The sequence below is a fragment of the Marmota marmota genome, unplaced genomic scaffold (assembly GCF_001458135.2).
Source record: "Marmota marmota marmota unplaced genomic scaffold, marMar, whole genome shotgun sequence".
NCBI classification, from domain to species: Eukaryota; Metazoa; Chordata; class Mammalia; order Rodentia; family Sciuridae; genus Marmota; species Marmota marmota.
Window position 1 is genome coordinate 4,952,984 of NW_025999977.1, and position 53,426 is coordinate 5,006,409.

At 33.8% G+C, this 53,426-nt stretch overlaps 1 protein-coding gene and 2 long non-coding RNA genes across 3 annotated transcripts in view; 2 read left to right on the forward strand and 1 right to left on the reverse strand.

Moving 5' to 3' along the window:
* The window catches only part of LOC125617150, a 33,653-nt gene extending 33,244 nt beyond the window's left edge, over window positions 1–409 (reverse strand). Inside the window, exon 1 of the long non-coding RNA XR_007348034.1 lies at window positions 298–409. This is a non-coding gene — a long non-coding RNA (uncharacterized LOC125617150). The remainder of the gene's footprint in view (window positions 1–297) is intronic.
* Window positions 410–27,446: 27,037 nt separating this feature from the next.
* Window positions 27,447–52,253, forward strand: Ppp3r1 (protein phosphatase 3 regulatory subunit B, alpha). Its single transcript, XM_015479582.2, has 4 exons — window positions 27,447–27,588; window positions 50,013–50,189; window positions 51,337–51,396; window positions 52,003–52,253. Exons 1-4 carry the CDS (start codon window positions 27,576–27,578, stop codon window positions 52,236–52,238), a joined length of 486 nt encoding a protein of 161 aa, XP_015335068.1. The 5' UTR covers window positions 27,447–27,575; the 3' UTR covers window positions 52,239–52,253.
* Window positions 38,337–43,992, forward strand: LOC125617151. Its single transcript, XR_007348035.1, has 2 exons — window positions 38,337–39,036; window positions 39,121–43,992. It is a non-coding gene; the product is annotated as an uncharacterized LOC125617151 (long non-coding RNA).
* Window positions 52,254–53,426: the final 1,173 nt, after the last annotated feature.

The following is a 53,426-nucleotide window of genomic DNA, read 5'->3' on the forward strand; positions in this document are numbered from 1 at the left end:
TATCCTTGCTTTATTTTTTTATTAGTTGTCAAGACAATATCAATGATCTTGACATATCATACATTTGATTCAAATAGGGTATGAATTGTTATTTTTCCACGTGTACAGATTGCAGGATCACATTGGTTATACCATCCATGCTGCTATACCACTACAGCAATCCCTAGTGTCCAGTTGTCACTCTGCTTCCCTCCCCCGTCGCCCCCCGCCCTCGCCGACAGCCTCGTCGCTGCGCGTTACTCCTTTCCCAGCCCTCCTCCACGTGGAGTCCCCCCTTCCGCCCCCAGACTCACTCACTCAAGTTGGAGGGTATTCCGAAATCCTATGGAAATGAAAATATGTGGCAAATGGCGCTTTATGTAAGACCCACTTTCTCTCTAGAGCTTCTGTTTCTCCCACTCACTCCCCATTTTCTACCAGTGAGCCTTGGCAGGAATCCTGCCATTTACTTCCCACCTTTCCTGTTAGTATTTATCTCGCTGCTGTTTGCAACCCTAGGGGGTTTCTTTCGTTGCTGCTTCTCCCTCTGCTTTGGCGAACCGGAAAGGTTCAAGGTGTATAGTCATTAAAACAGGACAGCTTGGTTTTGGAGAAATGGGGATAGTGGATTTCTGTTATTTTCTTAACTACCCAGGGCTCTTCATTTTCTTTGTTACCTTCGCGTCTGTCTCTTGGGGTGGTTGTTTTTGAATCATGGCGATTTAAATTTATCTTTCCTTACCCGCACATTAATCCCTAGGTAGAATTCACTGCTGTAGTGTTTCAGACCGACGCTAGGGGTGTGTCTCCCGCCTGTCACTGTAGCCAAGAAATCAACGACGCCCTTTTAGCCTGTTACTTTACCGGTTTACTAACTCCGCTTAGCCCGTGTAGTTTCCTCTTTGTAATCAAGAATTGTGTGTACATAGTAGGAGAAATTCTCGGTGCTGTTCCGTATGTATCAGTTATTTAAACATGAGACTGGGTTGTTCACTTTCTCTAAAAAGCCTTCGAAAAGTTGTCAGATTTTTAGACTAATATTGGATATTACTTTGCACCTTTAATTGTATAGTCTTCCAATCCTGTTTGTAGAAGTTAGGTACTTCAGAATACAGAGTGGACTAGTGAAGAGAAGAATTCTGTTGATTGCAGTTGAAAATCAATTTGGTGGTGATGGTGAGGGGAGAAAAGGAAATTAAAATATTTAAGCAAATCAACATTTATTTAGAATATAGGGTGAATGATTAAGTATGCTTAACTAGCATACTTAAATCCAGATTAGGAACAGACTTAATAAATGATTTGTGATTTTGATATGTATAGAAGTTTTCCCCTGCCAGTTTGGGGAGACAGTTTAGAGACAACTTTCCCAGCCAAAGCACGAAATTATTTATTTTTTCATGCTATTACAGAAAACAGTTTGGAAAGATGAGAGCTAGAATACGGTCTTTCTTTTAGCTTAGTCTTTGAAGTTATGAATTGCACTGCAGTGCTTTAATGGAACTTCTAATGCATGTATTTTACTAAAAGATCAGGATCTTGAAGATCTTTGTTGCAGTGAATGTGCATAAGCTCTACCACCATCTACATCACCAACCCCTTAGCTCTTAAATTTATCTTTTTTTGGTATTCAGTATTTCCTAACCTTTTATAGTATTTTTAAGATGTGCCTGATGATATTGTTTTCACTCCAAGTTGTTATTTTCTTGCTGTTTCCAACTTCCTCTTAAGTTTTCTGGTATACTGTTGGCTCTTTTCTCTTCCATCCTCCTGGTACCATTTTAGGACCTACATAATTTGTGATGACAGTGATTTCCCAACTTTAGGATTTTGGTCTGTTGAAATAGCATTAACCAAGATATGTGAAGACTAATAATCTCTCTATAATTCAGTTTTGCCATATGGATATTGGCTCACTCAAATAAGTCAGGCTTGAGAGGGATCTGGTAATTCTAATGAATTGAACATGGAATTCTGAAAATTTTCACTCTCTTTGGGAAATTTCTATTATAACTCTTGCTTTTGGTATCATGAACATACTTATATTTTTGTAATAGATTTTATAGTATTTCTATAACTGAATAATTCAAATAAGGACAAAATAAGAGGGATTTAGTTCAATCTCTTAAGGACTTTTGCTGACAAGTATCTTAATTGCTGCCCTAAAAGTAGTTTTCTTTTTATCCTGAGCATTATTCTTTCCCTCTCTTCATTCCTATTTGAATTAAGCACCCAGAAGTATGAGTGTTTCGGTATATGCGTATAAAAATCTGAAGTACTGAGCTCCTAGCAATTTTCCCTGAACCAAGTTGTTTTTGTTGGAATAAATAATGTGAATTTTGTTTTGGATACTTATATAAACACAGTCTATTAAGTTTTGTTTCTTAAAACAACTTTAAATTTTACAAAGGACTTTATGTCTTTGTACTTTTAAACTTTTCATTAAAATAGTCTTTATCTCCATGATTCTGTAGCTAGAACTTAAATTTATTATTGTCTGCTATGACTATTTTTTTTTTTCTTGATAATGGCAAGCAACCAGTCTTAGGACCACAGAATTAAAATTTACATCAGTTATTAGGAGACAGTTTCTCCCCTCATTATGTCCCATAGTGGATGAGAAAATTAAAATGATTCAGGATAAAGGTAAGGAAGCTGACTAAGGGTCAGCTAGGGAGAACAACAGATAAGCCTAGAAGAATCAGGCATCTGTCATTGATAGTAAGGGGCTATAAGGAAGTCCGACAGACCATGGGCCTAGAGTCTGGGGCAAGCAAGGGGGACTCATTAGTATTAACAAATACTGGTAGATTTTTGTCTGCTGTTTACTGGTTACTGTGATTTTCATTGTGGAGAATATTAAGATAATTAAGGCAGGTTTTCTACTCACTTAAGTAGAAAACATTGGATAAATGCCACTAATTGTAAAATAAGTTAACATGTGATGAATCTTGTAAGAATACACACAAAACATGATAGAAAATCGAGGAAAGATAAGTTGGGAATTAGTTGGGAATTAGGGAAAATTTTATTGAAGGAGGTAAAAATTGTGCTAGCTCTATTAGGATTGCCGGATGTAGTGGCCCATGATTGTAATCCCAGCAATTTGGGAGGCTAAGGCAGAAGGATCAAAAGTTTGAGGCCAGCCTGGGTGACTTAACAGGATTCTATCTCAAAATAAAAATAAAAGAGCTGGAGATACAGCTCAGTGGTAGAGCATCCCTGAGTTCAGTCCCCAGCACTCACAAACAAACAAACCAAAAAAAGATTATTAGAATTGTAAAAGGGATAGTTGGAAACATCTAGAAAACACTTCAAATCCTGAAGGTGGGGAGAGACGGGATATTCTCAAATTGTGGTTCCTGGACCCATGGCATCAATAGCTATCTAGAAACTTGTTGGCTCCACCCTGGAACAACTGAATCCCAAACTGGGGATGAGCTAGGTTTTATAAGGCTTCCAGGTGATTGTGATGTTTTCTAAATTTTGAGAGCTATTGTTTGGAGAATATCAAGGAATGTATTTAAATTTTGGTCAAGTGTCTGTTATCTGTTTAGCACTGATTTTATAAACATAAGACATGATTATTATCTCTGAGCAACTTAATCAAGTGGGGTAAATAAGACCATGATAATGCAGTATGATATGTGCAATTAACAAACACAAAACAAGGTGCCATAAGAGCATGTGGCAGGCAAGAGGCTTAATCCAAATTGGGATGGAAATCACTCAAAGCTTTCTAGAAGATAAGGTGCCTGAGCTGAGTCTTAAAAGGATGAGTATTTAGCCAAGGGGGAAGGACACTCCTGATAGGGAGCTTATGCTCAAAGTCATAAGAGCCATGAGCTGTACAAAGCATTTAAAGAACAAGTGCAGATGGAGCCTGACTAATAATGGTTTGACTTATGATTTTCAACTTTATGGTAGTGTGAAAGTGGTAAGCATTCAGTGGAAATTGTACTTTAACATACATTGACCATTCTGTTTTTCACTTTCAGTATTCAGTGAATTATGTGAGATTTTCATTACTTTATTATAAAATAGGCTTTTTGTTAGATTTTAGCCCTACTGTGGGCTGTGATGTTCAATAGGTTGGTTGTATTAAGATCATTTTTGATTTAAGGTATTTTTTAACTTATGATAGGTTTATCAGAAAGTAACCCCACTGTAAATTAAAAGTATATTAGTTTAGCATGATTGGAGAACAGTGGATGGAGTAGGGTGGAAGGGAGAAAATGTCAGGGAGATTTAGGCAAGATCGTAGATGGGCTTGTATATTGTATGAGGCAGTAATTTTTTTCCCCTCCCAAAATTTCAGTCATGTATTTTTATTTATTTTATTTTTTTAATATTTATTTTTTAGTTTTAGGTCAACACAATATTTTATTTTTATGTGGTGCTGAGGATCAAACCCAGTGCCTCATGCATGCTAGGTGAGCACTCTACCACCTCAGCCCCAGTCTTGTATTTTTAACTGGGAGAATGACATTGTCTCATTTACTTTTAAAAAGAGATCAGTTTGGTGGTCTTATGATATTAATTAAGATGGATAAATCTAGATATGGGAATCTATTAAGAATTAATTACAGTAATTCATATGAGAAATAAAAACCTGAGAGAATATAGTGACAATGCAGATGGAGAAGAGGTTATGAGATAAATTTAGGAGGTAGAAGAAAGGACTTGATTACTTCTGGATTATGGGAAAGAAAAGGAGTGAATCCTGCTTTTGTTTTTGGCTTTGGTGACTCGATAGGTGATAATACTGCCCATTTAAGCCACTGTTTGTTGAGCATCTACTTGTGTTAGGTTCAATTCTAGGGTATATGGCAAGTACTATGCCTGTCTTCAAGAAACTTGAGTTTGTTGAAGACCATTATTTTTAGTCTTACCTTTTGGTAATTATTGCTTGGAATGCTGTGTTGCAAGATTTTAAGTTCTGTGGAGTGCTCTGAAATATTGACTAGATATCATGACTTTAGGAAATAGCAGAATCTTGATTGCCTGGAGGTTGAAAGCAGCACATATGTTTGTGTAGTGATTCTCAAAGTGTGGATCTTGATTAATCAGCATCATTTGGGACTTTGTTAGAAATGCACATTCTCCTGGGAGATATAGAAAAAGGAAATTTGGGGTAGTGATGAGGGTTTCTGTTTTGGACATGAGTCATCTATGTGGCTATGGCCAATAGGTATTTGGCTGTCTATATCCAGAGTTCAGAAGAGAAATCTGGGCTTGGATTAAAGATTTGGGAATTGTCTATATTAGGCAGTAGTTAAAGCCATGAAACCAAATTAAATTTACAGAGAGAGTATAAAATGAGAAGCAAAGAGGGTGAACTCTAAAGCGCATTGCATGTAAGAGGCAGACAGAGGGTGAGGAACTTTTGATAGTTGTTTGCTAATGAACAGCCAGAGAGAGAGTTGGAAAATTAAATTTTCTTAATTTTTTTCTCCTTACTGTTTCATATTCCCTTCATGGTCATGTGTTAACAGTGTAATTATAGCTAATGTATGGGTCTGGTGCAGAAATAAAATTTTGATAAATGGAACTTGACTAATACATGTTTTTTGTCTTTAGTTTTCAAAATCTTGTACTGTAATACTTAAAATGGTTGGATTTTTAAAAAATAGGAAATCCTTGAAAATTTAGTACTGCCCAGATTGAAAGGAGTTTTAAGGAAGAAGGAGTCAGAAGTAAATAATACTTTATAGATCAGGGAAGTAGTAGTTGGTTGTCTTTTGGAAGGCTAAGGAAAGTTCCAGTGCAATAGTTTGTTATAATGGTAGCAAAGAAGGCCAGGATGTAGTGAGTTAATTAATAAATGGGTGGCCAGATGTTGAGTATTGATTATTCTTTAAAGCTTCAAATAGAAGCAGAGAGAATGAAAGCGAGAAGACTCAGGTTTGAGGAAGGATTTATTTTGGGGTCAAAGAAATAAGCCAGGAATATAATTTCTCATTTTTCTTATGATATGTCAAGGTCATTGTACTATCATGTGTAACTAATTAAAACAAATTTAAAAAAAAGAAATAAACCAGGAAAAGGAGGGAGAAGTTGTCTTTTGATTTCAAAGGGAAAGGATGAGATTTTGACAGTTTGCTGTCCCTAAGGAAGTAGGATGGAATAAGACTAAGACTCCTAAAATAAGAGGTGTATTTTTCTCATCCTTTAACATAAAAGGGAAGGAAGTAAAGATAAAAACTGTTATATCTTAGAAAGGAAGTTGTATTAAGTTGCAGGTGGTCTTAACTGTTTGACTTCAGTTTGATTCCCTTGGGGAACTATTTTTATTTATTTATTTATTTAAAAAAATATTTTTTAGTTGTTGATAGATGTTTACTTTTATTTATTTATACATGGTGCTGAGAATCGAACCCAGTGCCTCACACATACCAGGCAAGTGTGCTACCACTGAGCCACGGCCCCAGCCCCTGGGGAACTATTGATTAATCTGGAAATAAGTTGCTGGTTGCTTTGGAAGAAGTGGGAATTGTAAGTGGGAGTATAGCTTTGTGGTATTACAGGTATGAAGTTATGAGGATTTGAAAGTGAATAGAGATGGAGACATTTTAAATATAGAGTTGAGGGCTGGGGTTGTGGCTCAGTGGCAGAGCACTTGCCTTGCACATGTGAGGCACTGGGTTCAATCCTCAGCACCAAATAAAAATAAATAAAATAAAGGAAAAAATATAGAGTTGAAAAGAAACTATGAAGAAAGTCATTAAAAGATGACACAACCTAGTGATTGGCTGTAAAGATAATTCTAAATTATTAATTCAATATAGGAAAGTTGCTTCTTGAAAGAAGTTATTAGAAGAAGATAAGTTTGGTTTTAAAAAGTAAATTGATGGGCTTGAGACATTCCATTGAAACTTCTTAATGAGGAAATTTAATAGTATACTTGAAAAAGAGAGTTGGAATGTTTGTGTCAAGTTGATTACTGATGGGTGGGTTATGATTAGGATTAAGAAGTTACTGGTGGGCTCAGGAAGCTGAGGTAGGAGATGGCAAGTTCAAGGCCAGCCTCAGTAATTTAGTGAGGCCCTAAGTAACTTGGTGAGACCCTGTCTCTAAATAAAATACCAAAAAGGGCTGTGGCTTAGTGGTTAAGCAGCCCTGGGTTCAATCCTCAGTAGTTGTTATTGGTGGAATTTGCCATTAAAATAGTATTGATAATCTTTAAGACAACTCAGATTAGTGCTAGGTACTGAAAATAAAATCTCAAGGGAATATAATCTATATGACTATAGAAACCTGTCTTTTCATTGTTTTATTCCAAATACTTGATAATACATGTGAATAAATAAGTAAAGCAAAGAAATAGGTGCTGATGAGACATTGGAGGTAATGTCAATTCCTTTTTTGAGACATTTGTGAAAAAAAAGGACAAAGGATAGTTAACTTTTGTGGTTTACAGTTGCAGTAAATTAGTATTGGGATGGAGGAGGATGTGGATATTCTTTAGAATTAGAAAATGAGAAGCTAGGAAAAAGAATGATTCATGGAATGATCTCTGGAAAAGGTAAAGAGTAAAGAGTAGGGAGTAAAAAGAAAGGAGGGCCTTTCTATGGCACACCTGTAATCTCAGCTACTCGGGAGCTTAGCAGACCAATCACCAATTTGGGGACAGTGTGGGCAATTTAGCAAGACCCTGTCTTAAAATAACATTTTTTTAAAAGCCTTGGGGATGTAGCTCTGGTAAAGAGTGCTGTTCTTGGCTAGCATGCATTTTTGAGTTTAATCACCAGTGGGGTGGAAGAAGAAGAAAAAAAGAAAAAGAAAAAAATCAGAAGAGAAAAAAAATCAAAGTCAGAAAGAGATGACTAGGTCCTGACTATAGATATGTTTTAATAATGCAGTTCATACCAGGTGTCCCAAGTCTCAGTCTCAGAATAGTTTGAAGCAAGATCATTTGCTGAGGCAAAAAGGATACATACCATTGAGGGTGAGGGCTGTGGAAGAGGATTGGTTATTGATTTGGGGGAATTTGCTAATCAGTTAATGGGGTCTAAAGTAAATATTATTAAACAGTAGATAGAATCTAGGAGAGGGCAGTAGTGGGTCAGTGACCTAGAAAATGAATCTAGGAAACTGGGATGCTAACAAGAAGAAAGATTAATACTTTGCCAGTCTTTTGCTTTAGTCATTCCAATTTATTCGTGCTTTTGATCAAGTTACATAGGTCTAGAGGGAACCATTCTGAGTTCACATTTTATGTGGGGGAACATGTAGCTATTGAACAGTAGTCTTAAAATTTTTATTTAAAGTTCTAAAGATATTGTATCAGTACATTTGCTTAAAAATTCAAATGATGCTGAAAGATATAAAATGGAAAGTAAGTCTTCCCTGGCTACTCCTCCCCTAGTATTCAGTTTTATGTGTATTCTTCTAGGATGGAGTTTAATTTTTTTCCTTCTTCCTCTTCCTTATGTTAGTGTATGGATTTTTAAAAAATATTTTTTAGTTGTAGTTGGACACAATACCTTTATTTTTATTTATTTATTTTTAATATGGTGCTAAGGATCGAACCCAGGGCCTTGCACATACTAGCTAGGCAAGTGCTCTACCACTGAGCTACAACGCCAGCCCAGTGTGTGGATTTTTAAAAAATAATTTTTATTATAAAGATTTACAAAGGGGTTTTAATGATAGCTTGCTCCAATTCACTCATTATACTATCAGTTTTATTCCAAAGTTTTAAATTGAATTTTAAATTAAACATTGAGCCAAGAACAACTAATAATTCTAACTAGGTAGCAATTTTATAATGATTTAGTTTTTTGGTACTTTTTATTAAGAGTCTGAACTATGACAGTATTCTTATGAAATTATTCTTAGTAGAGTTTTTGTATTTATTATTTTCACTTATCTTATTAAGCATTAACTACACAGATAACAAATTCTTGAAAAAAGAACATGACTTCCAAAGTATAATGGATAAAGCATCTATTTTATTTTAGACTTTCTAGATTAAAATTTCTTCATTTTCATTTTACCAAATAAGCCTTTTCTTCAGTAGCTCTCATCTACTCTCTCCATTTCTGAATTTTCTCCTTACTGTTCCATATTCCCTTCATGGTCATGTGTTAACAGTGTAATTATAGCTAATGTATAGGTCTGGTGCAGAAATAAAATTTTGATAAATGGAATGGGACTAATACATGTTTTTTTGTTTGTCTTTAGTTTTCAAAATCTTGTACTGTAATACTTATAATAGTTGAATTTTTAAAAAATAGGAAATCCTTGAAAATTCAGCACTAATTCCAACAAATCATACATTTCCAGTTTCCTTCTTCAGAGTTGAGTTTTCTTTTGTTTACTGAGTCTTGCAGGGAGTGCCGTGTAGGTAGTACTGTTGGTTTCCCACGAAACCTTTCTGTAGATGAGATGTCATGTCTTGTTTTACTGGTAATGTTACTAAATAGACCTATGCTTTGGCCAGGTCTCTTTTGTAAACAATACAGAGTATTCACTTTTATTTGTATGTTAGAATTAAGTAAGCATTTTAAAACCTAGATACAGAGGATAAAGTATTGCAACCTGTAAAAAGGATTAAACCTTTATCCTTGGTGCTTATTAGAACTATTTAGCACTTTTTATTTATTTATCATTTATCTAGTTTCAGGAAATTTTTTTTTTTCATATTCTTCTGAGTGTGAAGCCATGAGCAAGCTCCTTTTTAGGTAAAAATAAGCAGACATTCTCTAGTATTTATTAGGCAGTACTCAGTCTAATAAAGATTAGACTCTCAAGGAAAAATAAGTGATAGTAGTGAGAGAAATTAGTGATTTTATGTTTATAGTACAGCTGTTCTCTTAAATAGTTTTTTGAATTATAAACTAATATGATCATAAAAATCTTTACCAAGTAAATTTATGATCACAGGTGTACTTCAGGTCTGCCTTCCTGATTGATGTTCTTCTACCTTTACAATCTTACTTTTTGACTTTTATCTCTTTTTCTCATTTTCTTGTTTTTCAGATCACTGCAGTTCTGTGATGTAAAATCTACAGATATTTGCTATTTTTAGCTGTCTAAAGTTTAAACTTAAAATGTGAATTCAGTTCTTCACTTAAAATAACTACATTAGGAGTGCTCAGTAGCTACATGAGAAGGTATCACATGGTGAAAGAGCAGGAGTATGGAAGCTCCAATTTCTTTTTCTCTTATAAAACCACCAGTCCTATTTACAGGGACCCCACCCTCATGACATTATGCAACCCTTATTACCTCTCAAAGATTTTATCTTCAAATACTATCAAAATACATTTCTTCGGTCCTCATAGTCCCACAAGTCTTAGTTCCAGCATCATTGCAAAAATCCAGTCTCATGTAAATCAAATTTAAGTGAGACTCAAAAGCAATATTCCTCTCCATAGGTGAGCCTGTGAGATTAAAATTAAAATGCTTTTAAAATACAGTGATGGGACAGATATTCCCATTCCAAACTTTGCTGCTTAGATATTTCTTCCACTAGATATCCTAGTTCATTGCTCTTCAGTTCTGTGTTCCATAAAGTTCTAGGATGTTCTTTGCTCCAATTTTTAATATTTATTTCTCAACCCTTACCTACATGGTATTAATCCATTTGTGAGGATAGAGTCCTCATGACTTAATCATTTCTTAAAGGTCTCACCTCTTAGTAGTACTGTAACAGCAGTTTAAACATGTACAGGGGACATTCAAATCATACTGCCATGTTAATTCCATCATTACAGAAATTTCTGTTTGCACCGCTCTAGAATGATTGTGCATCTGCATTTTGCAGTAATCTCCTAATTACTAGCATGAGGTTTGGAGTTGGGAAAGATCTGAATTTAGATTTTGGCTCTGTCTTATTAGCAATGTGATCTTGGACAAATACCAGAAGCTCTTTTATTTAGTACATAGGTGAAATGGGAATAATTCCACCTCAGATTTTGGTGACAGTATAGCGTGTCTGGAAATCTAACAGGTACTCATTAAACATACTTGGCTTTTCATCCTTCTTATTTGATTTCTTTGTAATATTGGACCTTCTTGAGAACTCTTGGAATTCTTCCTTCTCTTGGCTTCTGTTGACATTTTTTAGTAGTTGTTATTCTTCCCTTCTGACCATTTTTAGTCTTTGTTGCTAGCCTTTTGAGTTTGGTTCAAGTCCCTCTTAGATATGATTGTATCACTTTCCCATTTAAAAATACCATATATTTTAAAGGTTAAATTTACACAACCCATAAACTCCATAATTATTCTGTTTTTGAATGGAAATATTCACTCCTAAATGGAAACTTGGTATGGTCATACTCTTTTCTCCCTTTTACTACTACCTATGTTATAAGGCCATCATTAATAGCAGTCCATACAGTATTTATTTCTGTAACATAAATTGGCTTATATAGTATCATTAGACAGGATAATGTATGCCATCCCCAGAATATTAACATTTTGTGCCATTCCCAGCATATTAATGTTAACTAAGTGGCAGCATCTAAATCCCAAAGTAGCAAGCTATAGAAGATATGGTACTATGTATGGTATAGAAGAATACTATGTATTGTTCATTGAGTTTGCATTCTTCCTCTTGACTCAATTTGGCCATTTATCTGTGTTAGAAAAATTTACACAATTCCCTAGATGTCTGAAAATTTTTCCCTTTTTTCCATAACTTAGCTTCAAATATTTTTTTAAATTACTCTTATTCATATCTTTAAAAACTCCTATCTTATTATCTTGTTCCTTATTCAGTATATTTTTATGTTAATATTTTTATTAGAATTTTTATTGCTTTTGTTACTACTGTGGTTACAAGAGTGACACTGGTTTTGAAGTGTCTGCACCCAACTCCCATTTTCCTTAATTCATGTTATTTTCAGCGTGTAGTTTTAGAACATGAGGTTTTTTGGGGGAACATAATTATGTTATAGCAAACATGGTCTTCCATTTAGATCCCCTAAATGCTTCTTCTTCCTCTTTTTTTTTTTAAATACCTTTATTTCACTTATTTATTTTTATGTGGTGCTGAGGATCGAACTCAGGGTCTTGTGCTTGTGAGGTGAGCGTTCTACCACTGAGCCACAACCCTGGCCCTTCCCTAAATGTTTCATGAATCAGCTGCTTCTTTGTTCCCATTGTCACTGACCCATTTCTTTCTCATGTGAACTATGTCTCTATAGCCTATTTACTGCTTTTTTTCTTTCTTTTTTTTTTTTTAATGTCTCTAGTTTCTTTCTTCGTTATTCTGTTTTCCATATTGCCACCAGAGTTTTTCTTCTGAAATGGAAATCTGTCACTGACTTCATTTAAAAGTCATTGTTATGTCTTATAGAATTAAAAATCGGCAACTTCTTTGCATGGTATTTATGCCCTGACCCTGACCCTTATTTCTAGTCATCCTTATGTTGTGACCAAGTCAAACTGCTTGTTTTAAATGCTTTAAATGCACTTATTGGTGTCCTTGTACTTTTTTCTATCTGAAGTGTCTTCTCTTTCTTTTTGGTATACTTCAAGATTCTGTGCCCATGGCATTTTGTGAAAACTTTCCAACTCTCAGCCAATTAGTGGCTGTTTATAAGTAAGTTTCACTGTTGCCCATCCATATTATCAGTATGTTTACCTGTCACCCTTTCTAAGCTGTGAACTCTTCTAGGGCAGAGGATGCATTTTTTTTTTTTTAATATCTTTATAAATCTAGTCCCCATCATGGTGTTTTTCATGTGTTGCAGAGCTGCATTGGATATAGTTATATATATCATCTAGAGCTAGGTAGATCTTTGCAAGTCTTGTAAATAAATGCTTTTAAGGCCATAAGTAAGTTAGGTACAACAGGAAAGCTTCCAGAAAAGAAAGTGCCATTGATTGTAAAAATAATAGGAGTGTGTGTGTGTGTGTGTGTGTGTGTGTGTGTGTGTTTCAAGATTCTCTTTACATATCTGAGTAGACAGTTTAATTAAATAAAGGAAACTCAAAATTTATGAATACTTTTGTTTACTTAAGGTGATTTATCTTAACATTTTTTTTTTCTGAGAGTCTAGGAACAGCTGATAAAATGAGTGACAATTTAAAATCTTATGATTTCCTTCATTAGCCATCATATAATGTTCACAGATTGCATATATCAAACACGATGTCAAGATACAAAGCTGAAAGAAAAGAAACAAGGCAACAGCCACAGAATGTCATAGCATAGTGAGTTAGCCATGTGCAGGGAAAAACTGTAGTACAATGTGAATGCTTCAGTAGCACTATTGTAAGATGGTAGGCTTTTTGTAGCTACTCTGCTTGCCCAGTTTGAACTTAATATGTAGCAATTTGGGCTTTTTATTACTTATTATAGTCACATTATTCATGGAGTTTTATAATGTCAAGCAGTAGTTTTAAAATCTGAAAGAATGTTGTGATCTTTTTGTTTATATTATTTTTCAGTGTATTTTATTTGATATTCTAGAAAGCAGAATCGAAATACTTATGTTGTAGTACACGGAAGTCTTTTTTTTTCCTTTTCCTGTATCTGTAAAATGGCCACAAGACTGCCGGCTCAATTCAGAATTCTTGTGGTACTGGGTTAGGTAATTATCTTAAGATACTTGATAACTTGCAAAACGCTGGTTACATCTTTATAAGAATGAAACTACTAGAAACTAGTATGTAATTTTCTTGGCAGGTTTGGGTTTCATAATCAGTTCTTATTTCTGTGGAGCTCTCTGTACAGTAACATTGATTATCAAAGTAGAAAAAAATGTATCAAATGTATCAAAATGGCTTAAACAACAGGAATTTATTATTTGAAAGAATAAAAAGCACAGAGCTAGAGAGTTACAAGAGGTAGTTTAGCAGTTCATCACTTTTATTGAGGACAAGCCCTATTTACTTTAAAGCTCTACTTGCCAGGAGAGGGCTGCCATAACATCAGACACCAACATCTGGCTAAAGAGTGAGGAATTATTCCCTAGTGTGTCTTTCTTATTAAGGAGGAAAACCTTTCTTGTAAGTCTCATAGTAGGCCCTTTTTTTTTTTAAAGGTCTCATTATATTCTCCCTGGCTCTTTTCATACTAGAAAATGACCAAATCCTTACTGTGTTAGTGAAGTTTTTGTAACCTGTCCCTTGCTTGTCTTCCATCACCAGAGACTGGGCCTTACAGTTCTAAAAGCAGCCTCATCAATATTTTATTTGATACTCTGAGCAAAGGTCACAGATTACTGATGGATTATAAATAGTGAAAGCTGTGTCTGGCCTCGGATGTTATACCGTTTTTCTTGCCTCGATATTATTATATAGCTGTCCACTCATGTGATCAGCCTTTTTATCAAAATATTTTCTCTGTTAGTTTTTTGTAACCAAAATTCTGTTTCCCCTTTGAAGGATATCATCTTTGTTATTAGCCCTTGCAAGTAAAGAGGACTGTTTCTGGGTTAGAAGTGGGTGGGAGTTGTTGGCATTATTTTAGACCAGTTGGAAATTGTTTTCTACCAAGGACCAGGTAGTAAATATTTAGACTTTGCAGGCCATACAGTGTGTTGCAATGATTCAACTTTGTCATTGTAGTACAAAGCACCTATAGACAATTCAAAAGCAAATGATTATGACTATATTCCCAAAATAACATATTTACAAACACAGGTGGTGGACCGTTTCTTTACATATGATGCCAAAGCGCAAGCAACAAAAGAAAAAAGATCTGCTGAACATTATCAACAATAAAAATTTATGCTTCAAAAGACACACAAAAAAAAAATGAAAGACAACTCACAGGAGAAAATATTTGCAAATCATATCTAGTAAGAGATTTCTATCAGAATATGTAAAGAATTCTTACAACTCAGCAATAAAAAGATCTCAATTTAAAAACAGGCAAAGAGTCTTAATAAATGTTTCACCAAAGAATATATACAAATGTGAATTGCACATGAAAAAATGCTGAGCATAATTAGTTATTAAGAAGTTACAAATCAGTACCACAGTGATATACTACTTCATACCTAATATGGTATCTGTTATCAAAAAGGCAAGTGTCATTGAGGATATGAAGAAGTTGGGCATCTCCATACATTGCTGATGGGAATATAATTGTAGCTATTTAGGAAGTAGTTCTTCAAATGTTAAACCTAAACTCACACATATATCCAAAAGAAATGCAGTATGAAATGAAGCAAAAAAGCTTGTACCTGAATGTTCATAATAGCATAATAGTGTTATTCAGAATGGGGGATGGGGGAGGAAATAGTCCATGTCTCTTGACTGGTGAATGGATAAATAAGATGTGATATAGTTATACAATGAAATATTACTCAGCATTAAGAAGTCCTAATTCTTGTAGTAAGCGTGGGTTAACCTTGAAAATATTCTGCTATGAAGTCACTAGCAAAGGGCAACATATTATATGATTCCATTTATATATAGTATCCATAATAAGCAAATATGTAGAACTAGCAAGTAGATTAGAGGCTACTTAGGACTGTGGTGGGGGTGTTGGATGATAGGGGTGATGAAAATACTATAAATTTCATTGTGGTTATGGCTGCATAATCCTTGAATATACTGAAACCCTTGAATCGTATACTTTAGATATCTGGATTGTATGCCATGTGAGTTATATTGTAATCAAGTTGTAATGAAAACAAACTAGTGGTACTACTGGCTTGGCCTGGATCCATTGTTTGATGAGTCATGATAGACTATTCTTCATTCTCCTGGGAAGGAATTTCCTTTTCTGGGATGGCACCTTACTATATCTCTTCTAATTATTTTTTCATCTACCTTTTTCTGGATACTCCAGTTTTTCACTCAAAATTTAAGTCCTGTTTCACATCTTCCTTCTAGTTTCAGCTTTTACTTTAAGTTTATTGGTATCCAAGCTTTAGGTTCCTTGACCCACCTGTTTGATTAACTTATAATTTCTTCCTACTTTATTTATCTTGGCCATAGTCAGTATGGATTCTTACCATCACCCAAACTATCTCACTGCTAGAACTTTATTTTCTCTGTTTGAGATTATTTTATCAATTTCAGTTACTGCAGTTGCTGTGCCTGTAGAGTTTTCTGGTTTGGGTGATTATATGTGTTTTAAAAATTAAAATATACTAACCAAATTAGTTCTGCAACCAACAAGTAGCTGGATGATTTTCATGTTAAAGTATTTTATGTTTTTCATCCTTTTACCCCTCTTGTCAGCTGTCTTCACTTATCTTACACCCTCTTATTGTTATGTTTGTGTGCTTATGATTCCTGTGTTAAAGGAATGACACATTTAAAATCGCTGTGCATGCCCCTGTGAGTTGATAGTGATAAGCCACTTGAATTTAAGTGTTCTAAGATGAGGAGAAAATGGCTTCAATAACACATTGCTTCTCGCGTGAGAGAATAAGACCGTGGCTTTATGATATAAAGGTAAAAATATTATGGGAATTATCTTAATTTAAGTTCAAATTTGGTTTCTGCCACTGCCAGCTTTATGATCGTATGCAAGCTGCTTAATCTTGATACTCCTGTTTTCCCCCAAGATAGTTTGGAGGATAAATGAGATAATGAATGCCAAGTCTGTAACAGAATGCCCAACATGTAAATGTTATTTCATTTTTTTGCATCTTGTAAACATTAACTTTCATTTTTATCCATATTTGTATACACAGAGTTAACTTCTAAAGATTATTTTCTAATTTTTACCTTTAAAAAAACTTTTAAAACCTCACAAAATAACATTGAATTTGCTTAGTTTAAACTAAAAGTAGTCACATTTAAATTAATACATTATCTGAGGTGCCTGAATATATTTTAAGAATTGGGTTTTTTTCCTCACATTTTTAATAAAACTTTTTTAGTTGTAAATGAACACAATATCTTTATCTTTATTGATTTTTATGTGGTACCGAGGATAGAATGCAGGGCCTCATGCTTGCGAGTCAAGCTCTTTACCGCTGAGCTACAACCCCAGCCCTTTCTCACATTTTTTTATTGGTGCATTATAGTTGTACGTAATGGTGGGATTTGTTGTTACATATTCGTACATACACACAATATAACAATTTGTTCAATGTCATTCCCCACTATTTTCCCTTTACCTGCCCTTTCCCCTATTCTGATCCCTTTCCTCTATTCTACTGGTCTCCCTTTGATTTTATAAGATTCCCAGCCCCTGACATGTTTCTTTTGCTTTTTGCTCTCTGGCTTTCACATATGAGAGAAAACGTATGACCCTTGACCTTATGAGTTTGGGTTACTTCACTTAAAAGTTCTCAAGTTCCTCCATTTTCCTACAAATGACATAAGTTCATTTTTCTTTTTGGCTCAATAAAACTCCATTGTGTGTATATATACCATATTTTCTGTTTATCCATTCATCTGTTGATGGACGCCTAGGCTGGTTCCATAGTTTGGCTATTGTGAACTGTGTTGCTATAAAGATGGGTATTGTACGTATTGCTATAATATGCTGACTTTAGAATAAATACAGAGGAGTGATACAGCTGGGTCATAAGGTAGTTTCATTCCTAGTCTTTTGAGGAACGTCTATGCTAATTTCCATAGTGGTTGTACTAATTTGCAATCCCACCAACAATGTAAGTTTTCCTTTTAATCCTTATTTTCTCCAGCATTTATATTGTTTGTATTCCTTTTTTTTGGGGGGGGGGGGGGTACCAGGGATTGAACCCAGAGGTGCTTAACCACTGAGGCATATCCCCAGCCCTTTTTACCATTTGATTTAGAGTCAGGATCTCACGAGTTGCTTAGGGCCTTGCTAAGTTACTGAGGCTAGCTTTGAACTTGTGATCCTCCTGCCTCACTCTCCGGAGCCACTGGGATTACAGGTGTGTGCCACCCTGCCTGCCTTGTTTGTATTGTTGATGACTGCCATTCTAATTGGTGTGAGATGAAATTAATTTGAAAGAGTAATTCTGTTCTCAGAATAAAACCAGATAAAAAGAGCTAATGGGCTTTTTGTTGTTGGTTTTGGTAAACTTAGAAAGATCTCTAATAAAGCTTTTTCTGTGTGTCTGTTGCTGCTTAAGATAGCTTTATACCTTTGGGAGTGAAATCGTATTCTTAAATCGTTCAATTTATTAATTGATTCCTTCAGTATCCTAAGCACTTTATAAAATACCATTCTTACCTTTTTGTACATGATATTCAATATCTTAAGAGTTTCTTTAAATGTTGGGAGTCTCATTTCTGGACAGATTGAGGGTTGCCATACAGAAGAAGTAGCTATTTGCAAATGGACTGTTTAAAGTTTATATATCAGTTGTTTGGGAGTCAATATTTTTCCATTGAAAAAAAGGGGTTTGCTTAAATAAGGATTTACAAAAGCATATTTCATTGATACTTAAAAAATATTTGAGTATCTTCCACATGTCATACACTGAAGCATTAACTATAGTGAACAAGTGCTTTGCTGACATGAAGCTTGCAGTATAGTAAGGTAATAATGATGGGAAACTGATATCATGTGTGGAAATATCTCTTTGCATTTGATTTAGATTATAGTTAAATAGTCACTGCGTTGCTTATCCACAGCCACAGTGATTACTCAAAAGATTTTTTTTCTCTGAGAGGGAGGCTCAGAATAATGTAGTCTACCTTTCTTTGATCAATAAATATGAAAGTATTTGTGATTTTATGTTATAATAAATCAGCAATCCACTTTGAAAATTTTCTCTTTTTATTTTTGTACTAAGGATGGAGCCCAGGGAGCACTTAACCACTACCCATACCCCCATCCCTTTTTTATTTTGAGACAGGGTCTTGCTAAATTGCCTAGGGCCTTGTTAAATTGCTGAGGCTAGTTTTGAACTTGAGATCCTCCTGCATTAGTCTCCTGAGCTGGGATTACAGGTGCATACCACTGTACCCGGTGGAAATTGTATATCTCTTAAGGTCATTTAAAAGATAATTTTAAAGAGATAGTGTTTGTAATTTCATATTGTCTAGCAGTCTTCATAATTGCAACTGAATCAGATTAAATTTATACTGTGCTTTAAATGTGATTTATAGAAAGAACTAACAAAAAATGGGGAGTAATTGTTGTTTGTTCATTTTGCTATTTTTAATACCTTCATATTAAACATTTCCCTTGTTTAATTTCCAGATCCCTATAAGAATGTGAATTCTAATAATTGAATATATGTAATTATATAGTTAATATATAGTTAATATATAATCATATATAGACACACATTAAAAATTCCCACACACTTATTCTCTTATGGCATAAGAAAACATAAATAATATAGATTGTGATAGAGCAGTAAAGAATATTAAAACCCTTCAAATAGAGTCATATGCTCTTGATTTTTCCCCTATATTCAGTTATTTGTTTTATCATTGGTGAATTTTTCCCAGTTCTTTAAATATTGGTATCTTACTTTTGGATTCGTGTTCCAGTTTTTTTCTTTTTTTTGAGATGGAGTCTCACTGTGTTGCCCAGGCGAGTCTTCAACTCCTGGACTCAAGAGATCTTCCCTCAGCCTTTCAAGTGCTGGGACTACAAGTGTGCACCACTGCACCCAGCCTCATGTTCCATTTTTAATGATCTCTCCCTTGGTTGGGAAACATGATCATAAACTGATAATTTCCAAAGTTGTATCTTAGGTGTGCTCTTTCTCCTAAGCCCAGTTTCTCTAAGTACTTGCTGGATATATCTATCTGGATATCCGTAGATTCCCTACAATATCAAAATTACATGTTTGGGGCTACTGAGAATATGTGGTGTGTATACTATGATAATGCCTAGCATATAGTATTAATTTGAGCATTTTCCCCTTTGTTCACCAGTGATTCTGTTAAAGGCTATAAATGGTAGGCTCTTACCCTCTTTACATGTACAAAAATATATTTCAGAACATTAATTTGGCAATACCAATAGATACAAATTTATATAGTAAAAGTTGTACTTGACCAAGACAGCTCAGTAAAAGTAATCAGGTGTATTAGAGTATATATCACAGTATAAATGAAGAGATGAATAAATTATACTACATTAAAATTAGAATTTTTCATTAAAAAATACCATTAATGGTTCTCCACTAAAAGAAGCTAGGGTTATTTAAAGAAAATAACTGATTCTAGGACTGGGGCTAGGAAAGTGCAATGCATGTCTCTAATATCTTATATCATAGAGTAAGGAAGTAATCAGAATGATATGGACTTGTCAAAAGGACACAAGAATGAGCCTGAAGGGGAGGAACTACCACTGACTAAATATGGGGCAAAAAGGCATTCTATAACATGGTGATATTTTACACAGATTCATTTGTCGTCATTGTTAGCAACCATAAAATTCAGTTTTTAATGGAATGTTGATGGAAGGCCAAGTGACTAAAGTTAGCATTACCAGTAATGAGAGAAATCAACATTATTTGCCTCCTGATATTTGGAAAGAGCACATGATTACCACCTCTTTGGTATTTTACATGAAGTGTGCATAATCTGTATCTAATCATGAGAAAGCATCAGGCATATCTGTTGAGGGCAGTCTATAAAATCTGTTTAAAATGTCAAAGTCATGAAACACATGAACAGACTGAGGAACTGTTCCAATTTAAGAGTACACAGAAGGGCTGGGATTGTGGCTCAGTGGTAGAACACTTGCCTAGCATGTGCAAGGCCCTGGGTTCGATCCTCAGCACCACACAAAATAAAATAAAGATATCGTGTCCAACTACAACTAAAAAATATTTTTTTAAAAAAGAGTTCACAGAAGCAAGACTACAACAAGTAATCCAGGTTTTTCTTTTTTTAAAAAATTTTTGCTATAAAGAATACTACTGAGATTTCTTTATATGTATTATAGAATAATATCAAATATGGTAGAAACACAGTAGACTGTTAGGACAATTAAGAATAGATAGATCTAAATAAATTTTTTAAAAAAAGAATAGATAGATCCATGGTCTACTGGTTCTTTTGTTAAATGGGATTATTTTTATTTTCTTTGGTGATTTTCTCTTTCAGTTCTTTAAATGTTGATATTCCCTGTTGATGAAATCTAAAGAAGTTTTTAAGATTGAACATTTTCAGAGTGGTTCAGGGATACTTGGGGATCCACAAGATGTTTTCCAGAGAGTCTGCCAGGTTGGAGTGTTTTTTATAACAAAACTAAAACATTGCTTTTCTTACTTACTGTGTGTACATTTTTATAGATGGTACAAAAGTAATGTTTGGTGAAACTGCTGATACCTTATCATGAATCCAAACAGTGCACCATCATACTGTAGTAATAGTCATTGTATTCCTTATTGCCAAGTAATTGCAGTTTTAAGAAAGTTTATCATTGATAAAGCAGTATTTTATTAAATGTCAACCATCAAGTACATGCATTCTAGGGGCTGGGGTTGTGGCTCAGTGGTAGAGCTCTTGCCTAGTATGTGTGAGGCACTGGGTTCAATCCTCAGCACCACATAAAAATAAATAAAGGTATTGTGTCTACCTATAACTAAAAATATTTTTTAAAAGTACATGTATTCTAAATATTTTGTATGATGAGGTGATGTATGTGTTAAGTACCATTTCTATATGTGAAGTTATGATAGTTTTGAGGAAAAACAAGTACTTATATAATTTAGAATTAGCAAACATTTACTGAGCAACTACTGAGTTAGGTTAGTGGTACTGGGGATCAAACCCAAGACTTTGTACTTGCTAAGTTAGTGCTCTACCAGTGAGCTACATCCCCAGTCCCTAAATACTTACATAATTTGTAAGTTGAGCTAGCTTGAAAAAAAAAAAAATACCAAAACTACTTGAAAAAAATAATTAGCAATTTGGTTATTTAGATTTGTGTCTTTGGCATACATTGTCTCAAAACTGAATAGTGAACCAGTGTCACTCAGGGAAAACAACAAGAAAAAAACAGCATACCTAGGCAAAGCATAAAAGATATAAAGAAAAAAAACAAATAATAATTTAAGAACTGAAAAACATAATAATTGGTATAATAGCCCTGTCAGTGTGCTTAACAACAGAATAGAGCAGTTAGAGGAAAGAATTGGTGAATTAGCAGAGAGAACAGAAGTTACCCAAACTGAACAAAAATAGAAAATAGACTGGAGAGGTAGGAAACAGCAATGCACAGTGCCTGGAGGCGGGGCGGGGTGGGGGGCTGTGGGACTATAAAAATTAAATTTAACACTTGTGCCATTGGCACAAAAAGGAGAGGAGAGGGGGCAAGATTGAAAAAGAATTTAAAGAAATAATGGCTAAATTTTTCCATGTTTGATAAAAGAGAAACCTATAGATTCAAGAAGCTAGGCAAGCAAGCATTCAACAGAATAAACTCGTAGAAATCCAAGTCAAACTTCTAAAAAGTAAAGACAATCTTGAAATCAGCAAGAAAGACATGATGTTTTATATAAATGATATCAACAGTTCAAATGGTAGCAGATTTTTCATCAGAAGTGATAGAAACCAAATGCTGAAAGTAAAGAACCTTTATTAGAGAATAAGCATTATGTAAGATAAAGGTCAGTTCACCAAGATGATATAGCAGTCCTAAACCTTGAACTGGGAGAAAATATCCTCTGGAATACAAAGGAAATCAAGACATTCTCAAATAAAGGAAGACAGAGAATTTGTTATTAGTAGACTCACCCTAAAGGAAATTCTGAAAACAGAAAGTGGTGAAAGATAGACTTCTGGAACTTCAGGAAGAAGGAAAAAAACAATATAAGGTATAAAAGCTTGAAAGCAGTAGACTGACTTTCTTCTTTTGCATTTTCTAAATTGTTTGCCAGTTGAAACAGTTTTAGCAGAGATATGATTTTATGTAGAGAAAATGTTTAACACAGCTCTAAGGGGTGGGTAAGATTATGACACAAGTAGACTATGAAAATTTATGTAAATATAATGTAGCACATAGAATAAATGCCAAGAAAACTATACAAAATATATGCAAAAACACTATAGATAAATCAGAATGAAATTCTAAAAATGTTTAAGTAGCCCACAGGAAGATAGGGTGAAGAAAATAGAAATGAGAAACCAAGAGAACAAATAAAACAAATTAAGATGGCAAATTAGTTCCTCATATACCAATAATAACATTAAATGTAAGTGGTCTAAATATGCCAGTTAAAACACAAATACCAGCAAGTGATTGAAGACATTGCCCAATTATATGATGTTTGCAAAAAACTCATTTTAAATATAACAGTATAGACAAGTTGACCGTAATGGAAGGAGAAAGTTGTGTTATGCAAACATTAATTCAAAGGGACCACACATGCCTGTGTTAAAATCCCATAAAGTAGATCTCAGAACAAAGAAATTTTCAGATAGATAATGGGCATTATTATGTTAGATAAAGGTCAGTTCACCAAGATGACATAGTCCTAAATATGATGTCTCCTAAACAGGGAGACATCACCTGTTTTTCATTTAACATTAGAACAACCAAGCAGCAAAATCAATGAGGATATATCAAGAAATATTCCATAATGTGGTCAATCAGTACTATCTAGTCCACATTTACAGAACACACCATTGAATTACAATGGAACTACATCACGTTTTCAAGTGACCACAGAACATCTACTAAAGATAGGCTATGTTATGGGCCATAAAAAGAAGTCACAAGGTGGGTGCAGTAGCACTCCAGGAGGCCAAGGCAGGAGGATCACAGGTTTGAAGCCAGCCCCAGCAATTTAGCAAGACCCTGTCTCAAAATAAAAAAATAAAAGGCTGAGGATGTGGCTAAGTGGTTAAGCACCCCTGCATTCAATCCCTGGTACCAAATATTTTAAAAAATGAAAATAAAAAGGGCTGGGGATATAGCTCAGTGGTAAAGTGCCCCTACTGCTTTCAACCCAGAGTATCAAAATAAAAACAAAAAATGTCAAAGAATTGAAGGTGGAATCAAACTAGAAATCAATAATCAGAAAGAAAATTGGAAAAAGTCTATAACCACTTGAAAATTAAAGAATATACCTCTGAATATTCCCTAGGTCAAAGAGGAAGTCTTAAGGGAAATGTAAAAAATACATTTAACCTAATAAAAATAAAGATACAACATATGCAATTTGTGGGGCATAGCTAAAGCAGTGCAGAGAGGGAAATTTATAGCATTGAATGTACACTTTGGAAAAAGGGGAAATTTAATAAGTTCTGAGGCTGTAGATGTAGCTAGTGGTAGAATGTATGTTTAGCATGTATCAGGGTCCTGGATTCAATCTCTACACTAAGGAAAAAGTTTTAGTTCCTACCTCAGGAATGTAGGAAAGAAGATGAACAAAACAATCTACCTAAAACAAGCAGAGATAACAGAAGAAATCAGTGAAATAGAGAAATAATAGGCAAAATCAAGGAAACAAAAGCTGATTCTTCAAAAAGATTACTAAGACAGCAAAAGGGAACTGTGAAAAGTTCTATACACATAATTTAACCTTAAAGCAGTGGAGCGAGCAATTCCTTAAAAATCCCAAAACTGTCACACTTCTCCCAATGTGAAATACATAATTTTTACAGCCAATTGCCTTGATAACAAAATCTAAAAAGGACATGGTGAAAATAAAAACAAATGGGAACATGCCTTTATCGTTGAAGATCCCCCAAATCCTTAACAAAATATTGACAAATAGAGTTAAACAGTTACTTTTTTAAAAATTCTGTACCATGAACACATATGGCTAATTCAGGCATATAACGTGGTTTATTATTTGAAACTCAGTCATTATAATCCAATATAGTAATAGGATAAAGAAGAAAAATCCTATCATCATGTATTAGGTGATAGAGAAAACATTTGATAAAATTGAGCACCTATTCATTGTAAAACCAAAAATACCTGTAACAAAACAACAACTTAGAGAAATAAAGAACTTCCTTAGTTTTGTTTAAGGAACATCTACAAAAACCTAAAACTAACATTATATCTGATGGTCTAGAAATGAGTGCTTTTCCCCATAAAATCTGTCTCCAAGTGAGGATGTCTGCTTGTACTACTATTTCAGCATAGTGTTGGAAGTTTTAATAAGAAAAGAATATCAAAGGCTTACAATTGGGAAAGGAAGAAATACTCCCTATTTGTAGATGACACAATTGTCTACAAAGAAAAATTCTAAGAAATCTACAAAAACATAACAAAAGAAAAGAAAAACCACAAAAACAGTTTGTAGAACTAATAAGTGAGTCCAGCAAGGTTGTGCAGGATACAAGACAAACATACAAAAATCGTGGTTAATGTTGGCTAGCAGAGATAAACATGGTTGGATAGTTTAGATGTCATTTATTTAATAGGAGATATATTTTAAGGGTAACATTGAGTATAACTATGATAATCTCTGGCCCCATTTTTAAGAATCTTTCAAAAACTTAATATATACTATGTGCCTTAAGACATCTGCTAGATTGATTTAACAAATTATAGGGTGTACTTATGATAGCAATTTAGGTTTTAGTTAGGCATTTTTAGGTTTTGTTTTCTCCTAACACCATTTGATTTCTATTGGAGAATTAGTCACTAATAATGATACACTATTTTAATGAATATTCCTGTCATGTGATAATGTCATAACTGATATCATAGGACAGTCACAAAATCCCTGGTGTCAGATTTGCTGTAACTAAGGTTCTGATAGATTTATGTTGGCAACAACTTGTACTCTGGAGATCTACAGATTTTTTTCTTTTTTACATAAAGTGTTGCACAGGCCTATAAAAGACAGTAACATACTCTATTTGGTAAACCGTTTGTCTTTTGTACCAATAGAATAATTTTTTGACATTGTTTTCTACCCCTCTTCCTTTCGCTCCTTTCCCACCTCCTTCCCCTTCTTTTCTTAATGTCTATATCTAAATATGTCTAGAAGTTTCATTAGTAATCAGTAACTAAAAGGACCTGTTAAAGTCATCTAGTCTATTTCTCCCATGAAGAAGTCAGTGCCTTCAGGTATACTTCTGGCCATGTGACTTTTTAAGAGACAGACTTGTCCCGGAAGTCTTCTAGTAGCATTCATTGGTTTTTATTTGCTACTTCTATCTTATGATCTTTTTACTTCCTCTTTCCCACATTCATGCATCCATAATTTTCATATCTTGCTTATATTTCTAAGAATAAGGAATATTTGTTCTAAAACAATTTTTAAAATGGTCAGCGATTTCAGGAAAAAAGTGATTTGATTATGATAATTACAATAATGTTGGGAAGCAGGCAAATCATCTTTCAGCAGATGAAGATATTTGGGTTGATTCCCAAGATAACCTTTAAAGTCCATGTAATTTAGCATTTTAAAGATTTTTTGTTGTTGTTGTTTTACTGTATAATGAGTGGCAATTTGGGGATAAAATCAGTAGAATTAGGAAAAAATTTCCAAAGAAAATTTCTGGTAAATAAATGAAGAAAATAGTTTTTGGATCTTTATTTTGTTTTGTTTAGAATTACTTTGATCAAACCGTCAAGATTTGGGAGAACAAAAATTTTACCAATGTATTCTGTGAAGATGAGAATATTTTTAAAGGCTATGCTGTCAGAATATTTAGACATTTATCTTTCTCTTACTAGTAGACCTTAAGAGGTGACAACAGGGGCTGGGGATGTGGCTCAAGCGGTAGCGCGCTCGCCTGGCATGCGTGCGGCCTGGGTTCGATCCTCAGCACCACGTACAAACAAAGATGTTGTGTCCGCCAAAAACTAAATATTAAAAATTCTCTCTCTCTCTCTCTCTCTCTCTCTCTCTCTCTCTCTCTCTCACCTCTCTTTAAAAAAAAAAAAGGTGACAACATTGCCTTATTAGGTTATAGGCTATCCTTGTGAACTATAAATATTGTTTCAGAACTAGAGTGCTGCTTGCTTAATTAAAATATATGTAGAAGGTCCAACTATGCAATATATAGTCATTATGGAAAGAAAACATTAAGGAAAGTGAAAATTTAAATTACTTTAATAGTTGGACTTCTAAGAATTTATTGATTCTTAAACCAACTGTCTTTAATACACTGATATTTAAAATGCTGTTTACACTGAGTTCTAGATTGTTACCATGTAACTATAAAATCCTTTCTCAAAATAAATTTAGGACAATGTTAAATCTGGCAAAGGATATTAAAAAGTAATAAGACGTGATGTCTTCATGGAGTTCAAAGTCTAGGGGATTAAGTAAGGGATAAATGAATTATAAATGTCAAAATTGTACAGCATATAGAAAATTCTCTTTCATGTAGGTATAAATTGTAGTAAGTTTCTGGTTTTTCTTTTTTAACCATTCATTTGCAATTTCAGTAAAACTCTTTAATTAAATAGAAATGGTAGGAGAGGCTCTCTTCTGAGTTTTCCAAAATGAGTTCACCAAGCAATACAAGTTAGAGCACTGACAGTATCCAATATGTGAAAATTTGGTTTATAGTGTATTTAGGGTACACAAATATTCAAAATATATTTTAGTCAAACGCTTACTTAAGTTTTAAGTGGCAGAGCCAAAACTCAAGCCTGTTTGAAGAACTCTTTCTATATTGTATAACTTGTTTCCTTATTAAGTACAGTTTATAAATCTAGATATATTAGTTTATGGCTTATTTCCCTTTGCTTTGTGACTTAAAATATTTGGTACATATTTTAAAGAATTTGGTGCCAATCTTATGATTTTTTTCTTTTCTTTCCCCAGGGAAATGAGGCAAGTTATCCTTTGGAAATGTGCTCACACTGTAAGTGGAAAATTCTTGTTTTCAAGAATTTCTTTTATTTGTAAAACTATATATATATATATATATATATATATATATACACACACACACACATTTTTTTTGGTGTGTGTGTGTGTATGTGTGTGTGTGTGTGTGAGAGAGAGAGACCTCTGTAATATATGTTTATCCACATATCAAAGTTAGCCATTTGGTGTTTTAAAATGGGTAATGGAGTTGACAGATTAGTTTTAAAATTACCAGAATAAGGAGATTTTTAAATAGACTTTATTATTAATATCTGTACTATTCTGTAGTTATAAAGAAAACCCCAAATCTCAGTGATTTAACAAGTTTTTCAGATTAAGCAGATGTCAGTGTGAATTTGTTGGCGCTTTTTTCTGTTTGATGACTCAGGGGTCCACACTTCTGTGTTTTGTAATGCCAACAACTCCATGCATGATTACCAAGTGATTTGCATTGCTTATGCTCATAGTTTGTGGGCCAGAATAGTTACACAGCCCAACCAAACTGCCACAGGACTGGAAAATATACTTCCCCTGCATTGAGGAAGGAGAAACAGAGAAGGTGCATAATAACACCCATTAAGCCTAGGGTTTTGTTTTGTTTTCTAAACAAATGGAATCACTAACTTTTGTGTTAGTGTTTTAAATCCTTTAAAATAAGAAAAATATTACTGGGTAGAGTTAGGGGTGAATTCTCTGTCTTTATTTGACTAAACAGCAAATTTTCAGAGTAAAATCTGTTGCCTAAACCCTTTTCTAATATTTAGAATGTTTTTAAGTTTGAAAAAAATCTTACATTTTTATATATGTGTTTGATAGAAGCTTAATAGTTGAAAGATTGACTATTGGAATGAGTTAATTTACTTGTACTTATATTGCAATAAGAGCTTAAAAAAAAAAAAAAAAGACTTATGCCAGTGTCTGATCACCTACAGTATATATGATGGTAGCTCTTTAATGGAATGTTTTATCAAGGCCATGTTAATTTTGATACCCTTTTAAAAAAATATAGTATGTATCTCTACAGTTTTCCATTTCAACATATTTTAGTTTTGTTTTATTACTCTTAGCCCTTGGGTGTTAGGAATTAAGTCTTTAAAAACTGTTTGAGCTAGTCATGATGGTACACATTTGTAATCCCAGAGATTTGGGAGATTGAGGCTGGAGGATTGCAAGTACAAGGCTAAGCCTCAACAGCTTTGGAAACACCCTGTCTCAAAATAAAAAATAAAATGGACTGGGGATTTGGCTAAGTGGTAGAGCTCACTTGGGTTCAGTCCCCAGTACTGCAACACAACAACAACAACAACAAATCACTGATAAGTAGAGAACACACCTATTTATTCTTCCTCATTGCTAGTCATATTCCAGTATTTAGAAATAAGATTTAGCAGCTCTTAAGTCCTTGACAATTCTGCCTTTATTATGGTTGTATTAGTTCAGTCCTATCTGCCCTACTGTTTCTGTACCTGATTCCCCCTACATCCTTAAATCCTAATTTCTTTATATCTTCTAAACAACTTTATTCCCTTAGTTGTTTTAATTTTGTTTTTATATTTTTCAGTTGTAGTATGTCTGTTGGTGTTGACACTGAACTTTATTTTATATTAAGGGTGGTCAACATCATTTAGACCTTTTGGTATTTAGAAACTTTAAAACTGATAAGTACATATCTCAAGAGTCCTTTGGACCAGAGTTCTTTTTATTTCTGCCACAGTTGTACTCATGTCAGATTTATGAAGTAGAAAATGAGGTGAAGTTTGTTCTACTGTTTCGGCTGGTAAGATTCTGGTTGTATTTGGATTTTTGTGTGGGTGGTGTTCTGGAGTCAGAAGCTTTCAATTTCACTATGCAGCTTCTTGATTTTAGGATGGTCAGTATGTCTTTTGAAAACACAGTTCTGCAGTGTAGCTTTTTAAATTGCTCCCAAACACTACTTACCCTTTTGTTGTTGTTGTTGTTGTTGTCTTTTAGTAGTTTCTAATATTAAAAAACAATTTCTGCTTCAACTAGGTACAGTTTGATTTTGTTGTCTTTAGTTAAACCTTGAATAAGACAATATAATTTCAGGAATGGTATAGAGGCTGTATTATCAAAAGTAATGGAAATTTGGGTTGACTCTCTGACCTTGTTGGACTTGAAAGTGGTGAGGATCCAGTTGTCATGAAGAAAGAAAGTGGGTGAGGACATCGTTAAACTGTGGCACAATTAATAAAATGTGAACTTATTGATTTTGTGATTGCATAAAATCAAATACTTAATTGAATGCAAAATTTGGAACAAATAGCTATTGCAAAAAAATTTTCTGGGGAGAATTTGAGGAACACGAATTGGCTGATTACTTCTGACTATACTGTAGAACCTAAAGAAAGAAATTCAATGCTAAGTAATTTTGTTTGAAGGATCATTTGATTGACTAGAGAGCTTATGTGTATTCTTTGGAAAAAAATCAGATGTCTGGTTTGAAAGCGCAATGATAGGAAAAGGAGAGATCCTTAGACCTGAAATGGAGATCATTGTTAAGATACCATGAGATTCCCAAATCACTCTGCTCTTCAGAGAAGCAGCCCTTTTCAGCCTGTTTGATGAGTCTTTGTCCTATCTTGCTTAGAGACCTCTTACCTTTGCAATGAAGTGTCACTTCTCTTTTATATTGTTAAAACCACTTGTTGCTGTTTGTTTTGGAAAAGTCTCCTTTCTTTCTCCAGAATACTTGTTTCTTTTATTCCCATCACCACTTTTAACCTGCTTATGAGTTTGAGTGTAGTGCTCTTTTGTCAGCTCTTCACTTGGCTGCTTCCAATTTTGTGTAAATGAAACTTTTTATCGCTCCTGACCCTCCTTGGATTCTGTCATGGGTAGTATCCTGTTTATTTTCCTGTAGCAGTGACCATAAACTGAAATTACTTATTAATCTTTCATTTTTATATTTCTACAGTGTCTTTAAAAATGCTGATATTTATGACCAATTATCATATTCTTTCCATCTCAACCACTATTTGCATTTCACTTCACTTTTTCTTCCCAGATTTTCCATTATGAATTTCTTAGTTAATTAGGATTGTAGGTAGGCATGCATTTCCATCTTAAATGTGAAATAAGATGTTAACATTGAGAATGTTGTTTGAATTGATGAAAACCAAACCTAAGTATGACTCTGTATACCAGGGTTGGTAAGCTACCTGCTCGTAATTTTTATTAGAAAAGTTTTGTTGTAGTAGTCATATTGATTTGTTCACATATTGTCTGTGGTTGTTTTTGTGCTGTAATGGCAGAGTTTAGTAGTTGGAACAGACTATATGATATGGTTAACAAAGCCTAAAATATTTACTACTTGACATTTCATAGAAAAAAATTGCTGAATCCTGTTGTAGCCTATAGTAGCATTCTGGGATTGAAAACTAGCATTTCTGTCACTACAGCCCAGCTAACATCTCTGGGATATGATCAAGACAGAGAAGTTACACACTGGTGCTCTTGGTGTTACATAGATCTCTAATTCTTATTCTGGCAATGTTAACATGTTAGTTTATAGCTGAATTGGAGGGATTCCTTTCAAAATTATGTGATACAGTTATTCCTCTAGTTGTTGATAGAAAGAAAAGGGGTGGAGTCTGTAATTAGCAAGGTTTCAGGCTGTAATAGAGTTGGGTTTCCTTATTGCTAGTACAACTCTGATAGTGATGACATCCTGAGAAAGTTGGTTTTTATTTCTCTGTCAAGTAACAGAGGTTGTAAGGAAATCATAGTTCCCAGATATTTCTTTTTTGTTCTCTCTTTAAATTTGAGACTGAATATATTAAAGCATAAGGCCTGATGTATGTTCCCTTTTACACATCCAAAATGTCAGTTTTACTTTATTTTTAAAGGTGTGGTAAACATTTAAAGATTTCATTCACTGTGAAAGCAGTCCCTTTCTGTTGCTAGGGATCATAGTTGACAATGATCATTCTACCAGTTCTGAATATCTAAAAGTTACCTGTTTCAAGTCCCCCCCCCCCCCCCCCTTCAGTGTTTGGTTTACTCTAATGTAATATATTTTTATCATTTTATGCATAATTTGGATGAATTTCCCCCAAATGAACTTGTGTATGTTAAAACAGTCACTTTTTTGTCCGCCCAACGACTATAGTAAATTTCTTTACTTTTTACCAAAACCTCTTCATTATTGGAAGAACTCAGTTGTTACTGTAAACAGCTACTATCATTTATAACATTGTTAAAACCAATCCTTGATGCATTTCATAATTTATACTTCTCCATTCAGGTTAATTCCTCTGATGTTTTTTCATGCCTTAAAACCCAGCTCATTGTTCTCTGTGAGACCTTCTATAATTGTCCTGCCTTTCAGTGTCTCTTTTCACCAAGTTAATGTTTCCTCCTTTTTGTGTATAAATTGTGTTACCTTTAAAAAGGTAGAGAGACTCTGGATCATAAGCTATAGGTAAGCACCCACAGAATGCTTACAGTCTAAATACTGAAAAAAGAGGCATGCATAAAATAACAATGTAAAGTATTAATAGAAATAAAAGCACAGGTTCCAAAGAGGGAAAATCATCTTTGGGTAAGCAAATTAAGAAAGGCTTCATGGAAGGGCTGATGTTTGAAATTGGTTTTGAAAGCTGTGTAGGATTTGAACGTTGATAAATTGTTGGACTTGTCTTGGTTATTTCTCCCTCTCAGTCTGCTCAAATTTCACTCATATCATCAGCATTCTGTCCAGACCTCTGCATAATTCTTTGCAGTTTCCTATCTTTAATAAATGATTTTGCCTTCTAATTCTTGAGGAAACTGAGGACATTTTAAGTGTTAACCTCTTTGCTTCCTCATCCCCACCTGCCATTCACTCTCAACCTCCTTTCCTTCGGTATTAGGTTTGGAGTTTTGCTTCCCTTATTCAAGGCTAGCCTTTCTGCTATGCTTTGGACCTCCTCTGTCTCATCTCTAGGACCTTACATTGTTAGTTTCTCTCTTATGTCTTCAGCTTCTGTCTTTCTCTTAGTTTACAAATACAATCAACTTCTCTTCGATTCCAATCCTGTATACACCTTTCAGTGTTTCTCCATTCTTCCTTGTATTTGAGCTTCTCAAAAGAAGAATGTACAAAATTATCCCATTTCCTTATTTCTGCTCATTTCTTGGCCTGCTGCAATCTGGCATTCTGCTGTTATTCCATTGAAACTGTTATTAAGGTCGCCTTTATTTTGACACATTCCCTAATCGGCAAGTCTGATGGACTCAAAAAACCTGAAAATAAATTTTGACTTTGTGGGAAATTTGAAATCAAATAATTATTACTTTTCATATGTAATAATGTTATTGTGATACGTTTTTAAAAACAGTTTATCTTTTAGAAATAATAAGTTAGCTGAATAATTGCAAGGAAATGATATGTCAGGAATTTGCCCTAAAATAATTGGGGCAGTGGTATAAATATTTCTCATGTTAATGGTTAAAACTCAATGATGAATATATGAGATTCATTATACTCTTTAAACATGAGTATGAAAATTTCCTTTGTAGTTTTCTTTTTTTAAAGGAAAAGGGAAGCAACTAAAAGTAAAAGGAGTTATTGATTTAATTACTTAGAAATAACTATTTCATTATAATTAAATATGGCATGCATTCTGTAAGCATTAAGAATAAACCGCTGTGTAAACTACTATTCACCAATAAAATAATTGAGGTATCAACAGTAAAAGCATAAGTTCAATATTTGGCATCAAACAGATGCTGAGTAAATATTGATAAAATAAGCTAGTAAGAGCTCAGAATTGGACTATATAGACAACTAAAGGCTGTACTTTGGGGGAAACTTTAGTTAACCCATCACCGCATTTGTTGTCAGAAATAATACCAACACATACTTGGAAACCACTGGGTGCCAGGTACTGTTCTAACTATTTGGCCTACATTAATCTTTTAAATTTCTACAACAGCCTCCTGAGAAATGCACTATTTTCCCAATTGTACAGATGCGAGGCAGTGAGAGACCTTAACTAACTGACCCAAAGCAGGCAAAATAACATTTCCATGATTTGATCTTAGGCAAACATGCCTCTCACGGTCCTTTTCTTTCTTTCTCTCTCTCTCTCTCTCTCTCTCTCTCTTTTTTATTAGGGTGTGGGATTGGAACCACAGCTTCTCTCATGCTAAGTGCTTATTCTGCTGCTGAATTTTATACCCTATACCTCCAGCCCGAGAGTCATTTTTTTATCACAGTATTATAAAGCCTTTCTTGTAGTAAATCTTTCATTCATTCATTTATTTATTATGAAACAAGAGTCTTATTATGTCGCCCTGTGCTGGCCTTGAACTACTGGGCTCAAGCAGTTTTCCTCTTCAGCCTCCTGAACAGTTGGGACTATAGGCACACACCACTGCACCTGGCTATTTTGTAGTAAATCCTGAAAGATTAATGTTAACTTGTCTACATAAATGGTTTGGGGAAAAAATTACATTGATCTGAGATATAGGTATTCTCTGATTTTTTTTTTTTTTCTTTTTCTTATGGTTACTCAATTCTGTTGGTTTTGTTTCTTTTTTCTTTTATGCTGTGGATGGAACTCCTGGCAGTGTTAGGTTTTTATTTAAGTTATTTTAGGAGTTGTGACTTTGTTTCTGTCTATTGGCTAACCTGTCTGGACTGGAAAATGTATACTTTTGGAGTGATTTGCTCAAAGTTGAGCTTAGTTGTAACTAAGATTAGCTTTTCTGCTATGCTTTGGACCTCCTCAAAGTTGAGCTTAGTTGTAACTTGGCATGATAACTTGAAAAAGTGACTAAATACAAGATACTACTTTAAGTAGTTTAAGCAGAGGACTAGATTGGGCAAAAGTGAAAATCTGAGTGGAAAATCTGGTTCAACTAATTTTTCACTGTTGATAAAACCATTATAAAGGTGAATGGTTTTGATAAAATTAGTAAATATATGGTTTGTTTTATAGAATGAATGCAGATGGAAAATTCTTGTATCTAAAAAGATCTCTTAACTTGCTCTTGTTAAAAGATGACCCAAGAAGAGCTAGGCAGATACTAAAAGAATGTTTTTTGTTTGTTTGTTTTTGTTTTCCTGGGGTGGTGGTGGTAGTAATCTGTAGAAACTTTGAAGACTTTCTGTCCATTAGAATACTGCTCCAACTTTGAGTAAACAATTTTAACATACTAGCAGTTTTGTTTCTACTTTGAATATTTACAAATGACTTAAAAGTTTCAACAGTGATCTTGTGCAGTTAATTTCTGCTTTTAATCAAGTCTCAGAGTTTTAAAAGTTCATTATTCTTTACCTAGACTAAGATTTATTTTGTTTTGATTCCTACCTTCCACCCCCATGGTGCTGGGGGTCTAATCTGGGACCTCGTGCATGCCAGGCAAATGCTCTACCACTGAGATATATCACTAGTCCCTTGTTTTTGTTTTGAAAGCAAAACTTTTTTGGAGGAAAAAAAATTAAACTAAAGTTCATTTGATTTCTTCCTTCATTTCAACATTTCTTTGTTTTTGTTCTTATATTATGGATTGGCTTAACTCACTTCACTTTTTAATAATGTGTGCTTGAAATTTTCATGTCTAGTTTACCAAGCCTTTATTCATTATCTCAGAAATCTTTGGAGGAAATCCTGTTACTGCCAATGATAATTCAGTTTGAATGTGAACAGGTGAAAGTGTTTTTGAAACATTTTATTTCTATGAAATCATTTATTTTTTAATGAAAATTACTTAATACATTTTTTTTTAGTAAAGCACTGGAGTTACATAATGAAGAAAGAGATGAAAGGTCTTCTTAAATATGATGTGCAAACTTATATACTTTGTCTTATTAACCTTGTTTTGCACTTATATTCCTCCCTCCCCTTTTTTAACATTCCTGGTTTCTCTGCTATATTTTGAATATTTCAAGTTATAGAAAAGTAGTCTTTAAGTAAAGGTAAGATTTAGCTGTGTTTATTATCCATACTGTCAGATTTTAGTATCATGGCAGCATTCACAGAATTATAGTTTCACTTATGAGGTCCATGACTTGTAATATGGTTAGCTACTTACTTTAGGTGGTTAAAAAGGCCTAGCTATTCATCTAAGAAAAGTATAAGTTCTTGGATCTTTTTTTTTAAAATATTTATTTTTTTAGGTGTAGATGGACACAACAAAATAACTTTATTTTTATGTGGTGCTGAGGATCGAACCCGGGTCCCGCCCATGCTAGGCGAGTGCTCTACCACTGAGCCACAATCCCAGCCCTCTTGGATCTTTTTCAGACTGTTAGAGCAAAAGAATAAAAGATATGAAAAGTATAAGAAACTAATGACTTGGTTGAATGAATACAGAGAAAAATAATATCTGATCAAAAGAGATTCCAGGAGCTGTGTTACATAAAATAGAAAGGGTAATACTCGGTGAACTAGTGGGAGAAAGTTTCTCTGACCTGAAAAAATGAATCATCTGATTAAAAAATCTTTTCTGATTGCAGAGAAAGTTAAATGAAAAGAGTTACATATTTATTTATTCTTTACTTTCATTATAATTTTAAAATTCCAAGAATAAAAAGGAAATCCTAAAAGCTTCTAGACCTTGAAAAATCTAAAAAGAATCGGAATCTACTGGCAATGGACTTCTTAGCAGCAGCAGATGCTGGAAAGCAGTGGGATCATCGAAAGTTCTAAGTTCCTAAATCCAAATTTTGATATCATATCAGCCAAATAGTCAATCAAGTGTGAGAGCAAATTAAAGTCATTTTTCAGAAATGTAAAGACTTAAGAAATTTACTTTCTATAAGTTCTTGAGTATAAACCCAGTAAAATGAAATAAAAGTTTAATAACAATAATGAAATGAAATTCAAAAAGATAATGGTATCAGAAAATGTACCATTACCAAAATATATGAGTACCCCTAAGATATGAGTAAAAATCCCAGGGTAACGATACCATGGATCTAGAAAGCAATTGGTTCAAATTAGAACAAAGTAAAAGAAGACACTTGAATATGCATTTGTGTGTTTGTGTGTGTAAATGCTGTATTTTCTTTTTACCAAGAGATTGGGGTGGAGAGTGAAACAAACTAAGTGAAAGTGCAACTTGCATTCAGATGCAGCAGAACATAGTTGATAAAATAAGAGGAAAACTTTGAGAGGGTGCTGTAATGGAATGAGATTGGGTTGGACTTATAAAACAAATTATTTGAGAACTAAGTCATTAAAGTAAGATGTATTATTGAGCTAGGAGACAATGCGCATTTTGGCTTAAAAATGAAGAGTATATTAAACAGGGCTATTAATGACAGGAAAATTGAAGATGCTTTTGTGATCTTATAAGTACATGCCTTTTCATTTACTCATTGTCTGTTTTGATTTGAACCACAATATAGATAAACCAAAAGGAGAAAACCAACAATACAAACCTTCAGCAAGAAAACCAGTATTGTTCAAATTAGGGAGATAGGTAAGAGGAACATTTAGAAATATGTGGTCTGTTTTTGTCTACCTGAAGTTGGGGAATACTTGTTCCCCTTTCTTCACATTTAGACCCAAAATGCAGATTAAGGGTTTTAGCAGTAATGTGTAATATCTCTTAGCCTAAGCCTCAATGCTAGGTATTCAGATGGAATCAATAAAAGAAATTTTATTAAAATAAAAATTTTATTAAAATTTTATTAAAATAAAAGAAATTAGATGCAATCTGTATATGGGCTAAAAATGGGAGTTCATAACCCACTTGAAGCAAAGTGTGAAAGATGATATATCAAGAACTATGTAATGTTTTGAACAACCAACAATAAAAAAAAAAAAGAAAAGAAATTAGATGAGAAAGCATTTCAAGAAGTCTAAATTACCCAGCTTTGCCATCGAGCTTTACAGCATTGAGCACTCAGCATTTACCTTTCTAGGTCTGTTTCCTCATCTTAAGTGTTTCATTCTCAAGTTTTTTTTTTTTTTTTTTCAGTCTTTATATTATATGGCATTTCTTTTCTTTTTTCTTTCTGGTACCAGGGATTGAACCCAAAGTGCTTAATCAATGAGCCATATCTCCGACCCTTCTTATTTTTTTATTTTGAGACAGGGTCTCAATAAAGAGCCTCGCTAAATTACAATCCTCCTGTCTCAGCCTGCCAAGTTGCTGGGATTAACAGGCATGCACTGCTGTACCTAGCGTATTAAATGGCTTTTCTATGACAAATTTTCTTATGAAAATCATTGAGCTCTGAACATAATTCTAAAAATGTATTTCTAGGATTATTGTCAAGTGTTTAGCTTGTCTTTTAGATAGACACCATTCATTTGGCTGAGTGAATTCTAATGTTTTGGGTAATTTGGGGGCATATCTTTTATATACGGTAGGAGGAAGTAAGTGTTACATGGTGTTTACATTTTGAAGGAGCATTCCAGAAGAAAGAAAACACAACTATCATTATCAGTAATGAAAGAATTGATATCACTATAGATCTTACAGATGTTAAAAGGATAATGAGAATGTTGGGAATTTTGTGCCAATAAGTTCTGCACCTTAGATAAAATAAACAAATTCCTTGAAAAACAAACTACTAAAACTGACACAAGAGGAAATGGAAAATCTTAAATGCTTTCTATTAATGAAATTGAATTCTTTTTTTTTTTTAAATATATTTTATTTACATTTTTTAGTTCTCGGCAGACACAACATATTTGTTTGTATGTGGTGCTGAGGATCGAACCCGGGCCGCACGCCTGCCAGGGGAGCGCGATACCCTTGAGCCATATCCCCAGCCCCGAAATTGAATTCTTAATTTAAAATCTTCCTACAAAGAAAACTCCAAGGACAAAGGACTTTACAGGCAAATTCTGTCAAACATTTAATGAAAATAAAAATTACCAAGCTTACCTAAGTTCTTTCAGAAAATAGGAGATGACTTTACCTTGATAGTAATACCAAATACATTATAAGAAAAGTAATGTAGAACATAGATCAACATTCTCTATGAACATACGTCCAAAACCCTTAAATATTTGCAAGTCAAATCTAGCAATGTGGAAAAAGAATGTTTATTACCCATTTATAAATACTCTTAGCAAATTAAAAACAGAAGGGAACTTTCTCAACATGGTAAGGGGCACCTATAGCTAACACAATGCCTGACCTAAGGGGGAAAAAGCAAGGATTTTTTATTCTTATTGCTTCCTGTCAACATTTTATTAGGATTTCTAGTTACTACATTAAAGAAGAAGTAAATCAATATTGAGATTAGAATGGAAGAAATAAACTTGTCGTTAATTTCAGATGACATTATTTTACTTACATAACAGATCATAACCTAGCACAGTAAGTGAATATATTTAGCAAGATTGTAGACTGTAAGGAAGTTATCCAAAAATTAGGGGAATTTCTGTGTGGTATCAAAGCACAATTAGGAAATTCAATTGACAAGTGTAATTTATAATAAAAGCCATAAAACATTCAAGTATAAATTTAGCCATATGTGTATAAAATCTGCATTCTGAATTAAAAATGTTTACTGGGAGAAATGTAATAAAATAAATAGAGAGATATACCATATTTGTAGATTAGAAGACTTGATATTAAGATCAATTCTAGGGGCTGGGGCTGTGGCTCAGCGGTAGAGCACTCGCCTCTCACGTGTGAGACCTGTGTTTGATCCTCAGCACCACATAAAAACAAATAAACAAAATAAAGATATTGTGCCCATGTATAACTAAAAAAAAAATATTTTAAAAAAGATCAATTCTATTTGCGCTGGTCTATAACTTTAGATAATCCCAATCAAATTCTCAGCAATATTTTTGTAAAAGTTTTCAAAGTTATTGATAATTCTGTGTGGAATTATGGAGATTATATATATATATATATATATATATATAATTTTTTTTTTTTTTTAAAGAAAAACAAAGAAGGCAGTGCTCCCTAACTTAAAGATTTGCCATTAAACATAAGACACAGCATTAGATAGACAAATCAATGGAACAGAGAAAAGGGTCCATAGGGGTGTGGGGGTGTGTGTGTGTGTGATTGATTTTGACAAAAGTTCCAGAGGTACCATTGTAAGGGAAACCTTTTCAACAAAATAGCTATATTTTTGTATGAAATAGAATGTTTACTCTGTGCTTGTTTTATATCATAAAAATTACATGGATCATAGATGTAAGTATAAGAGCTAAAATAATGAAGCATCTAGAAGAAAGCATGGGAGCAAATCTTCATGACCAGGGTTGCAAAAGGATTTTTATTGTACATAGAACTTGAATCATAAAGGAACAAGCTTGGATTTCATCAGAATTAAAGGTTTTTGCTCACAGATTGGGATAAAATACTTGAAAAACCTATACCTAACAAAGAAGTTATATCAGTACACAAAGAAAATCTCAAAAACTTTTTTTTAAGATAACAGTTTTAAAAGCACAAAAGATTTGAATAGTCAATTAACAACAACAACAAAAAAATAGATGAAAAAAACAGACAAAACCACATGTTGGCAAAGATGGAATTCTCATACTGCTGACAGGAGTGTAAAACCACCCTTAAAAGACTGATTTTGTGAAAGTTAAACACCGGCTTATCTTGTGACCTAGAATTCCAGAAAAACACAATAGCTCAAATTGGTAACAACAAAAATGTCCAGCAACAAGTGAATGTATAAACAAATTGTGATATATCCATATGGTGGACTATACTACTTTCCAATAAAAAAGAGCACAATACTGATATGATTTAACATCAGAACCTTGGGGATTTAAAGAAGATAGACACAAGACTACATATCATATGGTCCCGTTTATATGAAATTCTAGACAGAACACAGTTGTAGCAAGCAAACCTAGATTGCCGGGGTTTGGTGAAAGGAGGGTGATTGACTGCAAAGGGGGAGAGATGGTCAAAGGGAACATTTGGGGGTGATTGAAGTGTTCTTTTATTGTGAATGTAGAGTGCTTACTGGTGATGCCTATCTTTTGCATGTTTGATAATTGCTTGATACATTTTGAGGTATATAAGAATTATATTCTAGAAGCACCAAAAGCACACATTACCTCTTCCATTCTAAAATTATAACATATTCCTAAAAGCCACAAATTTTAAGTGGATGGCAGTTTTTCATATCTAATACAGTACAAATATGTGCTCATGTCCTTATTAGTTTTGTAATATATTAAGTGTTTCAAAACAGTGGTAGCACGTTTTCTTTGTCATTTGGTATTTGAACTATTTTATGTAGTATATAAATATTAAACTGTTAGTCTGTAAGTAAGACCCTTATAAAATCTGAGGTTTTTTTGGAGCTACTACTTATAAGGTTTTTTATCTGATGCGCCCCCTGGTGGTTTTTACTTCTCATTTGGGGTAACATGAAAATACAACCATTACCTTTGTAGGACATGGACAAAGACTTTAATTAATGTTTATGTTCAAAAACTTCTCAATAACTTCTTTTGGTAACACTATAAAGTTTGTACTTGTGGTGGTTTTTACAAGTGCTGTTCAACACATATTTCTCCACAGGTAATTTTGCTATAGCTGATGGTTCTTTTTTAAAGTACTTGAGATATTCTGAAATCCTGTGTTGGAGTAATATTTACTAATAGTTATCATTTTATAGTGTAGCTCTTAATTTCTTGCCATATAAAAGAGATTGGGGGATCTCTTATTAGAAATATTACATACAGTCAGGATGAGCCTGGAACATCTTATGGTGCCAGAAATTAAGGAAATGCTATAAAGCAAAGCAAAACAAACAAACAAACAACCCCCCCCCCCATACACACACACAAAAAGACAAAAACAAAAAGGGATGACTGAAAGGCTTCATAAAAGCAAGCCTGAAGCAGCACCTAAAGACCAAACCTGGATCAGTTTGACTAACAAAGTAAATAATGATAGTGTTGGGCTTTAACTCATATAGTAAAATAAATATAATTAAAAGAATAAATTGAGAAGGGACCATTTTTATTTTTCTTTTTTTGTGGGAATATCCCCATTAATGTAGAAGAAAAGAGGGAAAAAGAAATTGATTCTTAGGCACATATCACAGAAATAAATGTTGCAGACATGACCCACTGATGGATGCTAAAATTAGGTCAGAATTTGAGGAGAAATAGAATATGTGCATTTTCTCAAATATCTTCCCCAGGATACTTTCTAACTTAAAAAATAAATAAAAACATAGCGAAGAATTGGCAGCACCACTTTTTTACCACTTGACTAAAGAGATTGAAGTCACCATCACTAGTTATGAGATGTGTCAAATCATTTTTGTCGTGTTCCTTCCCCAAAGACCTAAATTCATTCTAATCATGAGAAGAACATCATTAAGCTTAAACTGAAGAACCTTCACAAAATGCTAGAGCAAAAGTTTTATGGTCGTAAAAACTAAGGAGAAAATTAAGAGCTGTCACAAATGGGAGGAGACTCAAAAGAAATTGCAAAAAAAATTTATAAAAGTAATGTTTTCAAATGCTCCTCAGACAGATTCTCCTAAGGTTAACATTTACAGAACTGAAGTTAATCATCAAAATCAAGAAAATAACATTGGTAAAATAATACTAAACCACATATTTTAGTGAAAAATGGTGACATTTGAAGAGCTCTCCCACCCTGTCCAGGGTCCCACACTGCATTTAGTTTCTTTCAAAAATACTATTTCTAGGAGAAATTTAAAAGTTTGATATATTTTATTTTGTTTTTGTTGTTAAATCATTACTTGATCTACTAATAGATAGGTATAAAGTGGATATTAATAATTTTCCTAAAGGTTTAATAACCCTATTGCTATTTTTCTACTTTACCATTATTGAGAACCAACTAAAATTTGAGGAAAGTTGATTTTTATTCTATTCTATTTATCTTTTATTCTAAGAAACCTTAAAATTGAACTAAAAGTTTAGACTTCCTCAGGTTGTTTTTACTTTTAATAGTTGAGCAGCAGCTTAGTATATATGTATCAATAGCAGTACTTTTAAAGTGAAAGACTTAAGTCTTTTTATAATTTTGGAAACTCTTAAACCACCCCCACCCCCAAAATGAGAGAAATATAGAAATATATTAAAAGGAATTCATTCATGCTTCTCCAACTGAAAGACGGATGAATAAATATGCAACCTTCTATATTATGGTGCTCTAATATACGTACAGTTGAAAATATTAAAATTTACTATAGCAATGTAAGCTCTCTAAAAGAAAATTCTTAAACATTTTGTGTGATAACATTAACAAGATTCTGAAATCACTTGTTAAAAGAAGTTGCCGTCTAATTTACATTTATCCCTGAGAATATCAGGGATATTCAGGTAAGAGCTCAACAATTTAATTTAGTGTTCTCTGTAAGCTCTTCAGCAATTTCTTATTAAAAACTTTTTTATATGTTATAAATTCAGACTAAAATATTTTAAGTTTATAGTATCTTGCTTAAATTTTAGATAATAGTATATATGACTTTCTAAGGCTATTTAGTGCTTTTTCTAATATAATTTCAATTGAATATATAAGTATTTTTAGCTATCAAAGTAAGTAGCCTTCCTAAAGGTATCTTTCTAAAAAGTGGAAAATAACCTGTGAAAAAGAGTATCTCTGAGTCACAGGATGAGTCAGGAGGGTGAGGTTTGTTTGTTTTTCCTTGTTCATCTCTTTTTAAGGGAGCAGGATCCTAAGCAGTAGGCTTAAAAAAAATAAAAAGAAGAAGAAGAAGAAGTGTTGAAACATGTTGCCAGAAGTTGGAATTTGTTCTTTATTTCTAACCTGATGCTGAGTGCAGGTTTGTAAATACACTGAAATTATTTAAGTGCTAACAAGATGGGATTGATCTATTTTAGAGATATCTGCCTAATTTATAGTAGATTAGTAAGTGCTGGTATTTCAAAAATTGAAATCTTGCTTCATACTTTAATATTCTGCCACTCATGTAGACCATTGCTGTCAAGTGAAAGTACTTGAATAACTGCTTCTCTGGTTACAGCAGTGGCCAAATAAGTTACTTTGTTCAATATCTAACAGAACATTTTACCACTTGTTTTTTAAAGTAGTATTCTTAGATCTTGGCTTTAAAAGACATTCATGGCTTTATTTTCCAATCTAGACTCAACTAGATAGTAAGTGTGAAGTATTTAGTCTGCATCTTACTCATCTTTGTAACTCTTAGCTGGAAGGGAGGGAAGGGAGGAGGAAATAAATGGGTGGTTAGAAAAGCGATAACTGCCTTCTTACACATTTTACTGGCTTCTTAAAATTCAAGGTGAGTTTCAAGGGCAAGGGGTGTAGGAGAAAGTTGATCAGTGGAAGATTATATAGAGCTCGTTCCATTTAAGTTATACTTAGGGGCTGTTTAAGTAGCCATTTGTTGTGCAGGTAAAGTATGATCACTGAGGAAAGTTTTGTTTACTCATCCAGAAAAACTGTCAACTACATGTAATATTTCACAAGATACTTAAAAAGAAGTAAATAGATTTTAAGTGTTGCTTTAAGGTCTTTTGTAAGTGAGTTAATTGAATCATACAACTATGAGATTATGTAGTTAATAACATCCTCCTTTCTTTAATTAGAGAAAAACTGATGGTATTCTCATAAAAGGACATTCAGGCAAGGACCTTCCAGGAGAGAGCTTATAAAGAAATGGAGGTGTAAAATATATACCTTAGCAGAATTGTACCAAGAGCAGTGTAGCTAAAGAAAAGGAAATGGGGAAAGAGGATGGAAACTTAAAGTGAAGCTAAATATTATCAAGAGCTTTAGGCTTTTTGTCTTGTTTCTTGTTATTGCCACAAGAAAAATTTTTAAAAATAGTTTTGGTTGGGGGCTGGGGATGTGGCTCAAGCGGTAGCGCGCTCGTCAGGCATGCGCGCGGCCCGGGTTCGAGCCTTAGCACCACATACCAACAAAGATGTTGTATCCGCCGATAACTAAAAAATAAATATTAAAAAATTCTCTCTCTCTCTCTCTCTCTCTCTCTCTCTCTCTCTCTCTCTCTCTCTCAAAAAAAAATGCAAAGAGAGTTAAGCACAAAGGGGAGAGTAAAAGTAAACCAAGAAAGTCTCTTCACCCATCTTTCCTGGCAAGTTTGGTGAAGTAAANCTCTCTCTCTCTCTCTCTCTCTCTCTCTCTCTCTCTCTCTCTCTCTCTCTCTCAAAAATAGTTTTGGTTGCAGATGGATATGATATCTTTATTTTTTAATTATTTATTTATTTTTATGTGGTATTGAGAATCAAACCCAGCGCCTCACACATGCTAGGCAAGCATTCTACGACTGAGCCACAACCCCAGCACCACAAGAAAATTTTAAGCACAAGAGCCAGCAGTTTCACTAAATTTGCCTTTTAAAAAGATTAATTTTAGCTGGGCATGGTGATACATACTTGTAGTCCCAGCTACTCAGCAGATTGAAGCAGGATTGGACGTTCTAAGTCAACCTGTGCAAGTTAGCAAGACTCAAAGTAAAAAGGGTTGGGGATATAGCTCATTGGTAGAGCACTTGGCTAGCACGCCACCAGTCCTTGGGTTCTATCCCTAGCAACATGCACACATTTGTGCACAAACACAAACAAAAGGATTAATGTTTGCAATGTAAAGAAGGATGCGTTGGGCCAAATATATTTATTTGATGATCTTCTTCTATATTCTTTTCCAAAAAGAAAAATTAGTATTAAAATTTTTTTGTATCAGAGGTTGGATCCAGTACCTTGTATATGTGCATAGAATCAGCTATACCCCTGAACCACACCTCCAGAATTCTTAGTATTATTCAAGACTATGAAATACTGTCTTCCTGATTAGTAGGGTTTTTTTCTAGTTGACAATCCTTTCAATGCCTCAGTTTCAGTTTCACTGTAGACAACTTTCTATACAGTTATGTATCTCCATGCTTCAACATACAGAATATAATAGTTTCCACAAATATTATAGTGCTACATTTCTCCTTTTTCTTTTTCCATTAATGATACCCTCTAGAGGAAGTGATTCATCTACTTTTGTGGAAATGTCATTTTTCCTTTTCCACTTCTAATATTCCCAGTGATCTGTTTTCCCAATCATTAGCTTTTCTGGTCTGTGGTTGTAAAGTAAGCAAAGCTAGATTTTGAGAAGAAAGCTGTTAACTAGTCTGTGGTACACATGTAAAACCAAGGCAAGTATGGACAGGTAGCTTTTTAGCAAAATCTATGAATTTTGAGAAACTGGTCTGAATGATTTTGTTACCAAACTGAGTCCTTGGGTCCAGAGTTGGTAGAAACAAAAACTGGACCTGAAAAGAATTTAAGCACAGACAAGAATTTTATTAGGCATCAACCAAGAATGTCAAAGGACAAAAGTTTACAACTTTTATGGTGTCTGCTAGGTAGGCAGGAACTCTGTGTCTTGATGTCTTCACTTACAGAGGTGGGATCCTAGTTGTGCCTACACTTCCATCATTCTTCTTCATGCATTGTTTCTTATTACCATGTGTTTCCATCTTGGGGAATGTTTTACCATACTGTGATAAGGTAAAGGTAACTGAGTTATTTCAGTGATGATTCTTTGCATGTGTCTTTCCCTTACCATCAGGAATTTGTCCCTTATCCTCTGAGGAAGTCTCTGATATTATTTTCAGAATGGGGCAGACTGTTGTCCTATCTCATTGGCCTTGTCTTGGTGATTTTACTTTGCCTGGCTCCATTTCTTGGTATTTCTACTGACCACATAATCTCAAAAGCTCACCTGAACAATTCACAATAACCAAATTAAGGAATCAGCCCAGATGCCTGTCAGTAGATGAATGAATTAAGAAAATATGGTAATATACATACAATAGAGTTTTACTCAGCCATTAAGAAGAATGAAATTAAGCCATTTGCCAGCAAATGGATAGAAATGGAGAACATTATACTATGAAATAAATCAGACTCAGAAAATCAAGGGTTGAATGTGTTCTTTTATATGTGGATGCTAGAACAAAAAGTGCGGGGGTAGGGATTGGATATCATAAGGTATGGGGAAGATCAGTGAGTGTCGGAGATTAAGAGGGAGGGAGGAGGGACAGGAAAGGTGAGGAAATGTGGAATCAATTTAACAAAATCACCTTATGTACGTATATAAATATACTACAGGAAACCTTACCTTCATGTGTGTGTGTAGAAGGTACCAATCAAGGATGGATAAATGATGAGGAAGGGGAAGATCAGTGAAGGGAAGGGTACAGGGAGGAGGGAGCAGGGACTGAAATTGAGTGGATCCGATTCCATGCATGTATGATTTCGTTAGGATGAAACCAGCTACTATGTATAACTATAAATATTGATGGCATTTTGATCAATATGTTTTAAGTGTGAAACATTTATTAGTGCTTAAAACATTTATGAGCAACTATTATATGCATTGTACAGAAAACCAGTGAAAAAACTGTGGGCTGACTCTTGAGGTAGAAGAGCTGTGTAAATAAATAGGGGAAAGCATTTGTAAGACATTGTCACACTCCTTCCCCAAGAGTAAGGGTATCTGATTTTCTAATGGATAAAGGGAAAATACTTTGCTTTTGTCATCTGTTCTACTGAACAACTACTCTTTAGTAGAGCAATCAAATGTTTTATATAGTTGATGTGATCATTAAGTGTATATTTGAATTTTTATCAGGTTATTTTGAACATGTGTGTTATCTTACTGTTAGAAGTGGATGAATATTTTCATTAAATCAATGTAAAGTTTTCTTAAAAAATACAATATATGTGTTTCCGATAAGCCACACATGGTGCAAAATCACATGTGGGAAAAATATTGGTTGGCTGGACACTGATGCAACTCACAAAGTGCTATTATAAATAGTAATGATCTTTAAAAATATAAGTACAAATTCTGGCATTTGTATTAAATGACATAGTTAGTCACATGCGCCTTAAACATTTATTTTGAGATACAGGTTCTTGAAGTCATTTATTTCAGTAGAAACTAATTTTAACATTAATGGCGAGCCAATGAATAGCCACCTTTTAAAATAGTATTTTGAGGGCAGGTAGTTAAAAACAAAACAAAAAAAACAGAGAAATTATATTTGTGTCTTCATCTGCACCTTTAGTTTTCAACAGAAGCCTTGAGGTTCTTGAAACTATTAAATTTGCTGTTAATTTCTCTAAAAGAAGATACTTGCCCCTCTCCCCTCTTGGTAGATTGAATCCAGGGGCACTTTACCACTGAGCTACATCCTCAGCCCTCTTTATTTTGAGACAGGATCTGGCTAAGTTGCTGAGGCTGGCTTTGAACTTGTGATCCTCCTCCCTTAGCCTCCTGAGTTCCTGTACCACCAAGCCCAGCAGGAAGGCACTCCTTGTTTACCGTTTTACCTTAAGGTTTTTATATACTAAGACTTCCTTTTTGAGAAAACCTGCCCCTTGAGTTACGATGGCTCGAAAGCAATATACACATATTTAATAGAGAATGTACTTTGAATTTTGATATTTTCCTGGTCTAATTGATATGCAGTATAATAATCTCAAGATGCTGGGTAGCACAACAAGCTATAGCTCACAATTAGCCACCTGATCATGATGAACAGCTGATGTTATACAGTGTACTGTTCCCAATACATATATTCAAAAAATTATATGAGGTGTTCAATATTTTAGTATAAAATAGGCTTTGTATTAAATGATTTTGCCCAACTGTAGGTTAGAGTGTTCTTAGTATATTTGAGGTAGGCAAGGCTAAATTATTATGTTTGCTGTTTAGGTTTATTGTATGCATTTTCCATTTATGATGTTTTGCATTATCATGAGTTTTTTGGTATAGAACCCCATCATAAACCTAAGAGCATCAGACAGATTCATGAAGTTTATATGTTGTACTGACATTATTTCCCTCTGTCAATTATACTGGAATTATTCATATTAGAGTATTATCTTATAGCTATATTCATATTAGAGCATTATCTTATTTAAAGTAAAACTCTATCTAACCAGACATCAAACCGTTCAATTCAGCGAACTGAAATAGGTGCCCCCCACCATGAAAAACAGAACTCCTTAGGATTAAGGGATTAAAACCTTTCATGGAAAATACTAGAGCACTATGTGTAGCATTTTCAGTCTGTACTTTAGTAGTGCAGAAAATTACATATAGTTATGTAGCATTTTAATATAGTACCTTTATATTTTAAATATGCACTTTAATGTTTAAGTTCCTAAAGTGAGGATCAAAACAACATTTGGGCACAGTGGTACACATGTAATTCCAGTAACTGAGGAGGCCCTAGGCAAGAGGATTGCCAGGTTCAAGGTCAGCCTGGGCAATTTAGCAAGACCCTGTTTCAAAATAATAAAATAACAGTGGCTAGGGATATAGCTCAGTGGTAGAGTGCCCCGGGTTCAACACCCAGTTTATAATAAAACTAAACTAAACTGAAAACCAGTTTGTGGTCTCTTCTCTAATATAACTGTGATACATATATATTCATGGGCAAAGTGACATTTGCCTTGTTAATTTTCTTTTAAAAAAAACTGGTGGTTTTGTTTAATTTTTTGGTATATATTTGTATTATTTTTTGAAAGAAAATGACGTAAATCTTTTTGAAGAACGTTGAGTGGGCGGTACATGCCTGTAATCCATCAGCTGGGAGGCTGAGGCAGAAGGATCCCAAATTCAAAGACAGCCTCAGCAACTTAGCAAAACCCTGTCTCAAAATAAGAAACTTAAAAAAGGGGGGGGGGTGCTGGGCTTGTGGTTCAATCCCTAGTACCAAAACAGAACAAACTGCCTGAATTTTTATAGAGTACTTACAAAGTAATACAAGCATTTCTTAAAAAATTATAGTTATTTTTTTCTCTTAAGGTGTTGACGAGTGAATTTTGTTAGCTTTTTTTTTTTTTTTTTGGTTTGGTTTGGTTTGGTTTTGGTCAGAGAAGTAAAAGAAGCTGTCTTTTAGTTACTCATACTTGAAAGAGTTTCAAGAACTGATCTAAAATGTAAGAATATTCAAGAAGCTGGTCATATTGCCTCCAAGAAAGGAAATAGATCTCAAGGGGTGAGATGGAAGGGGAATGTTAGAATTTTTGAATTTTGAATAGCCTTTGAAGTTTGCATCAAACTGTTAAAAGTAAAGTAAATTAAAAATTAAGAAAGTGAAAATAAAGGTGCTTTAGTACAGAGCAGAGATTGATTTAGCTTGTCTAGTAGGACCTCTGTGATCAGCTTAGTGATATTAGTCCTGGGATATCTTGTGTGACCTCCATGATCAGCTTAGTGTTGTCAGTCCTGAGATATCTGGGTACTTTGTGTATAGTTTGTTGTATGTTATGGCAGGGACAAACAAACAGAAAGGTAACCAAATGAAAATATTTATGTTGTACTCTATTAGGAGAAATTATTTAACAGTGTATGTAACTCTTTTAATGAAATCGGAACTTAAAGGATTGGATAACTGCTGAATTTTTTTTCCATAACCATTATAAAATCATTTCTAAAAAATCTTGCTACTTTTTTTGTGTTTGCATTTAGTTGATGCTGATGAAATTAAAAGGCTAGGAAAAAGATTTAAGAAGCTGGATTTGGACAATTCTGGTTCTTTGAGTGTGGAAGAGTTCATGTCTCTGCCTGAGTTACAACAGAATCCTTTAGTACAACGAGTAATAGATATATTTGACACAGATGGGAATGGAGAAGTAGACTTTAAAGGTAAGAAAATAGATTGGGGTTTTTTGTTTTGTTTTTTAAATCACTAGTTGTGAGTAGCCTTATAGCTATATATACATAAACATCTGGAACTTTTACTTTTTCTTAAATTTTTATTTTGGTGATGTTATAGTAAAACGTTATCTTAAAACCTTAAAATCTGTAGTATATACACTTTAGTGAACTATTTTACTTCTTGATTCATAAGTGATCAAGGTACCTTTAGGGCATTCTGACCCCAAAAAGGGAGATTCGTTTTTTTTCCTTTGTTTTTAGAAGATGATTTTCACTCTAGGCTAATTTATAATATTAGAAGTTACAAGGTTGTTTTTTTTTGTGTGTGTGTGCTGGGGATTGAACCCAGTGCCTTGTGCATACAAGGCAAGCACTCTACCCACTGAGCTATATCCCCAGCCCCAGAAGTTGCAGTTTTTAAAAACCTTTTTCTTTTTTAAGAGTGAGACCTACATACTAAGCAATTAAATTATAGTGATAAGGATATGTTATATCATAGTTTTAATTAATCTAGATTTTACAAAGACATTGTGCTTTTGCTAATACTAACATGATATATCATTTTACTTTAATTCTTTACTAAATAAGTAAATAAATACCTCATTTCGCTAGTAAGTTTCCAGCAGGCTTTGTCAATTTAATTTGAGAAACTGAATGATAAGTGAAGGGATCTAAAATCAATTATGATTTAGTGTTTATCAGGTAATGATGAAAAATAATAATTTGTGTGCAAATCCCTACAGTGTATAAATACACTGAATTTTAGGACAGTAATTCAAAATTATTTTTGTTCTGGCAAAACAGTTTATAGTCTTTTTATTTTTTTAGTCCCTTTTAAATTATATCCTAAGAGGAAAGAAGTAAATAGCTTCAATAATATGTTTTTGAGTGTGGTTTATAATACTTAAAATATTTATTCAAATTGATTAATCTTAGAAGACTCCAAATAAGGAGGGGAGAAATGTAGAGCCTTGATTGTGAATGTTTAAATTCAGCGCTTTCAACTTTCAACATGCTAGTATAGAATTGTCTTATACAGGGAAATATCCTTTTGTGGGTATGTAAGGTAAATACTGGTTTTCTATGTAAAACATTAAAGTTCAGATTTTTAAACATTTTAACTCTTTTTATTCAGAATTCATTGAGGGAGTCTCTCAGTTCAGTGTCAAAGGAGATAAGGAGCAGAAATTGCGGTGTAAGTATTTTACTTTACTGACTTCATTATCCCTCTTAAACTGCTACTATCTTATACTACATTACAGACTTCTTTTAAAATATTCTAAACAATTTCTTTTATTCTGGATGTTTAGACATAACACAAATTTTACATTTGCACATTTTCAACTAGTATGTTTGAATACTGTATGGTTATGTATGGTTATATTGTATAGAAGAAAAATAGAATTTCCTTCTACTGAAAACAGTAATATAAATTACATATATAGTATGGATAAAGAAGCGTTGTTTTTGTTGTTGTTTGTTTGTTTCTAATGAAAGTAGCAAGAAATGTTCTGAAGAACCTAAGAAACTGGACCTGTTGTTATCCCTAGTTCTAAATATGGTTAAACAACCTAGGCTACATACACTGTTTCGCCCAGTCAATCTTGACTCTGTAAGCCCATCTTAACAACTATGTTAATCCCACCAAAGGCAACATCTATATTTAGGGAAGGCATCATCCTCAGAGTCATAATTCCAGATGTTTGGTAATTTACTGTTTTGTTTTTGTTTTTGTTTTTCACTTAAAGTACTCATGTGATTGCTTACAACTGCCATGGATTTTTCTTCCTCTCTTTTTTAGTTGCTTTCCGTATCTATGACATGGATAAAGATGGCTATATTTCCAATGGGGAACTCTTCCAGGTGTTGAAAATGATGGTTGGGAACAATCTGAAAGACACACAGTTACAGCAAATTGTAGACAAAACCATAATAAACGCAGATAAGGATGGAGATGGGAGAATATCCTTTGAAGAATTCTGTGCTGTAAGTATGAAAGAACTGTTTTACTTATTATTCATATTAAAAACAATCTAAAGATCATTTAATAGATAATTTCTTATAGATATTTTGCCCTAAAATATATATGTTCAGTTTGGCCTGATAGCCCCATATTCAGAGTTTTGAAATGTGTTCTTTGTTTGAATTATTAATAATTAACATAATTATTCTTCTCAGGAATTAATGTTCTTAGTCTTTTTGTGACAAAATGCCACTAGTAACTTCTGCTTATTATTAGTAGCTTCCAAATTACAACTAGGTTGTTGTTATTAAGGTTTATTTTTCAAGTAGGCACATTTGAAAAATGCTTCTGTGGGAAATATATGTTCATGAATTTCAGCTAGGAATACTGAAACTGCTTCATAAGGACAACAGAAATGGGGAGTCCCTGACCATCCCAAACTTATCTGCCATATATGGTGATTTACACCCTCCTTTTCCAAGCTTCTGGTGGATAGTTGTTCTAGGGTAAGGGCTCTGTGTAGAGAGGGGACTATAGTTGTGGGAGACTTAGGAATCCAAATCTACATGAAAATGGGGTAATAGCTTAGATATTCATTTGGTGATTTTCATCAGTGGATCTATGGAATTGGCACCACTCATTGCTTCCAAACAGAAATATAACCACTCAGATTTATTTTTCTACTTCTACACTTAAAGCAAGGATACTAGCTTTTGATGTATCATAAGGAATCATAATTGCAAACTGCAGATAGAAGAGAATACAGAAGCATCCATAGTAGAGACAAAGGTAACAAATTTTCAGTCATGTTCGGATGCTTCTATAGGAAGTTTTCCCTTCCCTCCCTCTCTTTCTTTCTTTCAGTTTAAATCACACAAGGAAAAGCAGGTCACTTTGTTAGTTAACTGTGTGTTGTGCAAGGACTTCTACTTTGGCATTTCAGTAGAAGTTCATGATATTCTGAGAACATCTTCCTTCCTTCCTTGCAAGAGAATACTTATCTTTATATTTTGTTTCACAAGATAGTGTGGTACACTACCATAAAGAATTGGTTATGTCTTTTTGGAAGAGTTAGATGGGTTTAAGACTGCACTGTTTCCAGTTGGTACTGGTACAAGTGTTGGTCTCCCTTCTGTTTGTCCTCTTTCACCATTGCCAGAGATCTCTGAATGACTCTCATGGACTGGCAAATGGTTGAGTGTGACGTGAGACCAGGCTGGTAGTGGCATTGTAGACAACAGTGTTTTAAAGAAAGAAAAGAA

Excerpts from the sequence above, each read along its gene's own strand:
- Ppp3r1 (XM_015479582.2), top strand. Across the intron at positions 50,190-51,336 it reads TGGAGAAGTAGACTTTAAAG|AATTCATTGAGGGAGTCTCT; the intron begins GTAAGAAAATAG and ends CTTTTTATTCAG. Across the intron at positions 51,397-52,002 it reads TAAGGAGCAGAAATTGCGGT|TTGCTTTCCGTATCTATGAC; the intron begins GTAAGTATTTTA and ends TCTCTTTTTTAG.